Source organism: Malus sylvestris, chromosome 4 (genome assembly GCF_916048215.2).
Source record: "Malus sylvestris chromosome 4, drMalSylv7.2, whole genome shotgun sequence".
Taxonomy (NCBI): domain Eukaryota; kingdom Viridiplantae; phylum Streptophyta; class Magnoliopsida; order Rosales; family Rosaceae; genus Malus; species Malus sylvestris.
In genome coordinates this window covers 29,219,806-29,288,367 of record NC_062263.1, presented here as the reverse complement: position 1 = coordinate 29,288,367, position 68,562 = coordinate 29,219,806, and the positions used below count along the sequence as shown (strand labels likewise).

At 37.5% G+C, this 68,562-nt stretch overlaps 9 protein-coding genes and 2 pseudogenes across 14 annotated transcripts; 5 read left to right on the top strand and 6 right to left on the bottom strand.

The window, feature by feature from the left end:
* Positions 1-8,417: 8,417 nt before the first annotated feature.
* On the bottom strand, positions 8,418-11,563 carry LOC126619423 (auxin-responsive protein IAA16-like). Its single transcript, XM_050287791.1, has 5 exons — positions 11,063-11,563; positions 9,960-10,186; positions 9,555-9,690; positions 8,953-9,014; positions 8,418-8,680 (listed from the first exon to the last, which is right to left on the bottom strand). Exons 1-5 carry the CDS (start codon positions 11,353-11,355, stop codon positions 8,643-8,645), a joined length of 756 nt encoding a protein of 251 aa, XP_050143748.1. The 5' UTR covers positions 11,356-11,563; the 3' UTR covers positions 8,418-8,642.
* Positions 11,564-20,104: 8,541 nt separating this feature from the next.
* LOC126619734 (auxin-responsive protein IAA3-like) lies at positions 20,105-21,310 on the top strand. The gene is made up of 2 exons (XM_050288149.1): positions 20,105-20,445; positions 20,667-21,310. Exons 1-2 carry the CDS (start codon positions 20,243-20,245, stop codon positions 21,052-21,054), a joined length of 591 nt encoding a protein of 196 aa, XP_050144106.1. The 5' UTR covers positions 20,105-20,242; the 3' UTR covers positions 21,055-21,310.
* A 4,300-nt stretch (positions 21,311-25,610) lies between these two features.
* On the top strand, positions 25,611-33,987 carry LOC126618388 (mediator of RNA polymerase II transcription subunit 14-like). 2 transcript variants are annotated; one of them, XM_050286429.1, is made up of 8 exons: positions 25,611-26,075; positions 26,941-28,020; positions 28,180-28,277; positions 28,558-28,735; positions 28,841-29,812; positions 29,941-30,951; positions 31,476-32,551; positions 32,918-33,987. In XM_050286429.1, exons 1-8 carry the CDS (start codon positions 25,860-25,862, stop codon positions 33,711-33,713), a joined length of 5,427 nt encoding a protein of 1,808 aa, XP_050142386.1. In that variant the 5' UTR covers positions 25,611-25,859; the 3' UTR covers positions 33,714-33,987. The 2 variants fall into 2 exon arrangements, with proteins under 2 accessions (XP_050142386.1, XP_050142385.1); XM_050286428.1 differs by having other exon boundaries at positions 28,841-29,816; positions 29,936-30,951.
* Positions 33,988-34,464: 477 nt separating this feature from the next.
* LOC126618389 (pentatricopeptide repeat-containing protein At3g04750, mitochondrial) lies at positions 34,465-37,114 on the bottom strand. 3 transcript variants are annotated; one of them, XM_050286430.1, is made up of 2 exons: positions 37,030-37,114; positions 34,465-36,921 (listed from the first exon to the last, which is right to left on the bottom strand). In XM_050286430.1, exon 2 carries the CDS (start codon positions 36,562-36,564, stop codon positions 34,612-34,614), a length of 1,953 nt encoding a protein of 650 aa, XP_050142387.1. In that variant the 5' UTR covers positions 36,565-36,921; positions 37,030-37,114; the 3' UTR covers positions 34,465-34,611. The 3 variants fall into 3 exon arrangements, with proteins under 3 accessions (XP_050142387.1, XP_050142388.1, XP_050142389.1); XM_050286431.1 differs by having other exon boundaries at positions 34,465-36,885; positions 37,030-37,108; XM_050286432.1 differs by having other exon boundaries at positions 34,465-36,558; positions 37,030-37,076.
* An 884-nt stretch (positions 37,115-37,998) lies between these two features.
* On the bottom strand, positions 37,999-43,322 carry LOC126619786 (transcription factor UNE12-like). 2 transcript variants are annotated; one of them, XM_050288197.1, is made up of 7 exons: positions 42,422-43,322; positions 41,915-42,022; positions 40,197-40,313; positions 39,817-39,882; positions 39,599-39,664; positions 38,897-38,974; positions 37,999-38,640 (listed from the first exon to the last, which is right to left on the bottom strand). In XM_050288197.1, exons 1-7 carry the CDS (start codon positions 42,752-42,754, stop codon positions 38,410-38,412), a joined length of 999 nt encoding a protein of 332 aa, XP_050144154.1. In that variant the 5' UTR covers positions 42,755-43,322; the 3' UTR covers positions 37,999-38,409. The 2 variants fall into 2 exon arrangements, with proteins under 2 accessions (XP_050144154.1, XP_050144155.1); XM_050288198.1 differs by having other exon boundaries at positions 41,915-42,019; positions 42,422-43,320.
* A 4,577-nt stretch (positions 43,323-47,899) lies between these two features.
* On the bottom strand, positions 47,900-50,833 carry LOC126620077 (sec-independent protein translocase protein TATA, chloroplastic-like). Its single transcript, XM_050288547.1, has 2 exons — positions 50,381-50,833; positions 47,900-48,154 (listed from the first exon to the last, which is right to left on the bottom strand). Exons 1-2 carry the CDS (start codon positions 50,702-50,704, stop codon positions 48,032-48,034), a joined length of 447 nt encoding a protein of 148 aa, XP_050144504.1. The 5' UTR covers positions 50,705-50,833; the 3' UTR covers positions 47,900-48,031.
* A 1,048-nt stretch (positions 50,834-51,881) lies between these two features.
* On the top strand, positions 51,882-53,101 carry LOC126617670 (pentatricopeptide repeat-containing protein At3g18970-like; annotated as a pseudogene).
* LOC126617669 (pentatricopeptide repeat-containing protein At3g18970-like) lies at positions 52,365-53,101 on the top strand (annotated as a pseudogene).
* A 122-nt stretch (positions 53,102-53,223) lies between these two features.
* On the bottom strand, positions 53,224-56,821 carry LOC126617668 (light-inducible protein CPRF2-like). Of its 2 annotated transcripts, none has more exons than XM_050285717.1 (5): positions 56,301-56,821; positions 54,429-54,682; positions 54,110-54,185; positions 53,899-54,024; positions 53,224-53,774 (listed from the first exon to the last, which is right to left on the bottom strand). In XM_050285717.1, exons 1-5 carry the CDS (start codon positions 56,727-56,729, stop codon positions 53,382-53,384), a joined length of 1,278 nt encoding a protein of 425 aa, XP_050141674.1. In that variant the 5' UTR covers positions 56,730-56,821; the 3' UTR covers positions 53,224-53,381. The 2 variants fall into 2 exon arrangements, with proteins under 2 accessions (XP_050141674.1, XP_050141675.1); XM_050285718.1 differs by having other exon boundaries at positions 56,307-56,818.
* A 2,272-nt stretch (positions 56,822-59,093) lies between these two features.
* Positions 59,094-62,050, bottom strand: LOC126620156 (V-type proton ATPase subunit F). The gene is made up of 5 exons (XM_050288644.1): positions 61,887-62,050; positions 60,383-60,459; positions 60,219-60,300; positions 59,729-59,811; positions 59,094-59,537 (listed from the first exon to the last, which is right to left on the bottom strand). Exons 2-5 carry the CDS (start codon positions 60,443-60,445, stop codon positions 59,373-59,375), a joined length of 393 nt encoding a protein of 130 aa, XP_050144601.1. The 5' UTR covers positions 60,446-60,459; positions 61,887-62,050; the 3' UTR covers positions 59,094-59,372.
* Positions 62,051-63,931: 1,881 nt separating this feature from the next.
* Positions 63,932-67,148, top strand: LOC126618813 (GDP-mannose 3,5-epimerase 2-like). Its single transcript, XM_050286987.1, has 7 exons — positions 63,932-64,085; positions 64,775-65,185; positions 65,363-65,456; positions 65,538-65,667; positions 65,758-65,890; positions 66,388-66,595; positions 66,738-67,148. The coding sequence occupies exons 2-7, from the start codon at positions 64,776-64,778 to the stop codon at positions 66,891-66,893; spliced, it is 1,131 nt and encodes a 376-aa protein (XP_050142944.1). The 5' UTR covers positions 63,932-64,085; position 64,775; the 3' UTR covers positions 66,894-67,148.
* Positions 67,149-68,562: the final 1,414 nt, after the last annotated feature.

The following is a 68,562-nucleotide window of genomic DNA, read 5'->3' as shown; positions in this document are numbered from 1 at the left end:
GCCTCCACGATCAGCGGGTCGTTGTGATGGTAGATGATACTTCTTTCTTCCTCAGGGCAAAAACATATTGGATCCCAGTTAGGCTTTTGATACTTGCCTCCCCTGATGTCTTCCACGTGAAACACTTGATGGCCAGGTCTCAAAGTTCGTTCACTGTTTTTCATGGCCCTATTGGAAGATTCAGACATGGGTGTGCCGCCACTTATGGAATATATCACATTCACCTGGCGTTGGTTACGGTTATCCTTTGGAGGGTGAAAGAGGAATTGATCAATTTTTCCTTCACGTGCCAAAGCTTCAATATGATCACGGAGGATGATGCACTTCTCGCCATCATGGCCATTATACTCGTGGTAGCAACAAAACATGCCCGTGTTCTTCGTGGACTTGTAATCTGGCTATCTTGGCTTTGGCTTTGGTATCAGGTAAGCTATACTGGGGTAGATGGTCGTGCATGTAGCGTTCAAAAGTGTGTATGTCTCATACCTCGGGGTAGGGCCTGTCTTGACACGTGATTGGCCCACTGCGTTAACTGCCTGGGGACGAGCGTTATTGTGACGATATCCTGAGTTATCGCGATAGTGCCCCTTATTCTTTTTATTAAAATGAGATTGATGAGGATGGAAATCTTTCCTTTTACCCTGGGATTGATATGTCTGCTGACTTGGAGAAGCATTAAATGAGGCAGGGGTGTGCTGCTACCGTTTGGAAGGTTGAGGTCTTCTCATTCTGTTGGATCTGGCCTCCACTCCCTACTTGCTGATAAGGGGTGACTGTAGGGGGTTTCCCTTGATATGTCTTTGCCTCGGCAGAGGCATGGTTGTAAGCTTGTGCCATCACCTCAGAGTAAGTCTTCTAAGTGTTAGCATTGATCATGTATTTGAAGAAACAGTCACGTAAGCCTGCCGTGAAGGCCTTGAGGGCGGTCTTGTCATCTGCCTCAGTGCAGCGAGAATACTCATGGCTGAAGCGACCAGCATACTTTCGTAATGACTCGTCCGGCTTCTGGCGAATAGTGTACAAGTCATCTGCGAAATGCAAGCGATCAGTCTGGAAGATGTGTTGAAAGACAAACAGCTTCCTCAACTCTTCAAATGAGTCTACTGTCTCAGGTGAAAGACGGCAATACCAGTTTAAAGCTCCGCCAGAGAGGGTGGAGAGGAAGAGAAGGCACCGTTCTTCGTCGTTGTGTCTCCGGTATACCATGGTGGACTCAAAGAGGTTAAGGTGTTCAATCGGGTCTTCCCTTCCAGTATAGAGTTGTAAGTCAAGCTTCTGCTTTGTCCTCGCTTGGAGAGGGTGTTGAGGATCCTTCTTGTGAGGGGGTCAGGCCTGGGTTGGTTCCAGTCAGGTATCTCGGCTTGACGTTCAGCCTTCAACTTGTTTACTTCCTCCAGGAGCTGTAGGACAAGGGGGTCCTGAGTGGAGTCGTGCACCACTGAAGTTTTCTTCCGTAAGTCCCTATTGCATCTTGGAAGTAGGAAAGTTTGATCAAGATAGCGTGATTTTTCCTTGGACTCGCCATACTGACTCCTAGAGTGAGTATGTCAGAATATTTCCGAGTCCCCTGTACCTTCATGTTCTTCTGGGACCTGTTGCCCATTCCCTAGATTGGCTGCTAGCCTGGGTTGTGGAAAAGGACCGAGTCTTTCAGAAACTCTTGGGTTATTGATCTTCGAGCTTATGTGGATGAGATTCTCTCGACGTTGCTTTAGGAAGTCTCAACAATCGCGATAGACGGTTTTTGATCCTTCCACTCCCTCTGTGAGGAGGTGCTTTCCTCTACTTCTTCTGCTTCGGATTGAAGCAGCTGGGTTGAGAGAAGTCTTATGTTGATTATCACATTGATGTGTAGCTCAATCCCTATCAAGGATGTCCATGTTGGATATCGGTGACCCTCCGTATTGGGGGGCATTCAGATGATTGTTGACCTCAACAGGGGCGACAAGCTTGTGTGTTTGAGCATGCCTAGCCTCGTGAAGCATCTCGAAAAGTTTTTCATATTGTTCCTGGAGGACCTCATTCTTCATCGTTATCTTGTTGTTCTGAACCTCTAGCTCATCGACTTTAGCTTGAAGAGTAACTCTATTTCCTTCCTGCTTTCATTGCTTCATACTAGGTCCAATGTGGGTGTCATTCAGTGTGCTATGGCTTCTTTCGCTCCCCATGTCGGAGAGAGATGCTTGGCCAAAAGAGTGTACGAGCGGTGGAAACTAGCTTGACAAAGCTGAAGAGAGTGGGAATAAGTGTTGTTCCCACAGACGGCACCAAATGTTGATGCAGAAAATCAGTGAGGACTTTGGTACAACAGAAAGTGTCAGGTTTTGTGACCTTCGCTTGGTTGCTTCGGTCACTAGTGAGGATAAGTATGTAAATGAATAGAGACGGAGAAGCAAACACAAGATATACATGGTTCACCCAGATTGGCTACGTCCACGGAGTAAAGGAGTTCTCATTAATTGTGAAGGGTTTACACAAATACATAGGTTCAAGCTCTCCTTTTGTGAGTTCTAGTGAATAGTTTAGTACAAAATGACATTAGAGATTATCGTGGGAGAATGATCCCTATTTATAGAAGAGGATTTCTAGTTTTGTTCTAACATTAACACGTGTCGTGTTGTGATTGGCTTCTGATGTTGACACGTGTCGCGCTGTGATTGGCTTCTGATGTCGACACGTGTCGCATTGTGATTAGCCTCCTGGTTGAAGGGAAGCTCTTCTGGGTTCTTAACGGTATAACGTTGACTGGTGCTCAGTAGTTTCGGGATTGGTCAAGTATGGTACAAATAACAATGAATAAAAAAGAACATCATCAATATAAACAATTGAAAAATGGCTATATTGATTAAAAATCTCATTCATTATATTTTGAAATTCACTTGGAGCATTCTTGAGGCCGAAAGGTATTACATTCCATTCATAATGTCCGAAAGAAGTTACAAAAGTTGTTTTATATTTATCATTTTCATGAATTTGAATTTGCCAAAAGCCTGATTTCATATCAAATTTTGAAAAAATAACTGCTCGAGAAAGTCTCTTTATCAAATATCTTTTGTTAGGGATTGGATACCGAATCCATTCCAAAACTTCATTCAAAGGTTTGTAGTTAATAATTAATCAAGGAGTTTCTCTTTCTAATTCTGCGTTCTTCTGAACATAAAATGCAGGGCATGACCATGGAGATTTACTTTTCCTAATGATATCTTTATTAAGAAGTTCATGGATTTCTGTCTTACAGAATTCTAAAACTTCTTGACTCATTTGAATTGGTCTGGCCTCAGTTGGAATTTTTGATTCATTAAAATCCTTTATTTAAGGAAGTTTAACAATGTGTTGTTTTCGATGCCAAAAGGCATTGGGAATATCGGAACAGATGTCATTGACAAGTTTCTTTTGAAAATTATCAATAGTTTCTAACAAAGATTTATTTGTTAGCTATTCTTCAATTCGTTTGTGATTAATTTCTTCCTTTAAAAAATTAAGTTGTTTTGATTTATGATTGATTAAGTTGATGGATCGCGATATGCTATCCTTTTGGAGATGTCTTAATTTTTTGAGATATGTTTCCCTGCAAAACTCAAACGTGACTTTCTGTCCTAAATTTTTTGTCGTAATCCTATTGTGATGAACCTTAAAAGGATATATGAGGGCTAGAAATGGAAGACCTAAGATAACTGGGTCAGAAATATTTTTGATTAAAACAAATGGAGTTTTGAAATAAACATCATTTTGACAAACATGTGCTTTGGGTATTTCATATTTGAATTGGATTGGTGACTGGTTAGCAGCACTAAGTATTTCTGATGACTTATGAAAATAATTAGTAGGGATTAACCTTTCTTGAATACAATTCAAATCTACACCAGAGTCAATCAAAGCAATTGATTCAAAATGAAAATCATCAACTATTATTTTAATTTTAGAATACCATTTCTGGATTCTTATCTTGTCTAAAAGACTTAAAAAATTAAATTTCATGTGGATGATTGGTCATCGGAGTTGTGATCCGAAGAAGAACTACTTTGTTCTTCATCATCGTTATTGACAAGTGTTTGGGTTCGGACTTTACTAAGGTGTGTACGAATTTATAGGTTCTCAGATTTTAAAACCCTAATTTCTTCTTTGATTTTATTAACTTCGTGTTGTAGATCTTTAATTGTGATTTCTTTCTTAGTCTTATTGAACCTTTCTAAGGTTTTGCTAAGAGAAATTCTTGGGGTTAATTGGGTTTGGCTAGTGCTAGGTTCTTCTGAAGACACTAATTTCTTTAGTTTCTTAAGATAGAAAGATTTAAGTTCAGGGTCATCGACTTTACTTATTAATTCAATGAGAAGATCTTTTTGTTCTTCTTGTTTATTAAGGACTGAGGTTTTTTGACAACAAGCATCGGTACATCCTATCTTGATGTCAAGAGATGAAGAATCACTTGAAGGGTTATTATTTGAAGAGGATAATTCCAAATCATTTTCAGATTGACTATGGTCGGTGTTCCTAAGTTCTAGGACTTGAATTAACTGAAGTTTCTCTTCCTCAGAGATCTTTAATTGGTTGATTGTTTTCTTAACTCGGCATTTATTGGCATAATGGCCAAATTTACCACATTTGTAGCACTTTCCTTTTTGTTCTTGATTTTTGGAGCGGATCTTTTTAGAGGGTTTCCTTCTCCACTTGTTGGATTTAGGTTTTTCATAAAATTTATTGGTTTCAAAATGTTTATTTTTAGTTTTATATTTATTGTATTTAGGGTATTGTCTACCTGAGTACTTGTTGGAGTACTTTTGATAGACTTGTGATTTTTTCTTCTTATTAGAAGGAGCAATTGGAGGTAATCCATATTGTTCACAGAACGTGCCTAATTCGTATTTAGCGATGGTTTTATCTTTGTTAACTTGTTTTGAAATTTTCATATCGATACACATTTTCAAGCCTTCTTTCTGGATAATATTAATTATATTTATGTAAGTAAGGTTATGATATGGTATAAATGCCGAGTTAAGAAAACAATCATTTGAAAATGGGGATTAGTTGTAGGATCCACATGACATCGAATTTTAACTATTTGAACCGTCTATTTTTCAAGTTTGCACCTTATAGATCATCCTTGCAAAATATTAGCCAAATCGGAAATTTTTAAAACATCTAATTGGATTCAAAAAAAATTAAAGAATACTGTGTTAAATAAGAAACAATGAAATTTTATCTTGATAATTAAATAGGTAAATGATTTTGGATTGAATTGAATTTTTGCAAAGATAATCTATGAATCGAGACATATAAACTAGATGGTTCGGATCATTAAAATTCGATGTGGAGTGGATCCCACATCTAGTTCCCATTTTTTCCCTTTGCATAAAGGGCTTGTGTGTGTGTGTGTGTGTGTATAAAAGAATGTCACGGAAATCAAATTTTACATTGTTTTTATAGAACTTATCAATTAAAACTCGTGAGGTTTAAGAACAAAGTTTAAACAAGTAGAATGTATACATTCGATTCCACATGTTGATCCAAGATATTATTTATGTACAATAAGGTCCGAATATTGATACAATTCCTCTAATTATTCTTTGTAATGCAATACTTCAATAAATTTTGATTAATTTATCAAATAACTGAATAAAACCTATTGTTCCTTTAATTAAACTACGCATCATGTTTATAAAAATTTAAAAGGAAAGTATGCATGGATCATGAAGTGCGTTGCCAATATAACTTGTATATTTGCCGAAAGTGAATTGAATGGTTTGAACTTTATGTAAACCACAGGGGGTAGGACTCTCTCATCTCCAAATCACTTCCTCTTCAGTCTCCCCTTCTCTAACTTTTTTTTTTCTCTATAAAGTAGTCAACATCAGATGTTAACATGGCTTAATCATAACCATTCAAATATGAGGAGATGGAATGCTACTCCAAACTACAATTGCTCAAAAAAAAATGGTAACCTATAAAGAATCCTAGAAAGGAATGGACAAGGTTTACAAATCCCAAGTTTTGTGTTGGTGTTCATGCAACTTGCAGAACCCCTAGCTTTTACGTTATAGATTATAAGATAATTCACTTCCCATAAGAAGGAGTATCCGAATATTATAAAAATGTGGACTTATCATTCAATATTTGCATATAAACATCTTTGAAAGAGCAAATTAGATTCTCAAATCCCAAGTTTTGTGCTGGCGGGTGATCTTACAGTTACACAAAAGAACCACCATATCCGGCACTCCTGCAATAATATATTGTCTCTATGCATGCACGTTCTTCTCTAATTTAATTTACTGTTCATGCTTTTGAGGATCGAGCTAGCTAGCTAGTTTCATTTCATATTCGTATCATAAGTTCCTGCTGTGATTTTGTCTGAGATATGGTTCGATTCAAAGGGAGGGAATACAGGTGCATGAATGGAGGAAATGGTCCATATTATTTTTCAATTATTTGGTCATGCTCGTTATAAATGCCATCAAAGAATATGGATACTTCAAACAATACGGTCAAAGAGTGATATTTGTACTCTTATTTATCCTCTACACTCTTTTGAATTTGGGTCATTGATTTCATTTTGTTCAATCAAAAGGCTGAAAAGAAAAATGTGCATAAGACTAAAAAAATAGTGTATATAAATCATTTTAACAAATTTTATTGAAGAATTGGTGCTTATCAAAGTTTTTTTTGTTGGAAGGTGCTTCTCAAAGTTACTAAGTTAGGTCTTAACATTTTTGTGCAGAGTGCGATTAAACTATATAACCATGTAATTGTTTAATTTGGAAATGTAACAGAGTTAATAATTCCACACAATGATCAAATATGTTAGCAACTTTATATAAAAGTGCAACCAATTTGTTTCTATTGATATAAACCAGCGGGTGGACTTGTTACATATATAGTACTCTTTCATGTATTGTTGCATACATTCCTGTAGGAATTTAGAAACCGGGTATTCTTTTTCATACAAGTTATTGCAAAAGAAATCAAATTCGGAACTTCAAATATAAAAATAAGTATTCTTAACAAACTAAAGCTGTAAGTTGCAAATTTCTCGCAAGAATCGTGTTTTTGCGTCGACAACTTTCGTTTATTGCGCATATAGCTGTCTAATGCATGGCACATATATAATTGATCAATCAAATTAATAAGTGCCCCCAACATTGTGCACATGTCCCTGCTCCACCTTAGCACATAGTTCATGGATCTTATTCATTGTCTTCTCAACAAATATAAATATAAATCAATGAGTAAGAATCATATATATATATAGGGTTATTGACATTCCAAAAATCTCATTCTACACTCCTTACAAGTGTATTTTTCTTTCTAAATATAGAATGTTTGGAATGTAGAATGAGAAATTTGGAGTGCCAATTGTAGATGCAAATTTCCGCCTTCTTCTTCTTGGACAAAATTGCACCTACAAAACAATTAACACTTTAGGTCAAGGCCAAGAGCCTCACGCACCCACGATGAATGAGGGGGGCTTTGGCCGAAGAACCTCCGATGTCAAAGTTAGAATTTAGAAGAAGTATTTGGAGAGTTTTTGGGAGTTTTGCAAGAGTGTCAAACTCTCTATTTTAGAAAAAATAGGGTCATATATATAGGGAATGGCGGTGGCCGGCCTTTAGAGGTTTTTTGTGTGAAAATGAGTGATTTAATTGGTGATTAATGGATTAATTAGGAATTAATCCATTAATTAGCCAATTAATCTCCATTTATATGGAATAATTTGTAGGTTATGAAGTGATTACCTAAGATGAGGATGGATGAGATAATTTGGAATTTGTTACCTTTTTTGGACACTCTTGGCTTGATTAAAGAATAATTGTCCACTGCTCGCGCGTAGGACAATCAGTGTGTCTCAGGGGTAACTTTGTCATTTTTACCAAAAATTCACGTGTCGCCTTGTGATTATTTGTTGCTCCACACCAATAACAATTCCCTATATATATATATATATATGATATTTTATAAATCGATTACATGTTATTTCGATGATAGTTCTCTTATTATAATACTAAAAGAAATATTAAGTTCAAATTCAACCACCAATCAAAAGAAAAACTAATATAAAATAACGATGTCTTCTAAGCATACAACCAATAAATTTTTGAAACTTGACAGGAAGTGTCTGATCAATCATAACTGTCCTAAGTGCAATGAGCCAAGATATCGAAGAACAATATTCCAAATAAGGTGTTGTGTTTTTTAATCATAATTTAAAATGAAATGTCAGATAATTCTGAAAACTAACATTAAAAATTCAACAAAAAATTAAAATAAGAAAACATAATGCAGAGAATCTCATCATAATATTGTTGGTCCAAAATAATGATGCAGAGAATCTCATGTCCAGTGCCGTATTAAAAATTAGAGAGAATAAAACCACTATTAACCAGCGGGGCCATGGACAATAAAGAAAGTTGCACATGAGCCACTATGAACATCTATAATATATATTATTGCTTCTTGTCGTCCCTAACAAATCTCAGAATATATTCTTAACTTTAGTTAAAAACATTAGAAGGACCAAAAAGAAAAAAAAAAATACAGGGTCACAGACACATCGAAACTTCATGCTCTCCATCTCTGCGGAGCCGGTCTGCTTTCATTTGATTGTGTCCATGGCCGAAACATCAACCCAAAGCAATCTAGCAACTTCTTCAACTTCTATTCTTGCACTTCTCCACCGCTCTTGGTGCTGCAATAGGGTGTAAAAAAATTAGTGCGATTTTAAAATTTTAAATTAAAATTTGAAGACCATTTTGTTTTTAAGTTTAAACTGGTTTTGCAAATGTTTTCAGTTTTTAAAATTTTACTCGATTTTAAAAACTAAAAGTTGAAAATAGTTATCAAAAAAGTTTTAAATTAAAAAATATTAAAACTATAAAATTAAAATCCGAAAAACTAAAAACTTAAATTGTTATAAACTGCTCTAATATGTAAATTAAATAAATAATTTGAGGCACTAACCAAGTCCAATAGCTTCAGATCCCCTCATTATTCGCAAACGTTTGCATGAATTGACGAACATTCTGTGACAAGCCAAGACAAAATTAGTGATTTGTGGTTCATCATAATTCAAGTAAATTGCAGCTTAAGTTTTGAATTAGATATAATTAAAGGATAATGCTTGTGTTCTCCCCATAGTGAAACCTACTTATTTTCCCACCTATGATCAATGTATCCTTACTTTACGAACATCATAATCTGAACCGTTTATTCTCTTTATGATCGTCTAAAGATCAGATTTGCAAAAAAATTATTCAATTTTGAGATCGTTTAGCTATCCATCCATCTCAAACCAATTGACGGTTTTGATAACAAGTAGCATCTTCATAATGAATCGTTCATTTTTATGCATATAGATGGTTAAATGATCTCCAAATTGAATAATTTTTCCGATATATAATCTTTAGACGATGATAAGGAGAATGAATTGTTCGAATCATAATGTTCATACAATAAATATACTTTAATCATAGAGGGACAAATAACTTCCCCTATGAGTGGAACACAAACATCGTTCATAATTAACTTAGATTAGTATGTATATATAATTTGAAAGAACTTACTCCCATGGCACATCTCCAACAAGCATCCAATCTCCATCCTTGTCCTCATAAGTAGGCACATACTCAGAACCATTCAGAAGGTCTATTAGTTTGCTCTCGTTCATGAAATCCTTCATTCCTTGTGACCCGTAGCTACCTTCAATATTCCACAATTAAAAAATAATTATTATCAGTTTAAGTTTTTTATTTATTTATTACAAACGACAAAATTTTGTAATCAGCTAATTTAGAGGAAGGAAGTGTATGAAACCAGAACATAGTGGGTTCAAAGGAAAAACTCTAACTAGGGCATCCACCACTTGCTTTATCAGTTGTAAGTTACTAAATATTCAAACTTAAGAATAAAAAAAAAAACTATGAAAACCCTTTTGTTAAGCATGATTAATTAACCAATTAATTAATTACCGATGGTGAAGGAGCTGAACATTTTGCCTAAGGCAGTAGAAAGCTCTTGGTAGCTTTTGTACAACTTCAAGTCCACTTTACGCAAGTAGGGTGCGCCATCCATGCTGACTTTAACAAATGCTGCGCTGATACTGTTGGTCTTTTCACCCTCATCCGAGACATCCTTTTGGACGGCCAGGATGTTCTTTCGGAATGATCGGACGGGTGGCCAACCTACAACTTGAGCCCTGTAATAATTCAGTAATGTATAGTATAGTTAGGCCACGGGTCGTCGCTTGTTATTCAAATTATAACACGTAACTTAAAAGTATGACATGAAAACTTTATCGATTATTATTATAATATATAAAGGGGTGTGCTATCTACATACCCCAAATTACTTCTCACACACCCTTATTAATTTATATCCGTTGATCTTCTTCAATTCATCCGATCCGACGGCCAAAAATTAGAAGGATGTATGAGAAGTAAAATGAGATGTGTGGATATCACACCCCTACATAAAACAGTATATCACATTTTTGAGTACCCAAAAAAAACTTATCAGTAGTGTACACATGAGTACAATCATGTTCTTGTCTATCTTGTTCTACTTTTGATGAGTTGTCCATAATTCATGTTTGGTGTTTGAGAAAAAAGCAAAATAAGATTCCATGTGTTTTGTTCGTTTCCTTAGTTTTCCCGACAACCAACTGAACCATTCAAAATTACCTATAATTCAATACGTAATGCAAATTTATTTCTCTGGATGCATGTGATCCACGGAAAATAAAACGAAAAATTAATGTATGAAACAAAATTATTTTCTCTGTTAGAAACCACTTTCTAGTTTCATGAGTTGTAACAAACGATTTAGATTCTAACTTGGTACAGGGAAACCAATACATAACTCTAATCAACTTAGCAAGTATTCGTTCTATGAGCGAGTACGTAACTAATTCATAATTTAATTGTCGTCTTTACTTATATGAAAATTATTTGTATCGTCTTAATTGACACAATAATACTCAAATAAAAACTATTTGTACTCTGACTCAATAATACTATCTAGCACATTAAGTAATACTCAACTAAACCAGTAATTAGGTAAAAAGAGAACTTACTTGGCAGCATGGGGCTTAGTTGGATCATTTGACCTAGGAACAGGAGCAACATCCTTCTCCTTCTTCATGTCCACCACTTGATCTTCATCACCAGCCGACTGATCTTCGGATGAAATATTGAGCTTCAAATCAACAGTTTCAGCAAACCCTCTCTTTCCAGTGTTCTTGGAAGCTTCACCATCCTTTCCAGCAGTGCTTAATATTCCACCAGGCAACCCCAGACGCAGTTCTGTCTCCTCAAAGTTTATCAAGCTATATTTCTGATTCTGCTGTTCATGTATCACGCTACCCATCGTGCTTCTAGGGTTTTTCTAGGGTTTTTATCTCTCTCTCTTCTTCTTCTAGGGTTTTTATCTCTCTCTTCTTCTTCTAGGGTTTTTCTGTGTGTGTTAAGGGTAAATATTTGAGGTTAGTTTTCAGGATCTTAACAACTCTACGATGTTTGTGAAGAGGGTGGAAAGTGAAGACGTGCAACTTTGAAAGAAGGCGAAAATAGGTCTGGTCTGGGAGGATATATGGTTTGTTGAAGAATCTTTTAGTGGAATTAGACGGTTCAGATGGTGCCAAGTGGAGGGTTCAGTTAGCTGGATCGCTCGGGCCTTGTCGGAAAACTGATGTCACGGGTGATGTCAGGTTTGGAATGATTGTGGTTAGGCAAGTGGACACAGGACAACTTGGCGCTCTCTGTTTGCCTTTTATTTGTTTCCTGAACACTCTTGTTTCCTTGGGGCGCAATGGCTCCACCTCCACCTATATAACTAATCACTAATCCCAAACTTAATTTAATAAAACATTATTAAGTAAACTAAACTTTTCTTAAACTTTTATAAATTTTTTTTTCCTTAAATTTTTATTTATTTTTTAATCCTACAAGTTACTGGCATTCTAAAGTGTCTCTCCTTACATAATTGGTCTACTTTTCTTATTCATTTTTTTTTAAATATTTTAGTTGCCAAACTTTACTAATTATTACAAAATGTTTAGTCCTTTTTCCTTTTAGGAGACAATTCTCCATGGAGATGCTTCAGATAGCCGACCTCCAGTACGAAAAAAAGTGTGACTATTTTTCTTTTGGTGATCAAGTGCAACTGTCTTACGTAGAGAACGAGTAATAATCATTGATCAATATTAATGTGGATCAAAATTCAAATAGCCAGTGGATTGCAAATTAATTTGAAGGCGCAAATTCGATATACAAACGATCTTTAGGGTGTTAGAGTTTGTTACCTTTCGTACTATTAATAAGTAAATATGAGGTTTTCTTATATTTTCTAGTGGACTTCAGTTTACTTGTCCCTTAAGGTAGTCATTTGATACATTCTCTTTGTCACGTTGCATCACATATCAACCCAATAATCGGATTCATCTTAATCAACTATTCCGTACTCAACCCACACATTTATGTGCGATTATAGAACATCTTTACGATGGAGAAGAAAGTATTGAGTACTTTATTCTCTTTTAAGTCCTCAATCGAATCAAACTAACCTAGCTAGCTAGGCTTGCACAACATAAAGTGTTTGGTTACAACACAAAGCTTATTGGCAATGACTGGAGGACTATGAATGTTTATAAGGAAAATATTATGGCCACAATTACTACATTTTGGGAATCTTCAAATAGAAAATGGGGAGCGATCTAGTAAGCATATGCTTCTTGCATTATCATTGATGTGTATTAACCATTGAGCATGACGGAAAAGAAAAAATGGACAGGTTTTTGAAGCTTTTACCTACTTAAATCCCATCAGCTTACGTCTTTAATTTATGTCACAGAGAAAGTTAAAGGACGAGGCGACCTTTGTGGATATGAACAAATTAAGGCAAGGTTGAAAGGGATATCCAAGAGTTATCCAAAGTAATTCCATTACCACCACAACCACGTGTGTAAGTGTAACAATGTTATTCGAAAAATGTAGAAACAAATATACCATTTATAAGTTGATGCTTTGAGCTTTATAAAACCCTAGCTTTTTGAAACGATATGGGTGGATCTACTATTGAAATCTAATCCTAAATCCCTCTCAGCTTCCTTTTCTTTCGTCCGAGGTCAAATTTTATGCATTCATTTTGTGTGTGACATCTCTATAATCTCTATAATTGATTGACACATATTAAGTTTATAATAACAAAGTTAAGGAGAGTTAAGTTTATTAACATATGTCAATCAATGATAGAAACCACATAAAGGTTACACACAAAGTGAGTGAAGAAGATCTGAGCTCCTTTTGTCCTAGCTAGGTCTTAGAAATGAACAAAAAGAAACGAATCACGAACATTTTTATCCAAAAAAATTAAAAAACCCTAAGTATTTCGTTAACACAAATAATAGAACGACAACATTGCATAATAGTGGCCCGTGAATCCACCCTCTTTTGGATTGCATAGGGTACGATATATCTAGCCAACTTTAATACGTAGCGTGTCGAGCATATATATTTAGGATAAGTACTTGCTTGCATAGCTCAAAATCTTATCAAATCCCCACTTTGTGTGGTGACCATCAAAGCACCCACATCATCGAGTCATCCATGGATAGCGTCCAATTTTTTTCTATTAACAAAAATAGGTAGAATATCTAAAACGAACTTCCAGGTTGTTTAATTTGTCAAATTTGCATATATCAGATGGGGAGTGCAACTCTTATATATGTTCCAATTTTCTTTTATTTTGGACCAACCATATTATACTTTAAAGACAATACTTCTCTCATCTCCCATTAACATGACATCATTTTACTGTTATATCATCATCAGAATTTCATTATTTTATCATCATTTAGATATCATATATATCTAGAAAATTCATTAAATTCGAAGACCGTCTAGTCATCCAAATGAATAGATTCATCTTGAGCAAGCTATTCATTACCATAACTGGTTATTGACAATATATAGTATCCAACCAGCCTCTAACCTCTCCAGTGAATCTGCTGGCAAACCATGATTCCACCAATCTCTCCATATTGTTTTATGTAAATAATCAATAGTTATTAGTTGCCTATTATATGTTGCACAAAGTCAACTAGTGAACAAATCATCAGTATTTCTCCTAACACAGACTCTTATTTCTCTGCTCTATTTCCTTTCTGCCACTCTCTAATTCTCTATAGTTATTTAGTTAACACATATGAATGGCTAAATAGTACCATTGAATGAATTTTTTCTAAAGTTAGATAAGAGGAACAAGGTCAAATGTGACGTTTGCGTAATGAAATAATGCCGTGTTAGACAGAGAAGAAGACTTTCCTCGCTACTGATAAAGGAGGAAAGTATTGTGATACTATTAAAATTTGAAGCCGTTGATTATGTTGAATTTGCATGATCATTGTATCCGATCGCTTTGATTTACCCATACGCATGAACCTTCAACGAATATCGCATGCAAAGAGAAGAGGGGGAGAGAGGGGAACGCGGAGAAAGTCAACTCGATCGACTGAGGGAAAATCATGTGCATTTCTGCACTTTTTATTCCATTGTAGAAGAAGATAGGGAGCGCTGATTGTCTGGGTCTCGCCAACCACCAACCACCAACCACCACCTTCTCCAGATAAGACTTCATTTTTATTTTTGCTTTACAAAGACTTCAAACTATTTCAGCTCACATATTGAGTATATTTTTGAAAAAAAAAATATGAATCATTTGTCACATTATACCATTTTTATTAAAAACACTATTTGGCACCTTACTATTAGTAACCATTCATCCGTACAAATTCCAAAATGTACATAATAAAGTGACTTACAAAAGTAACAGAAAAAAGTTTTATGTATTTATATCAACGAATTACGGTTGCAAAGGAAGTAAAACTCCTTTGCATGTAAGGGTTGTAACATTTGCATACAACGAGCTAGCGTTACAACCGTCATATACATGGACGTTTACAGAGAGCTATAGACATGGCCATGTTACAATGTTGCATGGTATTTCATGGCTCATCCATCACCATGGATGACCAACAAGAAACAAACTGCTCCGATCCATCTCTGATTCAATTTTCTCATAAAAGCTGACAAAACACAGAAACTTAGAAAAGCACAAATGACAAGGACGGCCAAACAAACGAACAGAGAGAAGGGCCCATGCCAACCAAACCAATCCACACTGGGAGTCCCTCGTGTGGCGTGGCCCCTTCTCCTTCCAATCACCAGGGCCCCCATGTCAGCATCCTACACCTCTCCTAGACCCCACACGTGTGCAGTAATTAGCATGGAACCACATAAACCCAGCACAACAATCCATCAGCATCTCGCAGGAGACGGGGCAGACACCACACGTGTGACTTTAATAGGGCGATGCAGATGGCTCGAAGCTTGATTTGACGTTTTCTTCTTCTTTCATGGTCCACGAGTCAGTGAGTCAGTGACTCAGTTGCAGCTTCTGAGTTTCACACTTTTATCGCGAATTCTCTATGCTATGGAGTATTTTACCTACTGAAGCTTTTTTGTTGTCGGTGTTTTCGTCAAGAATCCAATGGTCAATCAAAATCTCCGATATGTAATATACCTGAATACGATAAGATTTTCGTTTTTACCAATCTTCTTTCACGTCATATTCCAAGTTCACGTCCCTACCGTCCTGCATGCAAATTTTCTGTGGAGCCAAACGGAACGGCAATCAACTCTACTGTTTAATACGGAGAGCTCATTGTTCACAACCGTTGATTTCCCATCAAAACACATAGCATCATGTGCATGTAATGAATATATTTATCAGAAGCTTCACATCAATCTCAAAAGCAAAAAATGAAAACCCTAAACGTGGCTTTGTTGAGGTCACGAGTGGATTGTCCCCCTCCTTCCTTGCCAAGAATTTAATGAGAAAACGAAACTGATAATCCATTCCAAATTAGATTTATCGAGAAAGTAATACCAAAGGATCAATTCATCAGATGACTCATATCTATCTGTCCCTAAATTTATAAATCCATCTAAAATATCTATCTATCTAATGTGTAACGGTTGACTCTAAAAATTACAAAACCTATGTGGTACGCATATCGAGTACTACTTAGCTAACAACATCCTTGTTGATGTGGGCGTGCCAATTCATGGCCGAGCTCGGTTGGGTGAGTAAAAGGATGGTGGTGTGTGGTCCTGAATGCATTACTGACTTTGGCACTAAGCGATAATAGTGCTTTCAATGTGTCAAACAAAGTAACTTGATTAAAACCTCACTTTGGGGGTAAAGCTAATGAAGTGACTCCTCTTTCAGCGAGAGAAACAATAACTTCTCGTCAATAGAGACTTGGAAACCTGATTCTACGGCTCCATTAGTGTTAATTTAAATTGAACGTGCCACCGATTGTCTCAAAGGTGTGAGAAAGTTTGAGTAAAGCATTTGAGTTGGTTGTTGAGTTCGAAGGGGTCATTTTTCAGCGTCCGAGACTCTGTATTTATAGAACCCACTTGGACGTGTTGTAGAATCCAAGCCGTGAACATCAAACTGTCTTTGGATGATAGACCAAAACCATCCTTTATCCCAATCAACACTTGCCGTGCCATCAGTTGAAATCACAAGTGTGGCCAAAAAGGATGGATAAAACGGTATATGCCATCTTTTATCTTGTATCTCCACGTGCAAGGGTTCATATATAAAAATGGCATCTTCATTTGCTAGCTATCCAATCATTCAAACCACCCTGATCAAATCACCAATTCTTTGCTACTCAATCTTTATTCAAAGGATAATCAGTGTATAATCAGCAACGGCCTATTTAGGGTAATTCCGATTATTTATAAAATATTTATTATAGTTATCTCAATCATAATAGTATAAAATAATTTTCTTTTTGTCGAATAATAGTATAAAATAATTGAAAATAACTTTTATATTTCTCTCATTCAACTGCCTAGAACTCAATTCATTCAAATGTTTTTATTGCATAGAGCCGATGGTGGGATATTGAGTCTAAACATTGATCCGGCTAAAATGCAAATTTCAAGCCCAACTACTAACAAACGCTAATAAAAAGTGGTAGTAAACATATATTGCACAAGTTGAAGGAAGTTGAAGTTTTCCCATAAAACCAACATAGGCGAGTCTCTGAATCGACTTTTGTATTTCTGTCACATTGAACAATGTATTTGTAGTTGAACTAATAACCTAACTACTTCTACATGAACATTAATACATATCTTGTGCATATAAATACAATGACGTACCACTTTTGTGTTTTTATTTTGTTCTATCAAAGGTCACCTAAAATCTACAACGTATACTTTGAATTTGAAGTTGGAAGAATTTAAAGTAAGGTTTTGGTTAACAAATGAGAAACTGGTCTATATGCTTGTTACAGCCAAGTGAAAGACGGTAGCTTAGCTTATATATGAAAGGGCAGTAACAGAGTGCATAAAATGTTGGAAGAAAACTAAACACATAACCAAAATTGTTAATATAAGGCAAGGATGCAGATGAATCTATATATATATATATAGCTGGAGAGGCGTATAGGTCAGAGGTCCATTGTGGTCGGGTCCCAAAGGTAGTGAACCTAACTCTATGGGGCCTTACTTATCGGCCATTAAGTGCTGTCATGAAAGTTCAATGAAAACTTGTGGACCCTTTGTGTCTCTTGTGACTGGTCCTTCCCTCTAAATAATTGTGAAAATTCAAAGAAGGGATATATAGGATTAATTGTGCATGCGCATGAACTGAATCCGATCATTTACATGTCACAAAAGTAAAAATGACTAAGATTAGTTTACACGCATGTCAGCAAGCGAAATCCGACCATTTACATGTCACAAAAAGTAGAAATGAATAAGATTAGTTCGCAACTAGTCGCAATCGTAGTACGCCTCTTAATTTTGACTTAAAGTTTCTAAAACAAATTCAACATTTCTCCTTATGTGTTTTTACCAACAAAAGGATTACATGTATAAATTTTTGTGAACTGGACTTGGCTGCTGTAAATTCAGCAACAGGTCATGCTTATATCTAATCCCGATTGAACACGTGTCCAAGTTTTGATTTTCAGCAGTAGGTCATGCTTACATCCAATCCCGGCTGGACACATGTCCAAATTTTGATTTTTTTAATCAAAACTTGGACACGTGTCCAGCCGGGATTGGATGTAAGCATGACCTGCTGCTAAATTCTTTAGCTGCGAAGTTTTTTCCAATTTTTGTATAGTCTCACAATTATTGGAGAATAGTTCTTCTACTTTTTCCCCTTCTCCTTTTCCCCCATTCTCCTCCTCTAGGGCTATTTATCAAAATTAGACAAAAGATGCACAAGAAAGGGAAAGGTTGTGGGATAATTTCATATAAAAAAGGGAACTTTAACGAAAAGCACCCGGTACTGTTCACTTTAACGAAAAACCACATTTTTACACTAAAAAGTCAATCCTGGTACTATTCACTTTACCCTTTATTTTGTCCTTATCATTAAAACTCAAAGTTTTCAAGCCATTTTCATTAGTTTTCCTTATAAAAAATGCAATCAAACCCTTGATTTAAATATATATACTCATTATATAATGAATTTTGCTTTGTTAAATACAATATTTTGGTTGTTTTGTTTTTTTTTTGTTTCATATTTTGGTTGTTTCATTTACTATGAGGGATGAAGAATTCGGTGTAAGGCTTGTTTGAAAGTGTTTCTAAAATGATTACAAATACTTTGGAAGAAAGTGCTTTTGGAACAAATTCTTAATAAAATTGCAAGTGAGTCATCAAAAAACACTTGAAGTGCCTTTTAAGAGAAGCACGTAACTGGTTCTTCTTGCAAAAATCACTTTTTAGAACCCAAAAACGTTTTTCAGTAATTTTAAAAATACTTCCAAACAAACCTTAAGTCACTATTAAACAACCATGAAAATTAGCCATTAAACTTGTTATCTATGTAAGTAAAATATGAGACCTATCAGTTATAATTGTAAAAAAAAAAATGACTTGAGCCGTAGTGTCAATGAAATAAAGAATTAAAATAAAAAGAGTATACCGTGGACTCGAAGGAAACAGAGCGTACTGAGGCAAGGGCTCATGGCCACATGCAGAAACCTGCCCTAACTTTTGCCCTAATTAAAGTAATGCCCATCGGCTGCCCACACCACCCATTCCACCATGCCCTGCCCTGCCCATCAACGACAGCCCATGTGGGCCCCAAACCTCACATGGGGATGGCCCCCACCAGCCTATAATCCCCTCTGGATCCAAGGGTCCCAGATTTCCTCCCGCGTAATTGAATAATTCAATTCATCTGGGTCGTTGGATTAGAAAATCAAAGTCTTCCATATGGGCGGCTAAGGTTTGTCCCAAGCTTGTCCCAATTTGGAAGGACAACCGCCTCGAATGTGCTGCTCGTATCACAAACACCGTAGCTGCCCTTGTCTATATTCATCCGTATCATACCTTGCCTAATCTTGCTCTTTCCACGCTATTTTGTGGTGCGTGACATCCACTTTCTTGCTTTACTTATGTGTATATAAATTACGTGTTCACGTGTGTGTAATAACAGTAAAATAATATGTTACGAGATTAGATTGTCAATTTCATTGTGCATTATGTTTAATCTTTCTTTTAAGACATAGTGGATTGAGCAATCATAACTTTTATCCAATTTTCCTTAGTTTGTATCGCCACAGTTGATTATTTGTCTTAAAGTGTAGAATCATCATTCAAAGCTTAAACTTTCGGTTTCTTGTCTTAGGTTGGTTATTTAGTACTTAAAACCTAAGTTTATGCTCTAAATCACCATTCTATATACTAAACTGTTTACCCTATCAATACAAGTTTTGGGCGTGAATTAAAACTATTGTTCATGATGCATTCTTACTTTTCTTCTTGTAACAAAGGTAAATTTCATATATGATTTTTATTATGAGTCTAATAACAAAATAGGCCACGTTATCGCCTAAAAAACCCTAGCACGTATAACCATCATTACCATCCACGGTAAAATTTGTGTAATGTGGCATGCACGCGCAAAAGGAGGAAAGGTGGGGAGGTGCCTAAACTTTTGTTAATTTTCCTAGACAATGTCCTTGGACTTTATGACTTTATCTCCACTTGTAATCTATATAATACCATTCAACTTCACTTGCCCTTCACACAATTATTTTCTACGTCTCCCCTTCTCCTCAAACCCTCCATCAACGGAATACCAAAAACTTGGTTATTGCTAGTTCATCGTCAAAGTTCGAGCAGAAGAACAATCCTTGAAGAAACAAAGAAAAATCATGGCAATGTTTGCGCAGGATCTTGAAGCCACGGAGCTAAGATTAGGGTTACCGGGCACCAATGATTCCGAGCAGAACACCTCTTCTCCTACTTTGGTTAGCAAGAGTAACAAAAGACCACTGCAATCCGACATGAACGAAGACAATGATTCTTCACCCGCCAACAGATCCGACGAGCAAATTTCTCAGCCTCCACCTACCAAGTAAGCAATCTTGTCGCACATAAACTAGATGTTGAGGTTCTACTATAAAATCAATAAGTTAGAGTAGCTCAATAACTTATAAGCACATGCAAGATTCCTTATTTTCCGATGTGAGCTTCATCCTCTCAACAATATGATTAGGGTTGTTCCATAACATGGTTTGTGATTAATTTGAGGTTAAACAAGTTAAACTAATCTGATTATGTGGTTATGTATTGCAGGACACAAGTAGTAGGGTGGCCGCCGGTGAGATCATACTGGAAAAACTGCCTCCAATCGAAGAAAACCGAGGCGGAGGCAGCCGGCATCTACGTGAAGATAAGCATGGATGGAGCTCCTTATCTAAGAAAGATTGATTTGAAGGTGTACAGAGGATATCCTGAGCTGCTTAAAGCATTGGAAGACATGTTCAAGTTCAAGGTTGGTGATTACTGTGAGAAGAAATTAGGGTATAATAACCGATCAGAATTTGTGCCTACTTATGAAGACAAAGATGGAGATTGGATGCTACTTGGAGATGTTCCATGGGAGATGTTCATCGTTTCGTGCAAGAGGTTGAGAATCATGAAAGGTTCGGAAGCGAAAGGGTTAGGCTGCTGCACGCCGTGATCAAAGAACAATTAGACAAAATCAGAAGATTTACAGTCATGTTTGCTCTCATGAAGACATCCAGCTCGGGCTTTCGATTTAGAAACAGAAACTTTGTTATGTTGTAATAGAAAATATTTACAAGGAATTGTTAGAAGAACAAGGCAAATTTTCATGTATAGTTTGTTCATGTTCTCTTCAAGGAGAGTTGTACAAAGAAAAGAAACGATAAACGGAAAAAGAAAAAAAAAAAAGTTTCGGTGCAAATTTTTTGTTATTGCATGGAGTTTCAGGATGATTTTCCGTTCTCGATGATTGTTGACGTTAAATTGATCCCAACTAGCACTCCATCTTTGCAATTTACCCTAATTCATCGTCCGAAATCTGGGGTGCCGAAAGCGTCAGCTTTGATCCATTCCTAACACTTACCACAGAATTCAACTTGTTGGCTTGTAGTATAGCTGATGGAGCACTTCTCTTCCCTTCGAGTTCCTCAATGCTCGTTGGGAACTTAGGCTGCTCCACCGGTCCATATACATCATCAGTAGCATCATAAAAGCCCTCGGGAGGCATCTCGAACGGAATTTCTGCATTGTCGTCAGTTCCCTTCGATTTCCTCTTTCGCTGCTGTGTACTATCAACGCCGGCAACCTTCAATTCTCTCATTTTCTGTAGTGAAGCAAGCCTCCTGGCCTCTTTGAGCTACTTCACCCTGAGTTTCCTTTTGGCCTTTTTGCCCCTGAAGTTTGCAAACTTAATTAGCTCTTGCCTCAGAAAGCATCTCAATCTCCCAATCATCCATATCAACCGAATCCGGGCAAGCACTCTTTGACTCAGGATTAGGGTCAATCTCTAAAGACCATGGTTTCCGTGGATCATCACCCGGTTCATACTTCTCATCCTTAACACTGACTGCATCAAGAAGTTTCTCATACCGCTCTGGCATTGGGACGCAGTGCGACCAACAATCCGGGCCATGGTTCCGGCATGAGCTTGGCAAGATTGAGAAGCTTCTCATCCTCTTCCCTAGTGCAATCAGTCTGCAATAGTCAGAGTCACTGAATAATTAGAGTTGGAAAAATCACTTGAACTGCATGCATTTGCTAAATTTTTTTTTGTTGCTCTTTTATAAATGGGCCTCAAGTCACAATTTTTCTACTACGGAGAATGGGAGGCTTGGGCTTTATTTTCTACACGTTTGAGTCCAATTTGAACAGATTCAACGGTCTGGGATGAATGTCAGAGTAAACTGTAAATCCAAAGGTTATAAAAGCTTCTGATTTAAACACGAACTTTGGATTAATGTTTCATGAAACTTTCCCACATGTAAACCCTAGTCGTCTCTCTTTCTCTTGGGATTTTTCTTGTCTGATAAATTTTGTCCTTTTTCTCCTCAATTCAACATTACAATGACGAAAAATGTGGAGTGTTTGGACCTGCAAAATGTATGGAAGGCTGCGTTTCCCGTCCGGACGTATTGGGACGATCGAGTACTTAGACGCAGTGGACTGCTTTAACTGGTATTTCTGCAATTTCAAACAAGCTTTCAAAGGCGGAGGGAGGCTCCTCTGTGGATTTCTCCGTTGAGATCCAGCATTCGACGTTTGGGGAAGACATGATTGTTGTTGCTGATAGTCTCACAGTGGAGCCTCCCTCCACCTTTGAAAGCAACAACGATCGAATGCTAGATTTCAACGGTGAAAACAATCGTCATTTTGGTCCCGTGATGGTGGCTATCGTATCGCCTGTAGAGAGTCTTGAGACTCACTCATTTGATCAGAATGATCGTTGGCATTGCCAAACAGTCCCTAAGGAACGGATTAAGATGGATTGGATTCCGTATAAATTAGTCCAAGATCAAAATTGTCCTGAATATTTGTGTTGGGGTGCGCTGAAACGTATGCTTTGGAGAGAACATGATGGATGAAGGTAGTGTGAAGAGGTTTTACTGCTTCTTGGCTTATTTGCTTGAGAGTGAAGCAAAGGCAGCTCATGTGAGGGTTTTTACAAGCTCATATGAGAGTTTTTCAAGGCAGCTCATAGGGGGGTTCTTCATCGTGTTAACTTTGACACAACATCGTATGAGAGAACACGATAAGCGTGAGTGAAACTTTGACATTCTTTTTACTAAACAATATTTTTTAAATTACTCTAACATGATAAGCGTGAGTGAACACATGATTTTGACCAAATGACTTTAACTACATAAGCGATATGAATACAAAATTAACACACAAACAAGTCTAGATCTTATTATCATTGGGAAAAATTAAAATAAATTTTTATGGGATTTTAAGGTATGACAAAAATAAATATTATGCAAGACTAGTTCAATCACGTAAATTTTCAGTAAAAGACCAACCTAATTAAAAGATGGTATGTTCATAAAATCGACGCGTAAATTAAATTTCTTAGGCACTTACCATCTCTTAACTATTGTTACGAAGCCAGGTTGATAGTGCTACATAATATATTTTTTCTAAATATGAAGATGCGTTTATATACGAATCTTTTAATAAACTAACTATTTCGACACTCAACGAGTGCCACGTTATAAGCATGCAACAACCTCACGTAAGTTTCTTGTCAAATACAAAAGTATATTTAAAAGCGGATCTTTTAATTAACTTAGAGCTCATTTGGATATATTTTTAAAATGACTGAAAGTATTTTTGGTAAAAATATTTTTGGAACCAATCCTCAGTAAAAATGCAAGTAAATCCTGAAAAAACACTTAAAGTACTTCCTGGAAGAAGCACATAACTAGTGATTTTTGCAGAAAACACTTAAAGTGTTTTTGGAACCTTAAAATACTTTCTCTAAAAGTACATTCAGCAATTTTAAAAGCACATTCAAATGAGCCCTTACTATTTTGTCACCCATCAATCACGTTACTAGAATGTAACAAGTTAACAAGTTTTTGTTTCTCTATATAAGAATGTGCGTTTTAAGTAGGGTCGGCCCTGAGTATTGAGGGGCACTGTTCAAAACTTAGATGGAGGCCCTTCATTTTTTTTAATGTTATATTTCTTTATTATTATTTATTTTAATTTTTTCATCTATAAAACTAAAATATTACAAGTTACTGCAACAAAAATAAGTTGTCTGATCAGCCAGGTGTTTTTCCTTACCTTCAAAGGTCATGAGTTCGATACACGTTGGATGCCTTTTTGTTATTTGCTGTTTACAAATTTGCAAAAGGTTAAAATATAACAAAACAATATCATTGGGATTCGAAACCAGCACATGGGCTATAAGAAAGAAGAGCTAAACCACTTACGCTAGAACCACAAATAAGATTGTCTTTTGCATCTAATTATTTTATATGCATCGTATACATGTAATGAAAATTTAGGGGCCCTTCCGAATCGGGGGCCCTGTGCGGTGGCACCTGTTGCACACCCTTAGGGCCGACTCTGTTTTTAAGTAGACTTGACAAATTTTTACACGACACGTAAACAACACGAAAATAACGGGTTTTAGATCAACACGATAACTAATTGGGTCACACGATAATAACTCGTTACTAATGGGTCTTTAACAGGTTTACATGAGAGTAACATGCGGGTAACCTATTTCGACACGATAAGAAAAAAAGTTATTTTGATGATTTTAATTTTTTAAACTACTAAAATAAACTTACTATAAAATACAATAGATATAATGAATATATATATATATATATATATTGTTTATTAATTCTTATTCTATATAGAATTTAAAATTTAAATTTTATTTATTTATTTTTATAGTATTATAGGCAAAGATTGAGATTAAAAATCATAAAACAGATTAAAATAAAAATATCAAGTAATTTAAAAATACCAAACATATTAAAAAAATTATAATAATTAATTTACATGTGCGAAAAATATGAAAAAAATATGCAAACACTCATAGTCGCATCCTCTACGCTTTGAGAATGAGTATATGATTGTTTGAATTTTTAAAACCATACAAACTCTCATGAATATTTTTTTAAGGGAGTTCAAAATAAACAAAATTCATAATCATTAATGTATAAGTCTAAAAGATGTGAAAGCATAATAAACGTTCATAATTGCATCCTCAACGCTTAGACGATGATTACATGGTCGTTTAGATATTTAAAACCCTCCAAATCTCATGAACAATGATTTTTATTTGAGTGCAAAATTAATAAAATTAATAATAATTATTGTAGAAGTGTGAAAAATGTAATCACTCGTAATGAAAAATTTTACAACTTTCATGAAAGGGTCAACTCTGAAATTTAATATATATATATATATATATGTACACACACTAATTTAGTATTATATTTTACATTTTTTTGAGTCAAATTATGTTTTTTATTTTCATTTTTATTGATTTAAAATATATTTTTCTTAATGAGGAACGTGTCAGATCATATTACTTGATAATATTAATGGGTTGATTTCGGGTCAATTCATATTACCTGTTTACTTTAACAGATATTACACGATATGACCCGTTAAGCTATCGAATATGACACGAAAACGGTACGAACATTAGAAATACGACACGAATGTCAGGTTTAGTATTAAGATAAACCAAAGGAACCACCAACGTTCCACCTCCTCTCTCTCTCCAAACTTTCTCTCTCTAGAAACTCAATTCTCAAAAGTTAAAAACTCTTGAAAAAAGCAGAACCAATTCGAAAGCCCTTCACGAACACAACGACGCCTATGGAGAGAGAGCTGAAAAAGTACCGGAGCTCCCTTCTCTCTCTCTCTCTCTACAAACCTTAACGGCCTAATCTTCTCCCAGCAGCTAGGGATCTTTCCAATCCCAACCTGATTTCTCTCAATTCGGGAACCACAAGAATGGCGTCGGAGCTAGGGCAACAGACGGTGGAGTTCTCCGCCCTGGTGAGCCGCGCGGCCGAGGAATCTTTCCTCGCGTTGAAAGAGCTCACCGAGAAATCGAAGGCGGCGCCGGACCAGTCCGATACCGATAAGAAAATTGGACTGCTCAAGTACTTGGCCAAGACCCAGCAACGCATGCTTAGGCTCAATGTCCTCGCCAAGTGGTGCCAACAGGTCTCGTTATTCTACTCCCTCACTCGAGAAATTGATTTCGGGTTTTTGTTTGGCGGTCAATTGGGTGTAAAAATTATGCATTTCGCGTCATATTTTGTGAATTATGCGTTAAATTATGTTACCTTAGGGTTGTTTTTGGTGGGGAATATGAATTGAATTCGGTTTCTTCTAAGGGTTCGTTTCGGTCCCTTCGAAAATTGTAGTGCAAGTTAAAGGCTTCATCTTTTCGGGCTAGAAAATAGATTTCGGTCTCGTGTACCAAAATTTGTGCTTCAAATAATGTAAGAATGTACGATTAAGTTGTATTTTCTTTTAACGATTCGGTGTTTGCTTGTTGTATTGGTGTTTTTCTGCTCAGGGCTGAGGGTTTATGGGGTTTGATTTAGGGATTTGTTGATTTTTTTTAATTTTTTTATTTTTGTCTCTTTACTTCGTGGGTTTGAATAATGGGAATTAAGGGTTTTTGTTTTGGCCAGGAAAAGAAAAATGGATTCTTGGGTATTATTTGTTCCTTTCTGCCTTCTGGGATATGGAAGATGATTTTCTGGTGCATGTTTCTTTATGTCTTCAGGTGGTTAAAAAGTTGATTTTATACGATAGTTTATTAGCTCGTGATATGAACTAGTTGTTTTCCCCTAGGTACAGAGTAGTTTCTGAATTTTGAAGTCAAAAGCCATGCCGTGGATGTGCTTATTGGTTATTATGAAGTTGTACAAACCATAACTTGTGCTGATATGCCTAGAGTTTATAGTGTCCCTGATGCTTCATGTTCCTTGAAATTTATTCTAATCCATGTAAGCACTTTTCAATTTGGAAAACTATAAATTTTCAGCTATTAATATTATGCATGTGTTTCTATTTGCAGGTCCCGTTAATACAATACTGCCAGCAACTTTCCTCCACCCTGTCAAGTCATGATACCTGTTTCACTCAAGCAGCAGATTCACTATTTTTCATGCATGATGGGCTGCAGCAAGCTTGTGCTCCTGTTTATGATGTCCCATCTGCAATTGAAATCCTCCTAACAGGGTCATATCAGCGTTTGCCGAAATGTGTAGAAGATGTGGGCATCCAGAGTTCACTAAATGAGGAACAGCAAAAGCCGGCTTTGAAAAAGCTGGACACACTTGTGCGATCTAAATTACTAGAAGTATCACTTCCAAAAGAAATTACTGATGTTAAAGTCTCCGATGGTACAGCAGTGATTCGTGTTGATGGAGAATTCAAGGTTTTGGTGACTCTAGGCTACCGAGGGCACCTATCAATGTGGAGGATACTGCATTTGGATCTGCTTGTTGGTGAGAAAAGTGGACCTGTAAAGCTTGAAGTATCGCGACGTCATCTTCTTGGGGATGATTTAGAGCGCAGAATGGCTGATGCAGAAGATCCGTTCATGATACTATATTCAGTTCTGCATGAGCTTTGTGTTGCACTTATCATGGGTACTGTCACAAGGCAAGTACAAGCTCTTCGGCAAGGGAGATGGAAAGACGCAATTCGATTTGAGCTTATATCTGATGGGAGCATGGGTCATGCAGGGACTTCTGCCTCTGCGCAATTAAATCAAGATGGAGAAACTGATTCATCTGGTCTACGAACGCCAGGGTTGAAAATTTTATACTGGCTAGATTTTGATAAAAACAATGGTATTTCTGGTTCAGGATCATGTCCGTCTATAAAAATTGAACCAGGACCGGATCTGCAGATAAAGTGTCTTCATAGCACATTTGTCATAGATCCATTAACTGGAAAGGAGGCAGAATTTTCTCTTGACCAAAACTGTATTGATGTTGAGAAGTTGCTTCTGAGAGCCATCTGCTGCAATAGATATACTCGTCTACTTGAAATTCAGAAAGAGCTGGTGAAGAATGTTCAAATCTGCCGAGGTGCAGGGGATGTTTCTCTTCAGTCTCATGTGGAAGAAGTGGAAGCGGACCATAAAAAGGTTGTTTCACGTTTTCTTGTTGCTTCTTTCTGGTTGTTCATTCTGGTTATTCTTTTTTTTCTTCTTGAATGTAGTCTCAGGACACTACTGTTTTTTCATGCATGTGTTTTTCAGGGTTTATTTTCTTCATATTTTGATTTCCTAAATTTCTGCGTGCAGAAAGATGATAAGTCCAATGCTGGAGAGTATGAAGGGCAGGAAGTATTACGTGTGCGTGCCTATGGCTCATCATTTTTCACCCTGGGAATAAATTTAAGGTATCCTTGCTTATACGATTATCAGTATATGATTACAGGATATATGAATTAAGATTTGCCAATGGACTTATAAAAAAAAAAAACTGATTGGATGAACTAAGAAAATGTGCATCCAATATTGTTTCTGGTTAGACATTGGGACAAGTTTTTGATGTACTTTTCTAGTAGTTCTTTTGATTTCAGAATCTCAGGACATTCTGGTGGTTCATTTGGACACAAATTTGGTATTCTTATGTAGATGCTTTAGAAAGATGTCTTCTGTAACTTTGCTGACTTGCAGGAATGGGCGATTTCTTCTTCAGTCCTCTCGTAATATTCTTGCTTCTTCGGGAGTTTTGTCCGAATGTGAAGATGCTTTAAATCAAGGAAGTATGACTGCAGCTGAAGTTTTTATAAGCTTGAGAAGCAAAAGTATTTTGCACTTATTTGCATCGACTGGCAGGTTTTTAGGCCTTGAGGTAACATACTTTTTCTTCTTTTGACATTTTTTTTCAAGAACAAACATCACTGGGGCAGTTGAGGATTACGTACTGATTCACTGTATATGAATTGTATTCTTGCAGGTGTATGAACATGGTTTTCCTGCAGTTAAAATACCAAAGAACATTTTGAATGGTTCAACTATGTTGCTAATGGGGTTTCCTGATTGCAGTACCTCTTATTTCCTGCTGATGCAACTTGATAAGGACTTTAAACCCCTATTTAAGTTGCTTGAAACTCATCCGGATCCGACTAGAAAACCTGATTCTTTTAATGACCTAAATCATGTGATGCGGATCAAGAAAATTGATGTTAGCCAGATGCAGATGCATGAAGATGATATGAATTTAAGTTTGCTTGACTTGGGAAAACTACATTCCTTTCTGCCCAGTTCCAGGGGTTCTAATCAGTCTGCTGAAAATGGTCTTCTTTCAGAAATCAGCCATGAGGGTTCTATGCCTATTGCTGGGTGTCTACCATCAAGTTTTTCTTCTGTTGTAGACGAAGTGTTTGAACTGGAGAAGGGGTTATCTGTACCTCCTTTTTCTGTTCCTGCTTCTCATTTTGGCTCTGTTCCGATGAATCGTCCCTCTCCTAAGTGGGAAGGAGGTGCGCAGATACCACAGTTAAACAATTCTTCAAAGCTTTCTAGTATGGCCACCCACTATAATGGATCGTTATATCCATCAAATAATTTGAAAAGCCCCGTGCATTCTACTTCTCTTGGTAATCTATCTTCTGGCCCAGGAAGGAGTGCCTCTGTGAAGAAAATACCAGTGTCAAAGTCTGATCAGGATTTGGCTTCTCTTAGGTCTCCACAGTCAGTTGAGTATGGTTCTGGTACTTCAACGGACGAAGATCAGCTGAGATTTCTGAATGAAACTCCAAAGAGTGCAATTTATGGGAGTAAATCATCCCGGCTGTTATCTCCAACCCGGTCTACTGGCCCCAGAGTTTCTGGGCCAGGTGTGAGACCCAACGGGTCCAAAAGTTCACCTAATGGGCCTTTAACTGGACCTTTCAGAGCTTCCGTATCAACATGTGCAACAACTCCCGTATGTAAGATACTTTCTCTGTGATATCTTTATTAAGATGGAAAACTGCATTATACATATTGATTTAGTACTATTTATACTTTTTACTGAGTCTTATATTGCTGGACTTTTTTTCTCTGCCAGCCCAGGCCCCAGATTCTGGAGTATGTCATAGCCCTAATCTTGATGTTGCAAAAAATGATAGAAAACCTCGCAAACGTACACTTTCAGATATGTTGAATTTGATCCCATCACTTCAGGGTTTCGAAGCTGATTCAGGAGTTCTTAAAAAGAGGAAAACTTCTGAAGTAACTCGTCCTCAGCAGTCTTCCTCACAGGTGCTTATGTCGAGGGATATAATTTCAAATTTTGAAGTATACAATTACGGGGATCTTATATCTGAAGCAAACAGGGGAAATGCACCTTCCAGCATTTATGTTTCAGCCCTTCTTCATGTGATCAGGCACTGTTCACTTTGTATTAAGCATGCCAGATTAACTAGCCAGATGGCGGCTCTGGACATCCCTTATGTTGAAGAAGTGGGTCTAAGAAGTACATCATCAAACATATGGTTTCGAATTCCATTTGCCAGAGGTGATTCATGGCAACACTTATGCTTGCGACTTGGCAGACCTGGAAGCATTTATTGGGATGTCAAAATAAATGACCAGCATTTCAGGGATTTATGGGAGCTTCAAAAAGGAAGCAATAGTACACCTTGGGGTACTGGTGTTCGAATTGCCAATACGTCTGACATAGACTCTCATGTTCGCTATGATCCAGAAGGTGTTGTTCTTTGTTACCAGTCTGTGGAGGCTGATAGTATTAAGAAGTTAGTGGCAGACATCCAAAGACTTTCTAATGCCAGAATGTTTGCTCTTGGGATGCGGAAATTGCTTGGTGTACGAGCAGATGATAAGCCAGAAGAAAGTAGCACAAACCCTGATTTTAAATCACCAGGAGTCAAAGGTTCTCAAGAGGCAACCGATAGACTATCTGAGCAAATGCGAAGGGCATTTAGAATTGAGGCTGTTGGACTTATGAGTCTGTGGTTCAGTTTTGGATCAGGTGTCCTTGCTCGCTTTGTTGTAGAGTGGGAATCAGGTAAAGAGGGTTGTACTATGCATGTATCCCCCGACCAACTTTGGCCCCATACCAAGGTACATTCACAATTTTCTAATTTATTTTTTCTGGTTTGTTTCTTTTAGCATTTCAATTGAGCGCATACTTATTTGGTGTGAAGTGATGTTTTATATTAAGATTCACCTTATGTGAAATTGAGTCCTGCATTCATCCTCTGATTTTGTTTTCTTCAAAGGTCGTGCGTGAACGTGCCATCTTTAATGAATTTAATAGAATTCTGGAGAAATTTCAAAAAATATAATTTTCAACTATTTTGCGGTGGTTCCATGGAATTATCTTTTGATGTTGGATTAGGATTTTTCTAGGTGCCTTAAAAAGCTTTTCATGACAGCAAAAAAGGTATATTAAAACTGCATGCACAATTCTATCAAAGTTGCTTTATGGAGTACATCAAAATGCAGTCATCAAAAGCTAGTTTTTGACATGCATTCGAGCAATTTAGATTTATGTATTATTACAGAGATAACTTCATGTTTCCCACCAATTTGTTTTTGATTAAAAATGTTTGCATTAATGACAATACCTTTTCTGTTCTTTACAGTTTCTGGAAGATTTCATAAATGGAGCTGAAGTTGCATCACTTTTGGATTGCATTCGACTCACTGCAGGGCCCTTACATGCTCTTGCAGCCGCAACACGACCTGCACGAGCTAGTCCTATCCCGGGGGTCCCTGGTGGAGCAGTTCTCTCTTCTATCCCAAAACAGGCTGGGTACTTATCATCTCAGGGCCTTATGCCAACTAGTTCAACCACAAATGCTGGTCAGTCTCCTGGCCCTATGGGGAACCCAGTTTCATCTCCTGCTACAGGGCCTCTTGCAAATCATAGCCTCCATGGGCCTGCTGGGTTAGCTGGTGCTGGCCGAGGTGGACCTGGCATTGTACCCAGCTCACTGTTGCCCATTGATGTCTCTGTTGTGCTACGTGGACCCTATTGGATACGGATCATATACCGAAAGAATTTCGCAGTTGACATGCGCTGTTTTGCAGGAGATCAGGTTTGGTTGCAACCAGCAACGCCACCCTATGGGGGGCCTTCAATTGGAGGGTCATTACCTTGCCCTCAGTTTAGACCATTTATTATGGAGCATGTAGCCCAAGAATTGAATGGTTTAGATACTAATTTCACCGGTGGTCAACAGACAGGACTGTCAAGTTCAATCAATCAAAACCCCAGTTCAGGTTCCCAACTGTCAACTGTAAATGGAAATAGGGTTAACCTTCCTAGTTCTGCTGCAATGTCTAGGACAGGCAACAACCAAGTGGCTGGTTTAAACCGTGTCGGAAATGCTTCTCCAGTATCCTCAAATTTGGCTGTTGTGAGCTCAGCAGGGCCGGCTTTACGAAGATCCCCAGGTCCTGGTGCTGCTCATGTGAGAGGAGAACTGAATACAGCCATTATTGGTCTTGGAGATGACGGAGGGTATGGAGGTGGTTGGGTTCCTCTTGTTGCTCTTAAAAAGGTGCTAAGAGGTATTCTCAAGTATCTTGGAGTTCTATGGCTATTCGCACAGCTACCAAATCTTTTGAAAGAGATTTTGGGGTCAATTCTGAAAGACAATGAAGGTGCCCTTCTAAATTTAGACCAGGAGCAGCCCGCCTTGAGATTCTTTGTTGGGTAAGTGCTTTTCAGGCCAATCTTTACACATCTCAGAAACTTTATTTTCGAGTACTTATTCTTAATCTAATATGATGTGATTACATCTCCTTTTATCGTTGCGGATAAGTTATGCCGACGCAAAGGGAAAACATCCGGACAAGATGGACACACACATTTGTGATATTTTATGTTTATTGAAAACTTCCCTATTTTATGTTCAATACTGGTACCCGATCACTCAGTTAATTATGTTACTTATATTACATGATAATATTCACCCTTTAACATTGGTAGTCCTCGGGTGCAGTTTATCCGTACAAGTTTTCGCTGAATCTTCCAGGCTTATCTACTTGTTCTTTGATCTGATTGCTTGTGTTTCTGCAGTGGCTATGTATTTGCAGTAAGTGTTCACAGAGTTCAACTTCTTCTTCAAGTACTGAGCGTGAAACGATTCCATCAGCAGCAGCAACAACAAGGGCAACAGCCAAATACAAACACTGCTAATGAGGAATTATCTACAGCCGAAATAGGAGAAATATGTGACTACTTCAGTCGACGTGTTGCTTCAGAGCCTTACGATGCTTCTCGTGTCGCGTCGTTCATTACTCTCCTCACCTTACCCATATCAGTTTTAAGAGAATTCTTGAAATTAATAGCATGGAAAAAAGCACTAGCCCTGGCACAAGGGGGAGATATAGCACCTGCTCAAAAACCCCGTATTGAATTATGCCTTGAAAACCATGCTGGCTCGAGTATGGATCATTCATCTGTTGCCAAAAGCAATATTCATTATGATCGGCCTCATAACTCGGTTGATTTTGCACTGACTCTTGTTCTTGATCCTGCTCACATACCTCATATAAATGCCGCTGGTGGAGCTGCATGGTTGCCATACTGTGTCTCAGTGAGGTTGAGATATTCGTTTGGTGAAAATCCTAACGTGTCCTTTCTCGGTATGGAAGGAAGCCATGGAGGTCGAGCTTGCTGGTTGCGCGCTGATGACTGGGAGAAGTGCAAACACAAGGTTGCTCGAACTGTGGAACATCATGGTAGCTCAGGAGTAGACAGTGGTCAAGGAAGGTTAAGAATCGTAGCTGACTATGTGCAAAGGACACTGCACATATGGCTTCAAGGGTTGAGGGACGGTAGCGCGGTTAGTGCAACCTCCATGGCAACATGATCAGTCGCGTCGCTCAGAGATAGATACTTTTGAACCACTTCATTCGGGACTAAATCTCGATGAGTTTTGCGCAGATTGACCGTGGCTGGTGTTCCGTTTTTCGGTTCTCTCAGTTTACTGCAGGAGGAGAAACTTGTAGTGGTAGGATGTAACATATTTTTGGACATTTTCTGTCAACTGTTGTACAAATCTGGCTTTAATTGGTTATACTTTGTAAACTTTTTGTTTCCTGAAGTGGGTCATTTCTTAAGTAACTGTTCAAAAGATTGGAAAATTTTTATGTTTACAACTTTTACAGTTTTACCGTCCGCTAGTCTACTCGAGTAAGTGAATCTCATTCCTGACAATGAATATTATAGATAAATTGTCACAAGAACGATAACATTTTCAATCTCAATTCTTGAACCGATAAACTTTTTGTCGATTGATGGCTCATTTGGAAGTGTTTTAAAGTGACTGAAAGCATTTTTGGTGAAAATATATTTAGAAGGAAATGTGTCAGTTGACTAGTAAGTGAAAAACCTTTAACTTTTTTCGGGCCACACTGGGAATTAGTCCTACCCTTCTGAGTGTGGTACCTAAAAAGAAAAAAAAAAGCCCTAATATGTCACTGCTATTTGATTCGATCAATTTAGAACTTGTTTGAAAATACTTGAAAGCGTTTCTGGTAAAAATATTTTTGGATTCCAAAAACACTTGAAATGCTTCCTACAAGAAGCATCAATTATGTATTTCTCGTAGAAAGCTCTAATTTTCCAGGTTTTACTTGCATTTTTTATTAAAGATCGGTCCAAAAAACATTTTCACTAATAATGCTTTCAGCCATTTCAAAAGCATTCCAAACAAGACCTTAACAACGTGGATTTGATTCCCGAGCAATTTAGCCAATTTTCCAACATTATACAAATGGATCAAATCGGAAACCAGCAGCCAGCTTCATTTCACTTTTCATGCACTGCAAAACAAGGAAGATTTCTTCCCATCTCGGATGCCGCTTATCGGCGGCAACAAAGTTGTGGACAACTCCGTCGACGTTCACGCTACTGCAACCTGCGGCCTTCTTCACTCCCCTGATCTCCATTACTTCTCGAATCTTATCCGAGTAGCTCCACTTTCCACAAGCAGCGTATATATTCGACATCATAATGTATCCGCCCTCTCTCCCCGGCTCTAACTTGAGTAGCTCTGCTGAAGCTGTTTCGGCTAGTTCCATGTCTCCCTGTGCTCTACAAGCACTCAGCATTGCTCCCCAAATGTTTCGACTTGGCCTTACCGGCATCTTTTTTATCACTTCTTTCGCCTCTGCCAGCCTTCCCGATCGACATAAAAGGTCCACTAAACACCCATAGTGCTCAACTCCTGGTTCAATACCAAATTTTTTGTCCATGTTGTTGAATAGATTAAGCCCTTCATCCACAAGGCCGCTGTGGCTACAAGCTGTAAGAACAGCAAGAAGAGTCACCCCGTTCGGAGATAGCCCTCCCTGCATCTCCGAAAACAGATCCAGGGCTTTGCGCCCGTAACCATGGAATGCGAATCCAGAGATCATTGTTGTCCATACGGTAACATCTTTCTCTGTCAGTCCCCGGAAAACCATGAAGGCTCGTTCAATGCTTCCGGCCTTGCAGTACATGTCTATTAATGCCGAACCCAAAAATACATTTATTTTCAACTGCATCCTCACAATCAAGCCATGCATTGATCTTCCATGGTCCAGCGCTCCAGTTTCCGCTGCAGCAGAGACCAAATTAACCAGAGTGATACTGTCAGGCTTCGCATTCTCCGTAATCATTTCGTTGAATACCTTCACAGCCATTGTGTAATCTCCCTTCTTGGCATATCCAGCAATTAATGAATTCCAAGAAACAAGATCTCTTATAGGCATTTGCTCAAAATAATTCTGCGCAAGTTCTATTTTCCCAACCTTGGCATATCCTGCAGTCATGGTGTTCCAGGACACGATATCCTTCTCCGCTAAAGCATCAAAAACACTTTGGGCAACCTCCAATTTGTTCCATTTCACATACATGTCTAAAAGAGCATTACCCAAAATCAAATTTCCAGACGTAATGGCCTTCCTCCTCTCAATCCATGCATGAACAGACATTCCAAGCCGAGCATCTCCTAATAGTCCACAAGATATAAGAAGTCCTAGAATGGTAAACTCATCCGGCTCAAGACCCAAACCCACCATTTCATAAAACAGTTGCAGAGCTTCCGAAAAATATCCCATCTTGGCATAGCCAACGATCATGATATTGAACGGGACTGTATCCAGCGTTGGCACGTCATCAAACAACTGTTGAGCAAGCCCCATCTCTCCTTTTTCCAGATATATCTTCATGAGGGTGTTCTGCAAGTACCGGTGTGACAACAAACCTGTAACTACAGCATGGCTGTGGATCTGCTTTGCTTCCACTACACATTCGGATGCTTGGAGCAAGTAAAGAAGGGTGTGTTTATCAGGGTATATGCCAGCTTTGAGCATGGAACTGTACAGAGGAAATGCTTGTCTTTTCGAGAAAGATAATGCAGAAATCATCGAATTATAAATGTAAAGATTGGGATACGGAGTAAAGTGATCGAAAAGGAGGACGGCCATGTCTAAATTTTCAGGGTGTGAGATGGCGGAGAATGTGAGAAGCCGGCTCATGGGAAATGTCTGACCAATTAAAGAGGTCCTCATCATCTGCCCCAAAATCTGCTTGAAATGGTGCCTTGTGCTGCACTTCTCCAACAACACAAGAGCCGGGTGATTGAGTTCGAGCGCAACAGTCGGATCCCAGTGGATCCTCCTCCCCATTGAACTCGAACTCGAAAGGCAGCGAATGCCTCGCCCACATTGCTGCATAGATAAAAATTCCAACAAATCTACTCTCCATCATTTAAAGAACCCATCAATTATATTCCACAAACAATCAAACTCCCATAATCCCCAACAGAAAGATCAAATCTTTCAGTCAAATTTTTCGGATTTTTTCCTCTGGTAAATTGTTTCCAACTTTCCATCAGTTTTCAGGCTGAAAATTTCAAAATTTACGATGTAGAATAACGGAAGACAAAGGGTCGCAGCGGGAATTTGCAGATTTGGCGTCCGAGCTCCGGCGGAAGAAAAAGTTCATTTCTTGGTAGAAAGTTCAAAATTTCAAGACCAGATTTCAGAATCCTAAATCTTCCATAACTCCAATAAGCAAACAACTACCATAATCTTCTGATATGAAATAAACAGAATCATAAACTAAAATAAACCAAAGATAAAACCCAACACCTGCTAATCGAAATTACAAAGAAAATGGTGAATTGTAATAGCACTTACCAATCATCAAAGGTGAAACTTTTGAAACCCTAGAGAGATTGAAGCTTCCTGTTTTGATCAAAACCAGAGAACCCTAAATTTTCTTAAAGGTAAATGGGCCAATGGGTCCAAATTTGGTTAAAGCCCAATTGATTTTGTGAAGAGGCCCTCATGTTACTTTGCCTTTTCTTCATGTTTTGTGACAATAAAGACTCGTTTAGATGTGTTTTTAAAATAATTAAAAGCGTTTTTAGATAAAATATTTTTGGATTCCAAAAGCACTTAAAGTGCTTTTTGCAAGAAGCACCAGTTATGTGTTTCTTCCAGGAAGCACTTTAAGTGATTTTCTAGGATTTACTTGTATCTTTACTAAAGATTGGTTCTAAAAACATTCTCACCAAAAACTCTTTCAGTCATTTTAAAAGCACATCCAAACGAATCCTAAGATATTCTAAACTACTTTATCATACCGGGACAATGATTCAAACTTGGCTGTAAGACGGTGGCACACTTCCAACCTGATACATATATGCGAAATTTCATCCACTTAAAACTCTTTGCACATAAAGTTTTGCCTTCGTGTCTCTCACCGCTTTGTATAAAAAAGAAACTCAATTTAATACCTAAAAAATCCATGTCCGGTCAAGTATGATTCGTCTTTTTGAAATTTTGTTAGTACGCACAATGTACACGAAAGTTTTCGACTTTAAATTTTTTTATTGAATTATTGGTTATACATTCAAACATTATTGTTCTGGTCCATGTCATACATCGGCACACTTAGTAGAACTTTCGTATTATTACTTTTCTATAGAAGATGTCATTTTCTATCCCTCTCCCCCAATAACTTTCCCTTCAATAATTATTCATCAAATTTGAAAAAAAAATTATTCACCTCACTTTTAGAGAAACAACAAACTCAAACCCATGTTTTTCTGCAATAGTGCAATGCCAGAAGCTTCCAACGTATCATTACAAGACAACCAACCATCATCCAACTTTCAACTTGCATTAAAAATAAATAAAAATTTCAGAAAATACAATCATGCAAACCCATCTATCCCTTTTGATTGGCCCCATCTCCCATTATCCATATAAGAAAACTGAAAAGCTCCCACCACCAAGTATTTAGGTCACACTCACTCAACCAATCCCACCATTGATGTTACAAGAGGAGGAGGGAACACATCAATTTTGCTTTTGAAAATTCTCCCCTAGGGTTTCCAATGGCATGACAATCGGCCCCTTGTTTGACAAAACTCAAAAAGTTTAGTGAACTTCGACCTATAAATTTACCCGTTGTCATGAGTGACAACGGTACTAAGGCGGGACGTGGGGCCCACAAGTGTGCTGGGAGGTGTGGATGGGGGCATGTGATAGTTGATACTTTGTTGGAGAGGCTTATGAGGAGGAGTTTGATTCCGGCTTCACAATTGTTGGTGCGTCTGGTTGATGTGTCCGGAAAATTGCTGGGGCGAGGGATATGGGCATGATGCAGAGGGCCTTGGACTGGAGGAACTGCATGGCAGCTCCTACATCTTCTTCCATCAGCTTAGCTACTTCTTGTTCTGTGCCATCGTTCGACCACTTCTCACATGCTTGTTGATTGGTTCCTCCTTCCATGCCCTCCCCCTTGGTAGGATTAAAGCAAAAACCGAAAAAAATAGTCAACATAAGGGAGACAGAAAGGGTAGATTAGTACATAGACTACTCTAATTAATCAATGCGTTTTAAACTGTTCATCGAGCCTAGTTATGTATTAGAGAAACTTTTGTAATCATAACGTATGTACATTTGACGCGGTAAACTGTATGCATCTAATAGCGAATTCTAATATGCTGCCTCCATAATAAGTTGGATCGATTTAAAAAAAAAGTGCAGAGATAACCTCAACTGCTAATAAGGGTACGTCAGCAACAAGCTGAGCCACTGCGCCTGCTCCCCCGAGTCGACTCATGCTCAAAACCTGTTTCCATAAAAACAAAATCACATCAATAAGTATCGAGAAAATAAGTTGATTAACCTTGAAATTAGAAGAAAGTCGTACACTCAGTGTCCTTTTCTGTTTGATTAGGACTTGGTTGAAATCTAGAGGTTCCAAGCAGACAAAGTCATTCCACGTTTGAAAAAAAAAAATAACTAGTTCATACAAAGCAAGTCACCGGGACCTACCTTATGGTGAAAACATTTTGAAGACTTTAGCATTTCGTACAGGTTTCCGAAGCAACGATGAATTTGAAGAACTCTTTTAACAATTTCGTGCAGAAAACGGTTTTTTGTTAAAAGATGAGGAAGTATATATATATATTTTTTTTTTTTTTTGTGAAAATTAGGGAGTTGTGGAAATAATTTGGAGTACTGACATACTCCACAGACCAACCAACTTCTGAAAGAAGAAGCCATTGATGGAAGAGCAACTTCAGAACATATAAAAGCAATGAAACCTCCGACAGAAACGCAATAAAAGAAGGTACCAAATTACCCCATCTCCTAGGACATACTAACCGATAAAACCAAGGGGAGGAAATTGAAACATACGAAAATTAGTCTTTTTGAGATGATGAATCTACTTGAATTTTGACTCATATACCTTAACTTGGAGCCTTAGAAATTTCACGTAATCCACAATTTCGTCAAGCATAGCTGCCCTATCTGTCTGCACAACGATGTCATAACGTGTCAATACTGTTAAAATGTATACATCAAAAGCTAGGCTATTTCAAACATCAATAAAATTCGACACTATGAAACAAGAAGAAATGCAATTCATCCAGCAAAAGGTACTAAAACTCGCTTTAAGGCACTAACCTTGTTACAACTGGGTACCAATTCCTGCAAAGCCTTCATTCTCTCTGCAATTCTTTCCCGGCGTAACTATACCAAGAAGATAAATACGTATACGTATATTATTACCTATAGAACTGTATAAGCAGGGCATCGGATTGGATGCCAGGATGAATTTTTAAGTGTTTTCGGAAAAGGGATCTTTGTTATTATAAAACTAGTGTAGTCCTCGACGCTAATGAATAGCAGACGACTTTTTCAGTCTCAACAAAATTGCATAGGCTAGATACATGCTGGAGTGACTTCTTGAATTATATGTTACATGTTAAGCAGAAGCGACTTGGACGTCTTCAATGAGAATGAACTTAATGCTAACATTCCCACAAAGAAGAATTTTAGCTTACCCGTTCAGCAATACTGTGGGGATCTGTTGCTTGGCCTCGCCTTGCTCGAACCCTTGGGCGGATGGAAGGAGGGTGATGGACAGCATTAGACAGCCCTGGTGGTGGTTGGCTATGAAACTGCGGCACAAAGATTAATAAAATTAAGTCAATCCATAAATTATCAACATGTGTTACGTTTGAACTAATGCATACTTAATCATCTGATGTGAGTACAGATATGTCAAAATTCAGCTGGACAATTGAAACTATGGACTGTTGGGATTAATTTGATGGAAGTCCATCAGATTAATCCCGACAATCCATAGTGGAACACCAACTTAGAACACCATCTTACAAGTCATTTCACATCCTTATTCAACGTCCCTATCATATGCTTTACAAGTAAGAGATAAACACGAAAACATTGTCCATTAAATTACACGACGAAACTAAGTTTTGGCATCTCATTGCGTAAATCCTTGGCAACAGCTTGTGGGTGAGGATGACTGAATTTTTAGTTGAACAAGTCAAGATATGTTCTTAATGTCAAAAAAGAAAATAATCATTCAACTTTTCATAGTTGAACAAGTCTTCGATGTACTGTTTAAAATTCACATCTTGAACAATTTTCAATATACTATTTGAAGTTCTTTAGGCACAAACAATTCATGCCAAATTGACTAACTTTTTAGACAAATCTAAAAGCCATCACTGAAACATCCAAAAACGAAAATAACCTAGGACATGTCAAACTAATTGAAAAAATTAAACAAACTCCCCAAATTATGCAGCAAAATATGTACAAGTCCGAATCAACCATAGTCACCAGAACTCAACATATTGACAAAGTCAAACTAGTGGGAGCCAACCCCGTGTGAAGAACAGGAGCGCATGTTCCCACACACCAAGAGGCGCGTGGCCACCGAGAAAGCCACAAAGATTGCAATTGGAGAAACTCGAAAGGACCAAAATGTCATTCGAATGAGAGATTTTTCAGTATAATAGTAACATAGGTCAGTATACCAAGTTTCATAATACAAATGGTTGGAGATTTTTTTTTTCAGTTTCCAACCATTTGTATTATGACAGCTAATGTACCGCGTCGTGTTCCCGTCACATTAAAAAATTTCTTCCCTGAATGGCAGAACTCATCTACACGTTCGAACAACCCCATGGAGCCTTCTGTCTGTCGGACACGTCCTACTAAACAATTCTCTCCACTCTCCCTCAAGCACGTGCAGTACACATCATTACCTACTACTAATGTGCCTGAAACAAAGCCCTTGATTACAACAATATTATCAACGGTACCCCTCATCCTCTAAAGGAGCAATATTTACATAAACCCTCATCCTCTAAAGGAGCAATATTTACATAAACGGGTTCACAACTACCGTGGTACAACGATCTAATACTAAAATACCATGTGAAGTTTCTCGCCAGATAACATTGAATTATTGAATTGGAATGTCACATGACGATGAATAACACATTTCAAGTTCAACTAGTTATGACAATCTTACTATTTGGCCTTGGGGAACATAACAAAAGGACTTTACCTACTCCCGGTAGGTCACTGTTGCATTCTGAACGAATAACGCAATGACCTAACATCGCGTTATTGGTTTGGAATTGTCACGGTGGCGCACCGAATGTAGAGAAGTCTCTCCCAATAAAGAGAGCATCTTTGAAATAGCGAGGGCAACTTGGTCACTATGAAATGTTAGTGTTGGACGTACCTGGTGAGGAGGTTGTGGAGGTGGTGGCGTTGGACGGAGTGACGAGTGATTTTGCAAATGTCCAAATGCTGGAAACAAACTTGACATATGCACAGAATCTCTTCCCTGCTACACCAAACAAATACTAAACCATCAAGATTTGCAAACGTAAGTTAAACCAGTTCAGCTCGATCAATATGTCACTCTCCTGACAACAAATAACAAGATTCATTCACCGAATTAACCTTACAAACTCTTCATTTTACAAGAATACCCTAACCCAGCTAGCATCTACACTTCACTAGTTCTCAACTCTCACATCCATTGCAAAGAAAAGAAATTACTTAGAAGAAAATTCGAACTCAGGTGCAACTGTTCTGACCAACTAGCCTGATACAATATTGTAAGACTACTCTAGGGGATTCAAACTCAGTGCTACTGCTCTAACCAACTGACTTAACTTCAGACAATTTTGACATCACAATCTTAAAACAAAATTAAGATTAAAGTGGAGTGAGAGAGATTTACATTAATTGAAGCAGAAACATTGGAACTGTTTGTGTTGTTATTATTGTTGGCTTCATCTCTGAACCTGTTGTCTTGCCGAAGAAAACCACCCTGCTCCAAGTTCAAACCCAACGGAATACCCAGCCCCATCCCAACTCCTCCTCCTCTGTACCCAGCACCACCACCCGCAGACCCAGCAGAACCCAGCTGCAGCACCATGGGCATGGACCCCACATCTCCTCCGTACCCACCACCAGCTGACTCACCACCACCACCGGCACTATACGACGGCGGCACAGCTAAGATCTGCTCAAAGAAATCGTCTCCAAGTCCTTCTTGGGGATTTCCCGCCATATTTCTTTTACTTGTACTGACAAAACTCCACCAGTTACTAACTTTTTTCTGCAACTGCTCAGATGGGTTTTGCAATTTACAGTAAGAAAGATGAAAGGTTTGGTGAGTAAAGAATTAAAGCTGGGTTCTTGATGCTCTTTTTAGAGAGAGAGAGAGAGAGAGAGAGAGAGAGAGAGAGAGAGAGAGAGAAACAGAGTGACTGTGTATCGAGAAGTGGGAGGGAATTTGAGAAGTCGGGTTTTGTGTTGGTGAAGTGGGTGTCAGACCCGATACCCGGGAAATGGTATTCGGGGATTTCGAGCTGGTTTTTCCAGAATTCCAGAGTGATGGGTTTTGGTAGAGTTTTCTGGTTGGTCTTTATAGAGAGAGAGAGAGAGAGAGAGAGGGAAAGGAGCTCTTCTGAAAATCCTTCTCTTTTTGGTTTTCTGATTTTCTTTGCTTTTTGGCTCTGAACACTCTGACTTGGGTCTGGGAATTTTGGGTTTGTGTGTGCGTGTGATTTATGGTTTCCGACTTCTAGAGAGAGAGAGAGAGAGAGAAAGAAGAAGAGGAGGAGAGAGAAGCAAACTTTGCGGTCTTCGTGAGACTACAGTTCCTAGTCCTACGCGTTGACAGGACAAGATGTTTTTCTTCAAGAAACAACAAAGAAACAATGCAATTTTTTCTCTTTCTTTTTTGACAATTGAAAGATATATAAGCAGACATTTGAACTAGGTGGTGTTATCGGTTGAAAATTAATCTTATATTCATGAGAAAATAGATTTTATATATGTTTATAAGTAGTTAGGTTACTTTTTATATTGCAAATTAGTCTTATGGTAGAATTTCAACTTCTTTTATGATCGCAGAGCAAAATTGTCTCACATGTATAGTCCAATGGTCACACATGCTTCACGTCATTTGAGTTGTGTTGTCCACGTGTTAGACTTGAAAATAAGTCATACGTGAGGAGACGTGTTGATAATGAATTCTACACTAATGAAAGAAGAGACATTGCATGTATCATATATTATCAATTAACTTACGATGAAACCTCAACTTTTTTCATTATCGACATCCCTATTTTTACGATGACTTGATATGAATTATTTTAACTCTTCTCAAAAAACCTCCTATTCAAAATTTCTCTTTTTTTTCCGACTTTATTTCTACTTCTAGTTTGAAGAATATCTGATTAGGGTTCATATTTGCTATTATGTGCAGTTGGATCACTAGAGACTGAATTTACTCAAAATCTGCTTAGTGCTCTACGAGTTCTTCTTGAAAATGCGGTGAATTATGTAACGATGTAGTTACGATTCGTGATGCTTCTCCCAATTTAAGCTTGTAAATTAGGTTAGAGTTTCTCGTTACATGATTTAGACATATTTCTCGCATACCCTAACCAAAATGGGAAATACATAATTAGGGTGCATAATTAAAGATACTCTCATGGATGATCATAGCCGTCCAATCCATAGAAAAATCAGTTCCAACTTTTTAAAACCAGAGAGTGTTACCATCAAATTTTACAACCTGAAAATCATGTATTATGTTTACTTCACGTAATTAAGTTTCTATTATTGGTTCATACATCTTACTTTTGGGAAAGGGATTCGGAGTTGATCCCTTCCACCAAATCCACCAAATCAGGGGATCCGGACCCTTGAAAATTGATCAAACAGTAAAAACATGGGCCCCCTTTAAAGGTTATAATAACATTAGCCGTTGGATCAAATTTCAAGGCCCCGGATCCCCTGATTTGGTGGATTTGGTGGAAGGGATCCGGGGATCCCTTTCCTTACTTTCGGTCCTCTTTGTTCTGCTTTCTTAAATAATGATATTAGTCTATAACTTGATAATCTTTTTTTTTAAGGACCAGCTGGTGACTTTGTCATGACAATCCACCTTTTCGTGGATTGGAAGGACTAACAAAAACATTTCAGCCTCCTCTGGGCACCATCGTGTGATTCACAAGTTCCAAAAATTGAACTCATAATGTGTCATGTGAAATACAGGCTTGGAATTCGTCCCAACCATTGAGCCACCTCGTGTTGGTTTAGGATAATCTTTTTTTTTTTCTTTCTTTCTAAATTCATCCTTTTATGTGGAGAATGCGACCGTTTTCAACATTTCTATAAAAAAAAAATTGTTATTGACACCTCAAAAATGATCGTTCTGAACTTTCTCGATTGGTAGTTTATTTGTTTAATTTTTTTAATAGGAAAAATGTGTGATAAACTTGGGTTTGATGTTAGCAGCCCAAACAAAAAATTGACTAGGGCTGGTAGGGGTCTCGGGCCTAGCTGACTAGTGACAAACGTTGTCCATTTGCATCTCAAACAATTTGAATTCACAAAGGTTGTTATCTTTCTAGTTTTTAATTCTTTTCCCTTTTAAGGGTCGGTGCTCTTTATGTAGTGGGGTTACTTTTTTATGATACACCTATAAGATACACCACAATACACCTATCATATGTAATCCTAAACTTTAAAATACACTAAATAAGATAGAGGAGAGAGAAATCTTGAGTGCAATCAGAGATATTTTCTCACGTCAGTGTCTCATTCTGCCACTTGATTTGGTTGCAAGATTAAGATGGCAAGACCTAAATGAAGAAGAGAAATGCTAGTAATATTTGCGCTAATCTTTACATTTGAACAATTTCAATTCTACACATGACATATGTCATTTTACTTAGAAAACAAGATCTTTAGCGTAAGAAAATGAACGTGTCATTTGAAGATCTTTAGCGTACCAAAATGACATGTGTCATGTGAAGAAGTGAAAATGTTCAAATGCAAAGGTTAGTGCAAAGATTGCTAGCACTCCCCAATGAAGATTGAGAGTCGTGAGGAAAGACCGTTGGTGATAGGGTATAATATTCTTGTTAACATGAGGCTCTAAGGAGAAACTTTTGTGGTGTTACCAAAGATACATCATAAGCAAACTTAAGTTTTAAAGAGCCTAATCAAACCAAGATAGAGGGTTTTCACGGAAAAAATTATTGCGTATCACCAAGGTACATCACTATGTAAGTGTTGAGCTCATTGATGGCCTGTTTACATATAGAAGATGAGCGAGACTCGAGTAATGTGAAGATTTTGTGGTGTAACCATAAGTATACCCCCAATTAGAATATATTTTCATTAGTCAGGCGGATAAAAAATATACTAGTAAGTGGAGATGCAACAAATTATATGTTAAAATTTTCTCAAGCAATAAGTAAAAATACTCACGTAATGATATAAGCGTGGTGACATAGAAAAATCTTTCTGTGAGGCTTTTAGCCTTGATAAGGGGCCTAATCGCCTATATGTAAGCCAAAATAGTGTGGTATCCCAAAAAGACAAGCTATACCTATCATTAGTGCATCATTACCTCTTTTTAGATTTACTTTTGATATATGATTAAAGCCTTTGAAGCAATCAGAGAAAAAAAAGTATATCATATAAAATTATATAAAGCTGAAAAATGTGGGAGAACAAACAAGGAACAGAGATCACGCGTCTGTTAAAGGGATCCCATTTTACTTCTCACACATCCTTCTAATTTTCGATCGTCGGATTGGATGAATTGAAGAAGATCAACAGACAAAAATTAACAAGGGGTGTATGAGAAATAATTTGGGGTGTGTGGATAGCACACCCCCTGTTAAAATATCAAGTTTTGTATGATAGGACCAACTTTGTAGTTGGTATCCCGCTTTATTGTAGCCAAATTTAGATACGTAGAAGACATTGTATCAATTATGTATTCATTATATACCCTTATAAGGAGCCTTTATTTTAAGAGAGAGGATCCTCGCCGGATCCTCTTTGTGAGGATATCGAGAATTCTTAAATCACATCCGTTCATCGTACATCGTGCGGTCATAAATCATTGTAAATTTTTTTTATTTAAAATTGAATATAAACAGTACCTGATCAAAATTGACCGCACGATGCATGATGAATATATGTGGTTGAAGGATTCCTGAGATCCTCACAAAGAGGATCTGACAAGGATCCTCTCTCTTATTTTAAGGGATTTCCATTTTTTTAATGGCGACTAGTAGTGGGGCCTATTTCACATCAAACTTTGACAATCTAAATTCTCTATTTTTCAAGTTGCACTTTATAGATCATCTTTGCAAAATATGAGCCAAATAGAGAATGTTTGAGGCATCTAATTAAATTCAAAGAAATTGACGAATACTATGTTCTAAGAAACATTGAAATTTCACCATGATAATCAAATGGGTAAATGATTTCAGATTGAATTGATTTTTTTTTTTTGTAAAGATGACCTATGAATGGAGACTAAAACATAAATGTTTCAGATAGTTAAAATTCGATGTGACGTGAGCCTCACAATTAGTCCTCATTCTTACAAAAAAATGGAAATCTCTTTAGATAAAGACTTTGTACTCCTCTATATCTCATTGTTTGTCATTCTTTTGCTCCAAAATTAAATACTCGGTTTACACGCAAGGCCCTAACATCCCGATAAGAAAGAGCCTTTATAATGGTATAATTATATCATTTAACTAGAAATAATCTTGTTTACTCAAAAGTGAGTATATAATTACTAAATCTTTATTGAGTTGGGATGGATGTCATGGCCTAAGGGCGACTATTTGGACCACTATTCCATTATCTGCGAAAATGGTTTAGGGTTGCGTACGCCATAAGACACCTTGAACCCTACTTTAAGGAAAGCAAAACCCTAATTGAGAAGCTCCTCCTTTTCATTCCAAAGCAAAAGGTTCTTCTTTCTTGGGGTCTATTCTCCCCCCTCCTAATGTGAAAAATCTTATACCTTGCTCCTTGTATATGGCGGAAAATTCTCAAAAGTGACGGGCCGTTCCCCTCTGCATATGGGTCCTATTCCCAAGCCCACCACTTGCGAGTGCTGCCATATACGAGAAGCCGGACATACAATTTTCTCCTCCTTATGAGCATGGCAGGCAACAGCAATGCATTAGAAGGGGAACATAATTTGGTCCAATTTTTGAGAAGGCAGTGAGTTGAAGAGAGAGGGCAAAGTGCAAAGCTATCCCTTGACTAAAGAAAGGAGTTTTCTGATACAAGCAACTAAGGCGATCTAACTTAAATGCGCTTCGCTTAATCAACTGAGCTACAAGGCCCTTGCAATGAAATGAAAAGAAAAGATATACAGGTGATCTAACTTAACATGTTCTGAGAACACAACAAGTAGATTAATAAAGAACGAGAATATTGATCTGCGTTATTTTTGTTCTAAACTTACAGCATAACAAAAAATGGAGAATGTATCGACTGAGATATCACTACAATCTCATGCGTTTTCCTGTGAACTTGCGACCTTGGCATCTTGTTTTTCTTCTTCACTGGCCGCTGTAGGTGTCTCTGTGAGGCCCTCAGGTTCTTTTTTAAGCTCTGTCTCGAACTCCTTTGCTGCCTGCAAGATTTACAGAGGATTCAAATACACTCTTTATGAATTATGAGAAGCACAGAAAGGAAGCCGGAGAAAACGAGATAATTAGAAGTTATAAAATCACTCGGTTCAAAGTTTCTAGTGATTACACTATTCGCTTAATAAAGCTCACTGAAGAAAGCAGCAACATTTAAATTAGTCTTCGATCGCGTGCTACCACATACACAAAGAAATCACATCCTAACCAATTTTAAGGGTCAGATGAATAAATTATGCATCCCTGTTTCTTCTCTTACTCCCCATTTATGAGTGCTTAATAGACTATAATATGAACGAAACTTTTTCGTAAGGTGCCTACCGCTCAGTATTCCTCGGAAATTGACATGCGGAATTTATTTGGATCTGTAATAATTAGATCATTATTTTTAGATATTGTACTGATTAACAACCAAATGAGCCAAAACCGTCAATTGCCATCCTTCTTCTTTTAACACAAGTTGTAGGAGAATATACTTCTATTCCCACCTTTTTTAAGTAACATGTAAATAAAAATCTAACAAGAAAACTTTATGCTTGGTGATCACTGATCACCAATGAATTACACACTTCTGACCGAGTATCAACTCTTTGAATTTGATATCTATATGCATCCATCTGCTCATAATCATTTGATCCTTCTCCCGTTCTCCCGATCCCCACATCATACACTCCAAAATAAAATACATAAACATAACAAACATTAGAGGTTCCATATGACTAAACCAAAAACTAAATTTGATCGTCCATATATGTTAACTTCCATATGACACATTTTCCCTTCTCCCCTTCCCCAAGACCTATAAATCCCCTAGAGATGTAATAATTATTTACATTTAGAGCCCCTCATTTTCATCACTCAAATTTTTGCAATTCACATTGTTCACTCAACAGAGAGCAAAAATGGGGAGAATGCATAGGAATTGCATTTTACACGCATATTGTTTATTATTCAACACGTGCAAAGTGTAGGGGAGATGAGAATGCTTCGTTGGATGTCGCACAAGAGAAAGGACAATATTAAGAATGAGGATATATGAGGTAAAGTAGGAGTGGGCGCAACTGAAGATAAGATGAGAGAGAATCGGTTAAGGTGGTTTGGACATATGAACCAAAGACCTATAGATGCTCCGGTTAGAAAATACGATTATGAGCTAGAGCCTTAGAGCAAAAGGGGTAGAGGAAGATCTAGGAAGACTTGGAAAGAGACTTTAAGAAAAACATGAAGCACCTAGAGCTAATGGAAGACTTGGCACAAAACCAAGCGATGGCGTTTTCTAGGATTCATATAGCCTACCCCACATAGTTGGATAAGGCTTTGTTATTGTTTTGTTATCGTTTGTTATTCAAAAAGAACAGTAAGGGGTTCCATTGTATTTATTTTCCTTCCAATCACCATCATTTTGAACCATGTTATAACTTTGAAATCGTTGCCATTAATACCGAAAGGAAAACTACCTTAGATGAAAACAAATACGTTCACATTAAAAATCACTGTGAAATCTACTATAACTTAGAGATTACCGTAGTTTCTTTCCACAATGTGGAGGCACCAACAACTGTACAATTACTTTAACCAAAAGTCATACACAAGGCAGAAACAACTAAACTACAAGTCTACAACTCCACAATAGTCAACAATCTAAAACATTTCACGAGTTGCCCCATTCATAACAACACAACGCCGAAAAGGGAAGTAAATGGAATACTAGAATTCTAATCACCATTCCAAGAGTTGCATTTACTTAACTAAGCACCAATACAGCTATCCCACTTGATTTACTCCATTTTAACAGGACCTTAACTTTTCTTCCCCTTCTTACACATAGTGTTTTCTACCATTGATTATCGCCACTAACAAGCATGTTCTTCGATTGGAGTTCAGCACGGTAGTACAAGCATGGCATGGCATTTCGTTCTTTCTAATTTTACATTTATCCTCCCATTTCAACACAATATCCGCAAAAATGAGTACCCTAAATTGTCTTTCTTTTTTCCCTCCTTTTCGTCGAAACTAAAGCTACTGCAACAAAAATTCCAGAAATTGCATAAACTTTCTCAAGAAAAAAACCCTATTTAGCTCAGCAAACTATAAATCTCAATTTTCTTCCAATTTCCACACACACAAACAACAACAACAACAATCATTAAATGGGCAACAAAGTTCATAAATTTTCTCGACAACCAAACAGATCTGGAAAAAAAGAAACCAACCTGCTGGAAGCTCTTGACAGTCTTCCCAATACTCTTCCCCACTTCAGGCAACTTCTTGGGTCCAAAAACCAGAGCCGCCACACCAGCTATAACCACAAGCTCCGGCATCCCAAGACCAAACAGAGCGGTACACGTCATACCCTTCTCGGCTCTCTTAGTCCTTGTTCTGCTTCTGCTCAGAACCAAAGCACTGCCATTTACAGTGCTTTTGCTGAAGGACAAAGAGGTGGTGCCATTGCTGGTCAAGAAGGTGGATTGGGATGATTGGGAAGGGAGAAAAAGTGGGGATCTTGGAGTGGACAGAGTAAAAGATGAAATCTCCATGAATTTTTATGGTAACTTATTAACCTGATTTTTGGTTCCTGGGTTCTTGAAGGTTTTGGAGATTTTGTTGAATTTTGTGTGTTTCGGGGTGTGGAAGATCGGATAACACGAAATCGAAGGGGGAAGGCGGCTCCTGCCAAAAGAAAAAAAAAAAAAAAAAAAAAAAAAGGGAAAGGTGGGACCTTTGAATATTAATATTGACCAGAGATTTGCACATGGATGGTTGATGGTCTGAAAACCGAACGGTAAATATTAAAATTAAATGGTGAAAATTATTTTTAAAATTAACCAATATTCGATAGGCTCGACTAATAAAGATAAGAGTAATTAGAGAGACTAAATTTGTAGATTAAATTTTAAATTAAATGATATGGAAGTTGATGATTGAAGTATTACTTAAACTTTGATAAACGTACTCATTTCTTATTGGTGGCACATCATTTAATTTGCAAATTTAATCAACAAATTTAGTTTCCTTAGCATTACTCAAAAAATGAATCTTACTCTTTAGATGCAAAAGATCATTCTTCTTCTCATGAGCATTATTTTAATTCATTCTATTTAACATGTCGAGAAATTGAATCTATGATAATAAGTAATTCCAAGTCGAATGAATTTTTTTTTTAAATGATAATAAAATGAGTAAGTATTTCAAATTATGAAGCTGCTAAGTGGGTTTTAACATTTTATCACGTTTTTATACTCGTGTCGTTCAATCCCTCATTTCTTTAATGTAAATATTATCGTTTGTTCAAAACATTTTATTACGCTTTTATACCCAATGGTTCTTAGTAGCTCACTCTATTGATATAGGACCGACGTTCACCTTTTGTCTTCGTTTGAGGCAGCCTCATTCATTATTTCAACATTTAGTTTTCCATCTGTATGTCCATAAATAATATCAATCCTCTTAATTCAATTTATAAATTGCTTTTTCACAATTTCTAGTTTCAGCATAGTAAAATTGATTTTGACACCAATTGCTGTGAATAAAATTTAAACTTGTCCGCAAAAACACATATACGCTATTTTGATCAACTGACCTACCCTACGTGTGCATATCTACTCTAGTTATTTAACTTATTTTGTCTTGAAGACCATCCAAAAAAAACTGTCACTTGTATTAGCTTTTTCTTTAGCCTGTTTGTCCCTTTGAAGTTCACTTCCAAGAACCCTCATGCACCATCTCCCAAGAGCCAGAGCTCTCTCCTAAACCTAACCCTAAAATCCACCCACCAACCCAAAAAAAAATCCAGGCCCAATTGATCACCAGTGGCCTCAAATCTCCCTCCCTCCATGCAAACTCATCCAGCAGTACTCCACCTTATCAAAAAGCACAAACCTTCATGCCCATTTGGTATTCCAACCAAACTTGTTCCTCCTAAACACTTTGATCAGATGCTCTCACCCCATAGATTCAGTTCTTGTTTTTGCCAATTGGGTTTCTAAATCCACCTTAGTTTTTGACGATTCGACTTACATATTTGTTCTTGGAGCTTGTGCTAGATTGCCTTCAGTTCTAACGTTGTTAGTAGGCAGACAGATACATGGTCTGACTGAGAAACATGACGTCGTATCAAACATTTCGGTGCAAACAACGTTGATATATTTTTATGGTAGTAATAACGATGTTGTTTCGGCAAGGAAAGTGTTTGATCAATAGCGCTTTGTCGGTTTTCAAGCGAATGATAGAGAAGAATGTCTTGACTTGGACAGCAATGGCAACCGGGCTAGCCATTCACGGTAAGGGCAATGAAGCATTGGAGCTTTTGGAGGTAATGGAGGGTTCTGGAATAAAACCCAATGCAGTGACTTTAACCGGCTTGCTTTCAGCTTGTTGTCATTCGGGCCTCCTTGAATAAGGCCTCTATTTGTTCCATTTGATGGAGAGCAAGTTTGGTGTCTCGCCTCGGATGCAACACTATGGCTGCATTGTTGACATGCTTAGCCGCGGAGGGCACTTGAAAGAAGCCTACGAGTTTATAGTACGGATGCCAGTTGAACCTGATGCCGTCTTGTGGAGGAGTTTGCTAAGTGCTTGCAACCTCCATGGGGATGTTGCAGTGGGAGACAAGGTGGGGAAGAAGCTGCTCGGCATACAGTCAGAACAGAGTTCTGCAGAATCGACTCTAAAGAGCGAGGACTATGTTGCGTTGTCGAACATTTATGCATATGCTGAAAGGGAGGATGTGGAGATGGTAAAGACAGGAAATGAAGGTTAAGGGAATCGAAAACAAAGCCGGTTGTAGTTCAGTTCAAACTTCAAGCCGTTAGCAGTATGTTCTGAATTAGTTGTAGATATGAATGTAAAATTGATTCTTTCTTTATTTTCCGATTGAATTTGTTCGATTTGTAACATTTGATGATACGTCGAAGAAGGCCATAATTTTCGTGGAATCTAAATTAGTAGCATGTTTCAATTGATCTGGATTTCGATTTGTTGAGCACTTGCTAAAGGGTAGGCGAATACGACATGTAAGGAAAATGAGTATAATCTGTTCCGTGCATGACAAGAAAAATGAAAGTGCTAAAAGTATCAAACTGTATAATTCAGTGCAGTACGATTAAGAATAGCATTTTTTTACATAACCAATCCGAAAGTATCGATGCAATACAATGGTTGTTCAAAGCAACCTTTAATCAATCTTTCATCGTTCTTAGATCACTCTGTTTGTAACTATTGCTCCCCATTGGACGGGTTTCCACCCCTTATCCGCTTTTGCAGATGCTCTAAGCTAGCAACTCGCTGTAGGGAAGGTGTTTGTCCCATCTTGTTCCCCGACACATCTGCTGATGGTGTTGCTGCAGAATTCTTCTGCACATTCTCAACAGAAGGAACGTCTGCAGAATCATTCTCGACTCTCGGGTCATGAGTTGGTGTAGGGTTTTCAGAAGCAGGTTGAAAAAAGTATTGAATTGGGTCATCTTGCACCGGAACAGCAGCATCTGTTGATGCCTCTGAAGGGCTTCCATCAAATGGTGCCATGCCGATTGATGAAACCTCCGACATGGCATGGAATATGGGGTTCGACCCAGTTAGCCTTTTCACCGTCTCCTCAGCCATCTTTACCTGGAATTTAGTCACAAATGAAATAACAAAGCTTATATGAGTTTTTCGGTTCATATTCTATGAGGCTTTCAGGAACCAGTTACCAAGGCATTTGACTTTCGAGCAGTTTTGATGACAGGCTTACCTTTGCTCTCAATGTTTCGATATCAGCTTTTAGTACTCTATTGTCAACAGCTGCTTCGTTGTACTTCTTGTCCGCATCAGTCAGGCGCTTCATGAGAGAGGAGTTCTCGACTCTTAATTGAGATGCCTGTAAAGAAAATTGCATTAGGAAATCTACAGGAGACGAAAAGACAGATAAAACAGGAAGCCGAGAAAGCAAAAAAAGAACGGACCTGTTCCTCAAGCTCAGTCAAATGTGCCTGCTTTCTTCTTCTCGAGCGTCTAGCTGACTCTCTATTAGACAGCATTCTGGAAAAGCCGGGATGAATTCGCGGAAGGCAATGAAACCAAACGTATTTAAAGCCAAACATTTGAATCAATAATTAAGAGATGCAGATTAGGCTGTGCTTATTTAGGTCACAAGCGAAGTGTGGTGCAAAAATGATTATCTTGCAGACCTAACATGTAATGTGTCACAATCATTTGCACTCAGAACATGTAATGCAGGGCCGAAACCTAGCCTACAACAAGAACATCAGATATCGGTGTTACCTTCTCACGCGTTTCACATCAGCAGGGTCCATATTCTCGTTCATTGCAGTTTCACCTTCTGCTTCCTCATCATCTGTCATTTCTCTCGAGGATCCGCTAGTTGCTTGCCTTACTGGGATCGCAGATTTATATTGCGTTGCAGGTAACGAAGGTAAATCTTTCAAAGGGGCTTGAGATCCGAGTTGTGAAGTACTGGAAGCGTGTGATCCGCTGTCAGCTAACGCAACAGATTCTTGAGCGTTCACCAACGAACCCTATTGACACGACGAGAACATATCAGCTAGCACTTGTCCATACATAACAAAACTTCGTAAGAAAAATTCTCGACGAGTTCATGAAGATCGAATTAGATCTCAACGGGAGAATCGACATTTTACTCTCTCTCATTCAGGACAGTCTGCTCTGTCATTGCTTATGATCCCATTTAATCAGATGAACAAGATTACGGTTTTCTAATCTAGTAGGGCAAGTAGACATTGATCTGTTCGTGTCGATTCTCGCTTCAAGCGTTGGAAAAGATTACTCGACCTTCAGAACCCTACTACAGAAAGTTTATTTGGGAAAACACATTCCTTAATTTGTTCAATTTCACTCGGACTTTAAAATCATGTTCCGGTTAGAAAATGCGTTTATGAGATAGAAATTCAAGGCAAAAGAAGTAAAGAAAGACTGAGAAAGAGATTTTAAGAAAAATATGGAGCACACGGAGTTAACGGAAGACTGCGCAATGATGTTTTAGAATTCATAGAGCCGACTTAGTAGTAGGATAAAACTTTGTTGTTATTTGCAGTAGCTAAGTAATTTTTCTTGAGTAGCTACATTAGTTCCAACATATATTTTAAGGAAAACCAACGAAAAATTAAAAAAAACTTTAGTTTTAATGAAAAATAACAAATAAAGGTATAATGAATAGTATCAGAAATAGGTAAAAATATAATTTTTTGTTAAAAATGAACAGTATCAGAAATGTTTCGTTAAAACGGTTAGATTTGATGGAAGCAAGTTACTTTTGCTACTACCATTGAGGAGGTCCCACAAATCCACAACGAAAGGTCCAACATTCAAGTCAAAGTGGTAAGTTTTCCAACATCATCATCTTTGAATCCTTTGGTGGAGGATTTTAAAAATTTGTAAATTGTATAATTAATTTTTATCAGGTATTATTTATATTTAATTTTAAATATAAATATTTAAAATAATTTCTGATGATGAATAAGTATGATTCACGGATTCTCAAAATCTTTACAAGGAAGATCCGAATTCGTAAGTTTTCTTTCTTTCCCTTCCATTTTAGCTCGTTCAAATGATATTCAAGCATATCAAACAAAACCAAGTTAACCAACCAACCAGTTAAAAACTTTTTAACTTCAAGGGTAAAAGTGTTTTCAAATCATGTTTAACTAAAAACTTAAAGGCGCGTAAAAGTTTTTCAAATCATGTTTAACTAAAAACTTAAAAGCGCTTTTAGATCGTAGAAATGCTTTTTTGGAGAAGCACCTTAATAGACTCTGTTTGGATACCGAGAAAAAGCTATAAGAAAAAAGTTATATAACAAAAACGCTCATGACTTATGAGCACAACTTCAGCGTTCCCAACAAAAGCAAATCCCAAACGATAGACTCTGTTTGGATACCGAGAAAATGCTATAAGAAAAAAGAAGAATTAATAATTACGTAAATAACAAATAAATAAATAATTAATAGATTTCAAGTTCAATTTTTTTCCCTTCAACTTTCTCAGCAACCAAACAGAAGCTAAGCTCATTCCCAACCCATTGGTTTGACTTTGATCATATTTTCTCGGAAAAACAGAGCAACCCCAGAAAAAGAAACCATGAGAAGAAAATGCTCAGAAAGAGAGAAAAGGACGAACCTTTACCCTCGACAGAGCCACGGCGGCGCAGGCGAGATCGAGCTTGGTCTTCAGGAACGCCTGGTACTCCTCGGAATCGACGGCGACATTAGGCGGCCGCAGGTTAAACGCCGCCGTGTTGTTGTTGCAGTGAGTTTGAGTTGGATTGGGGTGGGGGTGCTGGGAATTGACCATCTTGATCTCTTTGACGTCGTCTTGGTCGTGATGATGAGCTGAAGAAGAAGACGAAGAAGAAGGACGCGGAGGTGGCGGCGTCGGCGGGGAGGGTGACGGCGAGTGGGGAGAGGCTTCTTGGAGAAAGCGCTGGAAGGCCCACTCGGATGCACTCCGGTTCAGTTCACCCTCGGCGGCTCCGTCATTGGCAGGCGGCGCTGTGGAAGACCACAGCTGGTCGGCCATTTCCTCCACTGAAAACACCTTATCCATCATTCTCTTTCCTCTCTGTTTCTCTCTCTAGTTTTCTCTCTCCTATCGTCTGCTTTGAGTGCTTTCTAATTTTGGTCAAGGATTTTATCCTTAAAAATTGGACAACACTCTTTTGTAATTTAGTTGAACATTATTTATTGTTTGGTATTTGGCCTAATTTAATATTAGTATTATGATGAGTTGAAGGCAATCTCCTTCGGGTTCTTAGTTTGTGTGAAAGAGACGTTGAAGTTTGTATAAGATGAGCTAACAAAATGAGTTAATGAGATTCGTCATATTCAATTTGAGTGGTCTAAATTGCCTGATCCTTAGGCTCTGGATAGTTAGATTCAGAATGAATGTCTGTCTTAAAATATGGATGGTAATATTTTGTGGGGTCGATAAAATAAGAAAAAAAAAATTAGAAGAACGGTGGATAGGGAAGTTTTCCTTTTGGTTGCGGATTGTAGAGAATCAAATGTGTTTGAATTACATTTATTTCTATTCACGCGTATGTTAGGTCAGTTGATCAATGAAATGAGTCGTCTTATTCTACTTTAATTTCTTCATTTATGCGTTTAGATCATTGTCTAAACAGAAAAACTAATATTAATTTCAATCAAGTTGATTTTTGTGTTGAAAAAAATGCTCTCAATTACCCTTCTTTCATATCACGCAACATATTTTGCCTCGATTTCTTTTCTTTTCTTACAAGGGAACTTTCAATTCTCCCCATCAAGTGGCTCATTTTTCACATGTGTTGATAAGAAGAGAAGACTTCTTGTGACGTTCCAAGTCCAATTGGAAACAAACCCTTTTCTTAAATCCCATTAAATACATTTTGTTTTTCTTACATAACAATACGTGATTGAGTTAAAATATATAACGTTTAAGAGGAGAGATCTTTTTGTGCACAAGAAACGTAATTCGTTAAACCAAGTACCACAACACAATTAATAAATTGGACTGTGTTCTCAACACGTTGAAAAAATTCTCGATTAAGAGTTTATTTGGGGGTTGATTTCTCATACATGCTGAAAGAAAGAGACGACTTCTTCTTCCTTCCACATCCAAAACAAAGGAAGATGTTCTCTTCGAATTCACATTGTGGGGATTCTAGAGATCTCTAAATCTTAGCCGTTCATCGTACATCGTGCGACCAGTTTTCGTCAGGTCATATTTGTGTTTAATTTTAATAAAAAAATTTCAAAAAATTTTGTGTTTAATTTTAATAAAAAAATTTCAAAAAATTTTTAACCGCACAATACACGATAAAAGACTACAAACGAAGCCACGTTTTGAGTTTCAATTGGATGGATAATGATGCGTTGCGGCTGCTCTCCATTTGTGGATAGACACAGAACTGCCCCCACACATTTCGATGGGCCCACTATATTTGTGGGGTCCAATTAATTCTCTCTCTTTTAAGGCACTCAAAGGAAATAAAAATAGAAAGTTCCATGTTTCTGTCTTTGTGCTTACCACCACCACTAATTTATGGGTCCCCAAATATATATAAAATAATTAATTAATTAATAAAAGAATTGTGCTTTTGAGCTTGGTGGCCAGAAAAATGTTAAATAATTAATTATTAATCAATGCCTCTTTTGTATATTGGTATTTTATGAGGCCAAGGTGAAAGAAAATGGAAAGAGATTCTCATCAGGTCTCTCTCTCTCAATTTCAGGGATCAAGTAATTTGGATTTTTAAAATTTGGTCCAACGATAAAAAAAACTTTTAAAGGCTGGATCACTTCACCCTCTTTTAGTTGTTGAATCAAATTTTAAAGGTCCAGATCACTTGATTCCTAAGCTTTGAAGGAAGATATCCAGAGAGAGGGTCTCTTTCCAAAGAAAATAATGTGAAAATGGGTGGTGGCGGCTAGTTGAATATTTCTTTAATGATTTGGATTTGGATTAAATTAGTTTGATCTGCTTTCAAGCTTATCCATTCAATGATCAGTTTGTTTGTTTTAAACATAAGCTATTTCATTACGATTTACATGGAGAGCATTAACACATATTTAATATTTTTTTTTATCCGAACGTTATGTGGCGACAAATTTGTTTTATGTGAGTTGCTTTCATTCTAATCTTCCCATGTTAGCTAAATCTTACCAAGAGTGCTTGAGATCCCGCAAAACCTACCTGAAGCTGAGGTACACATGCTAAAATAGTACATCTTAACCAATCACATAATGCGTTTGAACCTTCTACACGATAAGGAAAGGTGTAATTACTTGAATCATCGTCGAATGTAAGTTGGGAGAAGTATAATTTGCTTTCTAATCCCCATCTACCGTATCAACAAGTATGTAGGATTTTTCTCTAAAGTATTGAGTTTGAAGCGTTTTTCTCTAAAATGTGATGTTATTGACGACTACCATGTGAAAATCCCCAAAAACGAGAACTTATATAAATAATGGACTTGTCCTTTTACATGGTGATTATTACAAGGAAAATAAAATGACAGATTTAAACTTGAATTGGTATTTTATAGATAAGGTTTTAGGCACCAAAGGAATCTAAATACAAAGACATACCAACCAACAGTCAGTGAGGAGCACAGAACTTGGTGTGAACAAAATGGCAGAAACATACATGGTATCGAAAGCAACACTTATTTTCCGCAACCTCTCGGGTAAAACATATCGAAAAACTTGATGATCACCGCCTTCCTGATGCCACAGATTCGGTGTTGAAGAGGTACTTCACTCGTGAAAGAACCGAGTCGTGTGCAGGGTCATAAGGATGATCCTTGGAAGGGATTTCCAAAATAGCTGGAACCGGCTTATTGTAGCTATCGACTAGAAACCTTATCATGTTTGCAACCTGGTAAGAGAAGAAAAGGGTCATTTCCTTTTGAAATAATCTTGAACCAACTTCGGAATTAGAAAAAATGCATACATTGGCATTACATAAAAAGTTTTGGCAACTGCTTGAGCACTAAGGATATTGCCTCGGTACCAGAAAAGTCGTATTCATAACAGTTGAAGAACTTTGAAGTATGAGAAAGAACTTACATATTGGCTGATCAAGACAATTGCAATGTCGTCCTTTGTCGTAAACTCCTTGAATGCATCTTCAATTTGTTTCACTGTTGTTTCTGAGAAAACCAGAAACACATACCATTAGCTTACCAAACTGTAATATGATACCTTGCTTCACTAATGAATGATGGCGGCCTATTTTTTTTGTTTTTTCTTGATAACAAGATGGGAAGGTTCACTACCGATGACCTACGGCATGTCGGGGTGTCCGACACTCCGACACTTCGGGGTCACATAGATTTTCATTTCCTCTATGTTAGTCGTTTCCTTCCCCTTGCCCAATTCCCCCTTTCATTTACCCACAGCATTAGACGGCAAAAATATCTGACTAATAGACTGCTAATCATATACCAGATTGGCATTTTGGTCCATCTGCTAACCTATCTGCATACAAATATATAGAAACAGGTGACCAGTATAGTTGCAGTTCCAACACTTGTGCATAAATAAAGTCGTAACATACTTGAATCAACAATGAGATAATTTGTCTTTCTTCGCAAGTCAACGTTACCCACTCCAGCCAGCAAAAATCCAGTTACAGTGTCCTACATGATAACCAATCGTCTCATCAGGAAGACAAATCAAGAATGCCAGAACAGATTCAGTCCAAAAATTGAGTAACCATACCTCATCAGCAATCATGGCAATGAGCGCTGAACTCTTATTGGGGATACGAGCTCTGCCGGCCATTTTAATAGTATCGACTACAACAAGAAAGAAGAAAAATGGCATCAACCACATTGAAAAGTCTAAGGCCTTGTTTGACAACTAGGACTGTACTGACTATTTCAGTCGAATATGATAAATAGTCATCGGAGAGTACCGACTAAATTAGTCGGGTGTTTGCTGCAATATCAGATTAATAACCGTATTATTTATACTGTATTTGGTACTATACCAGATAAGAGGAATTCAAACTATTATTATTTTTAAGAGAAAAATTGAAGATTTAGATGGCAGATATCACATATCCAATCGAACATATCCAAGTTCACAAAATATACCAATGCAAAAGGTAGCACATATCCAATTGAACACAAATTTAGATAGCAGATCCAAAAGTTATACCAAACCTACGAACACCCCATCAATCAAAACTGAAATTTTCAATTGATCGAAACCCATGTCGCAGCTGAAGCATAAAGGTAGCATAATGAAATTCAAAATCGAAAAATGGCAAAAACCCAAGAGCAATAAAATCATGCAAATCGAAAAAAAAAACATAGTCTTTCTGTCTCCTATGTGAAATTCTCTCAGTGCGGGCCTGCACCCCTGAAGCAAACCCCACCACAAAGGCAGCAACAAGAAACCCAGCAAAACCCAGCTTACAAATTCTCAACTTTTTTCCCCAATCCTTCTCTTTCTTCAGCTACAAAATCAGCAACCCGGCAAAAGTAGAAGGGGTTCTGAAGGATATGACCCAAAGGAGGTCAGATGGGTTCTTTAGCAATTGAAAAATTATATAATCAAATTGAAAAATTTGAGAGATAAGCAATAATTAGATTCAATCAATCGAAAGAAAATTGCAAGGAAAATACAAGGTGGAGGGCAGAACAGAGAGCAAGCGATGTGAGAGGACGGAGAAAGCACGACGAGAGGGGCAGAGAGAGCTAGAGACTGCCCGACTAAAGATGAAAGCAATCAACACAACTGAATCATTGATGCCAATGTCAATGAGAAATATAATTCACACAAGTGATATCATATTATCAGTGATTGAAAAGCGAAAAATAAAGACAATGCAGTTAGTGGGCTGTAGTTCCAAATCAGAATTTACTACTTAAAGTTAGCTGAAAAGTGATCATCCAAATTCTCACCCTGCAAACAAAATCTGGATCAAAAAATTTACACAGCTGAAACCACACACTCAAATTCTACATTCGACCAGAAAAATCAAACACCCAAATGCTCAAATCATAAATTTAAACACTGAAACCTAACGGAAACAAATAATCCAATCAGAGATCAACCAAACCAAAAACTTAACAGCAAAAAAATTAAAATTAAAATTTAGACCAAATTCACACACAGAGCAACTCCAATCCACCAGATTACAGCAGAAAAAACGAAACTTTGACAGATATAGGGGTGTAAATCGAGACGTATCAAATCAATTTGGGAATTAGCATACCTCTAGGGTTTGAATCCGAGCTTCCGATTCAACTTCGCAGTGTCAAATATCCTCTTTCCGGTGGTTTATTTCGTGCGATTTCTAGTTGAGATCGGATATCTAATTATTTTTATTTTTTTATTTTTCATTAAATGTTCATCAGTTACGCGCCAATAATGTAAAGCCCAACGGGCTCATAGTTTCCTTTGAGTTGCGTGCTTATGTAAGCCCAAACGGCCCACTCTTTCGCTTGGGGTGCAAAAACAAAGCCCAGAATTATTTTACCAATTTTTTTTTCTTTTTATAAAATTAAATACAAGACTTTAAATGCACATGGAAATTTCTTTAGCTCTCCTGCATTTTTTTTGCAACTAATAATTAAGTTTATAGGACTTTTTTTTTTGGCGGTTTCAGAAAGTTTATGGTGAGGGAAGTTACTTCATCTCAGGGTCAAAACATACCACAAAGTTTTTCGAAAACGTACACGAAATCTTAGAACTTAATAAGACATTTTGGATAGTAATTACATATGAGATCGTTGTGAAATACATTTAAAATAACTAAAAGTGTTTTTAATTATTTTAAAAACGCTTTATGGTAAAAATACTTTAATCAATTCTTAATAAAATACAAGTAAATTTTGAAAAACAATTATAAATGCTTTTGAAACGCAAAACAATTAAATTTTGAAAAACAATTATAAATGCTTTTGAAACGCAAAACAATTTGTTTACTTTAAAAATCAGTTTTTACCAAAAATATAAGTAAATTAAAAAAAAAAAACACTACAATTACTGTTAGAAAGCAAAAATAATTTCTTAAAAAACATAATCACTTAGTACTACGGTCTGGTGGTATTCCTCTTCGCTTGTAAGTGTGAGGTCTTAGGTTCAAATCTTGTAAATGACGAATTTGATACCAAATTAGGTTGTCTATTGTGTGACTTAGCTCAATTCCCTCTCCTCTTAGTGTAAAATATATTGTTGTGTGTGTGTGTGTGTATAACACTAGCATAAAAACATGGAAAAGGATCCTGGTCGGATCATTTTTCTAGGAATTATAAGGATCCTACAATCATGCGAATTATCGTATATCGTGCGAAATCCTTAGGATCCATAGAAAAAGGATCCTCGCCGAATGGTTTTCCTAAAAACATGGAAAAGGATCCTGGTCGGATCATTTTTCTAGGAATTATAAGGATCCTACAATCATGCGAATTATCGTATATCGTGCGAAATCTTTAGGATCCATAGAAAAAGGATCCTCGCCGAATGCTTTTCCTAAAAACATGGAAAGCTGCTAACATAAGAGGACCTTCCGAGTAATTTCCTTTGGACCCCAACAGAAAAAGGATTTTTCACTTTCAGTCATCTTTCTAGTTTCTAGGAACTTTCTCCTTATTGACCAAAAAACAAAAGGAACTTTCTCCTTTGGAATGTGGTGGGCCCCATCGATCATTCCCCTTCCTTTCAGTTGGATCCGCATACGCAGCCACGCCAGGATTTTAACAATTTAGCGCCTACAGAGTGATTTGAGGGAGCGAACTTGGGCATAAGTTTTCGAAAAAAAAAAGATACAGTTTTGGTAAAAAAAGAAAAAGAAAAATAATATACTGAGAGAGAGAGATTCGAACTCGATTGTAAAAATACTAAAGTGATCATATTTTTTAGCTAAATTGATTTGAAATATGTGATAAATTTAGTAATCTAATTCAATGATCAAAATTTAACAGTAAAAAATTTTAACGTACAAATTCATCGTACTTGAATAATATTTTTAATTTACAAGACAAACTCTAACTTAATTGCAAGACGATAATATTTTTAACCAACTAACTTTGCGATTGTGCAAGTTTTGTATAGACGCCCTCTCTCTCTCTCTCCATTACAAGTGGCATCAGATTGTTTGCTGTGTCCCAATAATCTAAATTTGTCCCAACTTTTAACAGTCATTTAACAGAAATCTTATTTTTGGACTAAATTTGCTAACATTCTAGACTATAGGGGTTTAATTCCTAATTTTTTCACCACGGAGGTCATCATGCAAGTGTCATATGACCAAACAATCCAATTTAGCCTAATCTATATATAGCAGCAGAGCTTCACAGGCTGAGAGGCCAAATACCCATATCATATCCCCTTTCATCCCTTCCGAGCCCAACATTTTGCTTCTCATTTTCTTATCTCAACTTCTCAAAGCTTCAAACTTTGCTCTGTCCAGGTAAAATTCCCAACTGGGTTTCTCTCACTTACCCTCTTCTCTCTTCTCTTTCTCTCCCATGCTGGTTCCAATTGTTGTAACGTTTGATGGGTTTTCTGGGTTGTAACATTTAATGGGGTTGTTTCAATTGTTTGTATAGTGGCTGTTGTGGTTGTTAAACTTGTTCATAACACCATTCCTTTTGTTTGCTTGAATTCTTGGTATTTTGGTAGGTTGTGTGGCAGGGTTGTATGCTAAAATTTCATTCCTTTTTATAAACTGAGAGATAGGTACTTGATTTTAGCAAAATCTTGAAGATATATTTGTTTTTTCATGTAATTTGATGATGTTTTCATTCGGGTTGGTTCTGAAATGGTCAATTATAATCCTGCTGGTTATACTTTTTTTTTACATGTTAATTTATAGAGATTTTGATGCTAATTTTGTTTCTGTAGGTACTGGTTAAATTACTATACTCTTTTCCGAATTTGCTAAAATTTTATGGGGGGTTAAATTTTCTTCATTTTTTAAATTTCTATGCAATATCTACTCACTGGATATGGGTTTTAATTAGATGGTTCTGAATATGATATTAAGTAGCAGTTATGTCGGTTAGTCTTCCTATTTGCAGTTTTGGGTTTTGTTGTTTTCATGGAGGTAAATTGTAGTGCGAAAGTGGTAATCTTTTTCCCATGTGTATAATCTTTCAGAATGGGAACTGCTGGTGAAACTAAGTATGGTGCGTACACTTATGAAAACCTCGAGAGGGAACCTTATTGGCCTTCTGAAAAGCTCCGAATTTCCATCACCGGGGCAGGTGGCTTTATCGCGTCCCACATTGCCCGTAGATTGAAGAATGAGGGTCATTACATCATTGCTTCTGACTGGAAGAAGAATGAGCACATGACTGAAGATATGTTCTGCCATGAATTCCATCTTGCTGACCTCAGGGTCATGGATAACTGCTTGAAGGTTACTAAGAATGTTGACCATGTGTTCAACCTCGCAGCTGATATGGGCGGAATGGGCTTCATTCAGTCCAACCATTCTGTCATCTTTTATAATAATACCATGATTAGCTTCAACATGGTTGAAGCTTCTCGGATCAATGATGTGAAGAGGTTTGTTGTCCTAAACTTGGTACATTTCATCCTTTGTTGAAATTCGTATTTTGACTGAGATGTATGAATTCATATTGTAACTATTGTTTGAGTTTGAAAATTTGGATCTTATCTCCAAAATGCTTAATGATATACTCAAATACTCAAATTCTCTATCTGTTATATGGGTTTCTGCAGGTTTTTCTATGCTTCAAGTGCTTGTATTTATCCTGAATTTAAGCAGCTGGAAACCAATGTGAGCCTAAAGGAGTCTGATGCTTGGCCTGCGGAGGTATATAACATTACGGTTATGATTTTTTACTCTAGTACTGATTGTGTTAAATGAATTTACTCGTCTTACCTTTATTTGTAGCCTCAAGATGCTTATGGCTTGGAGAAGCTTGCAACTGAGGAATTGTGCAAGCACTACACAAAAGACTTTGGAATTGAGTGCCGTATTGGAAGGTTCCACAACATTTATGGTCCTTTTGGAACCTGGAAAGGTGACTTGAATTGCAATTATAGCTGACTGGTATGCATGGTCTTTTTGCTTTTTGGCCTAATTTTGTTGCTTCCTTGTATCTGTTGTATAGGTGGAAGGGAGAAGGCTCCTGCTGCTTTTTGCAGAAAGGCACTCACTGCCACTGATAAGTTTGAGATGTGGGGAGATGGACTTCAGACCCGATCCTTCACTTTTATTGATGAATGTGTAGAAGGTGTTCTTCGGTAAGAACCTTATTGTTATTACTACTTTTTCGCTCCAAACTTTCTAGCCGAAAACACTTCTTTTGAGGCTTTAAGCTTCAAAATTCTTTGACTTTCTTAGATGTTGTTGTCAATTGTTTTTTCTGTTTCACAAGGCTTTGTGGAGTCTAGTTCAGTTGATTGTGATAAAGTCAGCATATAAAAGGATTTGGTTTTGAATCTTTGCATTATAGTGTAAGTTCTTGCTGAAAGTGTTATGAGGGAGTTTCGCGAGTAATTGGATGAGAGTGATAGATATGAAGACAAATGAATATATTACATTGTTGAAATCTCATTTTGTTATGCGTTCGATTCATTTCTTCAGAACCTTACAACATTGTATGGTAGATTAACGTGGCCCTTGTACAAAAACTTCCATTATTTGTTTTTCTTGGGCCAAATTTTATTAGGTATATGTTGTGTTCCGCATGTAAACCCCTTTATAATTTGTAATTTATGTCTTCTCTTTTATGATTTAGGTTGACGAAGTCAGACTTCCGTGAGCCAGTGAATATTGGAAGTGATGAGATGGTTAGCATGAATGAGATGGCTGAGATGGTTCTTAGCTTTGAGGACAAGAAGCTGCCTATCCAGCACATTCCTGGGCCAGAGGGTGTCCGTGGTCGTAACTCGGACAACACGCTGATCAAAGAGAAACTTGGCTGGGCTCCTACCATGAGGTTGAAGGTAAACAGCATGAGAGTACCCATTCTGCAGTTTCTTAATGCCATCAAGATTCTTTAAAGTCGGGGGTTACTGGTGTTGAATTTGTGTTTGCTCCCTGTTTACGGTATAATTTGAACATACATTTTCTTTTTTATTCGTGTAGGATGGTCTGAGAATTACATACTTCTGGATCAAGGAACAGATTGAGAAAGAGAAGGCACAAGGTGCTGACCTCTCGGTGTATGGCTCATCTAAGGTTGTCGGAACCCAAGCCCCAGTTCAACTTGGTTCGCTGCGTGCTGCTGATGGTAAAGAATGAAGTGTTCGGAACAGCCTTGAAACTGCACTGGAAAAATATAGTATTCCGCAGATCTGGTTATGACATTGCCGCGCGTATCTATGTGCACGGACAATAAGCAGGGAAGCTTTTATTCCCCTTTACATTGTACATCTAGTTTCTTAGATTAAATCTTCTACCTTAGGAGTGCCTTTATATTTTGTTTCCCTTTCTGAATCATTTTTCGGTTTATGTGTTGTACTCTATTTCCTGAATAAGATTTTGTTTCGGGTTCAATACCGTGATCTTTCCCCAATGTTGAGACCGGCCGCTTTCAACCAGCGTGCCATCTGCAATATTCTTGTCTGAATTATGCTGTTCTATGTTTGCAAAAAATGATCTTTGGTAGCTTTACTTCTGCTCGTTTCTGCCTGTAATTCGTAACCCCTTTCCTTTCCAAGAGTATTCGAATGATATTGCTTTTCAAGATTTGGTAGGGTTTATGCTTCTTGTTGCTGTCTTGTTATTTAAAACTAACAAAGTTGCTGGAAGCCGGAAATATAGCTTGGTATACCAAGTATCACAATACAAGTGGTTAAAAGGTTTTTTTTTTTCAAGTATCCAACTACTTGTATTATGACACTTGGTGAATCGGGCTGTGTTCCCGGCATACTGAAAAATCTCTCAAGATTTGGAGCTTCATCTTTTTGGTGGCTCCAACCATTATATTATTAGAACATAGGCCTCTACATTTTGCATACAATCAGAGATATATTCCTCTCTCATAATGAGAAATATAGAAAGAGAAGGATATATGACCAGAGATAGCCAAGTATCTATCGTTTGTCGTAAAAACGTTGCGCATCTCAATCAAGCTCAAGACTTGAATACATATTATAGGGAAGTGATTTTTACACTCCCCTTTTGTCTTTCTGCTCTACCCTACAAGTTTTTGTTTCATCGATTCATCGTTAATTTATTCAATTTCGTGGCTAGAATCGAGAGGGGAAGTTTAAGAGTAAAATATGAGAATATGAGTGTAGCAATCGTTCTCCAGAACAATTATACAAGATATGTACTTTTTAAATTCTTTGAAGCAGAAGAAATTATAGTCTTTGGTGAGATGAGTACTTAGAAGTGGAAATCAGCTTCCATTTTACGCATGTTATCAATGCTCGGCTACGACCGGTGGGGGAGTCTCGTTGGGTGTGTGTGACAGGAGTGTATGGAACTGCTATTCGGCAGGAGAAAGCACAATTTTGGGAATGGATGACTACTTATTTTCGATCCTCTAGTGTTCCTTGGTTGTGTGGTGGGGACTTCAATGAGTTTCTTTGGGATTCTGAGAAATCTGGTGGCTCGGCTGTTCTGTGCAATAGGCCTTAGTATCTGGCTACTTTTATGCATACAGTTAAGCTACTTGATCTTGACTTCAATGGTTCCCCCTTTACTTGGCGTGGTACTCGAAATGGTGAGTTGGTGGAAGAGAGATTAGATAGGGCACTTTCAAATCAGTTATGGCAGGTGTCATGGCCGAACACTATGGTCATTCATGGTACTGTGTTAGGTTCGGACCATTGCTCTATTAGAGCAACTCCACCCTTGGTGGTTGCTCGGGGTACAGGCGAAGGGAAAGGGCCCGAGGGCCGGTGGATAGGCCTCCAACGTTGGGCAGCTCGAGTGAAGGTGGGAGCCCGAGGCCAGACCCGTG

Excerpts from the sequence above, each read along its gene's own strand:
- LOC126619423 (XM_050287791.1), bottom strand. The coding sequence starts at position 11,355 with ATGGGTAGCGTGATACATGAACAGCAGAATCAGAAATATAGCTTGATA. Across the intron at positions 10,187-11,062 it reads ACTAAGCCCCATGCTGCCAA|GGCTCAAGTTGTAGGTTGGC; the intron begins GTAAGTTCTCTT and ends GAATTATTACAG. Across the intron at positions 9,015-9,554 it reads GTTGGAGATGTGCCATGGGA|AATGTTCGTCAATTCATGCA; the intron begins GTAAGTTCTTTC and ends GGCTTGTCACAG.
- LOC126619734 (XM_050288149.1), top strand. The coding sequence starts at position 20,243 with ATGGCAATGTTTGCGCAGGATCTTGAAGCCACGGAGCTAAGATTAGGG. Across the intron at positions 20,446-20,666 it reads TCTCAGCCTCCACCTACCAA|GACACAAGTAGTAGGGTGGC; the intron begins GTAAGCAATCTT and ends TATGTATTGCAG.
- LOC126618388 (XM_050286428.1), top strand. The coding sequence starts at position 25,860 with ATGGCGTCGGAGCTAGGGCAACAGACGGTGGAGTTCTCCGCCCTGGTG. Across the intron at positions 26,076-26,940 it reads TCGCCAAGTGGTGCCAACAG|GTCCCGTTAATACAATACTG; the intron begins GTCTCGTTATTC and ends TTCTATTTGCAG. Across the intron at positions 28,278-28,557 it reads ACCCTGGGAATAAATTTAAG|GAATGGGCGATTTCTTCTTC; the intron begins GTATCCTTGCTT and ends GCTGACTTGCAG.
- LOC126618389 (XM_050286430.1), bottom strand. The coding sequence starts at position 36,564 with ATGCAGCAATGTGGGCGAGGCATTCGCTGCCTTTCGAGTTCGAGTTCA.
- LOC126619786 (XM_050288197.1), bottom strand. The coding sequence starts at position 42,754 with ATGGCGGGAAATCCCCAAGAAGGACTTGGAGACGATTTCTTTGAGCAG. Across the intron at positions 40,314-41,914 it reads CTCCACAACCTCCTCACCAG|TTTCATAGCCAACCACCACC; the intron begins GTACGTCCAACA and ends TTTGTGCCGCAG. Across the intron at positions 38,975-39,598 it reads TTCTAAGGCTCCAAGTTAAG|GTTTTGAGCATGAGTCGACT; the intron begins GTATATGAGTCA and ends TTATGGAAACAG.
- LOC126620077 (XM_050288547.1), bottom strand. The coding sequence starts at position 50,704 with ATGGAGATTTCATCTTTTACTCTGTCCACTCCAAGATCCCCACTTTTT. Across the intron at positions 48,155-50,380 it reads CTGTCAAGAGCTTCCAGCAG|GCAGCAAAGGAGTTCGAGAC; the intron begins GTTGGTTTCTTT and ends TAAATCTTGCAG.
- LOC126617668 (XM_050285717.1), bottom strand. The coding sequence starts at position 56,729 with ATGATGGATAAGGTGTTTTCAGTGGAGGAAATGGCCGACCAGCTGTGG. Across the intron at positions 54,025-54,109 it reads TGACTGAGCTTGAGGAACAG|GCATCTCAATTAAGAGTCGA; the intron begins GTCCGTTCTTTT and ends TTTTCTTTACAG. Across the intron at positions 53,775-53,898 it reads TCGAAACATTGAGAGCAAAG|GTAAAGATGGCTGAGGAGAC; the intron begins GTAAGCCTGTCA and ends ACTAAATTCCAG.
- LOC126620156 (XM_050288644.1), bottom strand. The coding sequence starts at position 60,445 with ATGGCCGGCAGAGCTCGTATCCCCAATAAGAGTTCAGCGCTCATTGCC. Across the intron at positions 60,301-60,382 it reads TTGCCATGATTGCTGATGAG|GACACTGTAACTGGATTTTT; the intron begins GTATGGTTACTC and ends GTTATCATGTAG. Across the intron at positions 59,538-59,728 it reads TTGTCTTGATCAGCCAATAT|GTTGCAAACATGATAAGGTT; the intron begins GTAAGTTCTTTC and ends TTCTCTTACCAG.
- LOC126618813 (XM_050286987.1), top strand. The coding sequence starts at position 64,776 with ATGGGAACTGCTGGTGAAACTAAGTATGGTGCGTACACTTATGAAAAC. Across the intron at positions 65,186-65,362 it reads CGGATCAATGATGTGAAGAG|GTTTTTCTATGCTTCAAGTG; the intron begins GTTTGTTGTCCT and ends GGGTTTCTGCAG. Across the intron at positions 65,457-65,537 it reads CTGATGCTTGGCCTGCGGAG|CCTCAAGATGCTTATGGCTT; the intron begins GTATATAACATT and ends CTTTATTTGTAG.